This window comes from Aythya marila (genome assembly GCF_965140915.1).
Source record: "Aythya marila genome assembly, chromosome: 4".
NCBI classification, from domain to species: Eukaryota; Metazoa; Chordata; class Aves; order Anseriformes; family Anatidae; genus Aythya; species Aythya marila.
The window spans coordinates 7,359,523-7,431,233 of record NC_139045.1 but is presented as its reverse complement, the minus strand read 5'-3'; the positions used below and the strand labels follow the sequence as shown (position 1 = coordinate 7,431,233).

Sequence of the window (71,711 nt, the reverse complement as noted above, 5' to 3'; positions counted from 1 at the left end):
TTACTTTTTCCTTGTGCTGAAGGCTGATTTTTGCAGAGAAGCAGCTCAAGCTCACTGCAGGCATGAGAACCACGACCACATCTGGCTTATAGCACAAGCATGCCCCTCACTGATAACGTGCCATGAATTAATGTGCAAGTAATGACACCTTCCCATGTGTCACTGCAGTCACCTGCAATGAAGAACTGCAAGCACCAGGACCTGACTGTGCAGCGAAAAGTATAATTTCATTGATTCAGGTGTCAGGGTGAATCTACTGCAGATATTCCTTTATGAGCAATGGTAACAGTAACTCAGGAGCTTACTTTTGCCAAAATTTGGGATCTGCAGCTACAGATTGGTTCATTCCCAAGCAGAATGACTCCATGAGGTTGTTGTTGTTGTTTTGTTTTGTTTTTTGTCTTTAACTTTAAATTCCAATAATTGTAGCTTTAAAAAAAGGGTAAATGAGCATAAGGACACTGCAGCCTAGGTCCTTCTCCTCAGGGTTTGCTTTAGAAGCAGCTGACCCTACAATATGACTGTCCATGTCCCATTCGCTTCATATACCCTGAAAATGCTTTGCATTTTGATTAAGAGGATGAGGAGCATGAAGACGGGCCTCAGACTGTAGTGTGGCCGTGACCAAGCAAATGAGGTCGGCCCCATGATGGCAGCACAACACCAGAAATGAGAACTTTACCTCCATGCAGACGGATGAAGGGTTTCCTCTTCGGTAAGGGTTTTAGGCTGAGTCATCACTGCCTTCAAAACCACAGCATGGCACTCCCCTTGCTGTAAAACTGGAAAGAAAAGAAAAAAAAACTTCTAATTTTTCTACTCTTAGGCAACCAGGCAAGGTCAGCTCTTTGCATGAGATGGATCTCATCTACCTTGCCACTCAGTGAAAGGCCTTGGCTAGGGCTCTGGAGCAGAAAAGGTAAGAGGCAGGAGGCAGTACCTGGTGTTAAAAGCAGCCGTGTGCTGAGCTGTGAAGGCAAAACATGATTTACCGTCTGAAATTCACTAGGTGGAGTCACTGCAGATGAATAAAGGCACGACTACACAGCTAGAAAATGCCCGCCTTTAGCATGTAAGCCCTTTTCCAGCTTAAAAAAATAAGAATAAACCCATCCCATCGAACTTTGGGGGAGAGCAGGGGCTGTTAATTATATATTTTACATATATTATATAAATGTAAATAATTCCCTGGTTATACCTCACTGCACCCTTTCTGATTTTCTCACCTGGGGGTGGGCCCGCATCTTAATTCACTCACTCAAAGCCCGACAGGACCCTGTGGAGCCCAAACAACTGAGCTAACAAACCGCTTGACATCTGTGGCTCTGAGTAGCATCCTCGCCAAGCACTTGCCTTCCTGTGGGAAAAGCAGGAAAAGCAAACGTTTTACTTTCAATTTCTTCCTCAACTTTGTCAGGTTTAGCTGTTTACCCACCCTGGCGCAGTCTGAAGGCAGAGGAGCATCCAGCACGGGGTTGAATGGTAGCAGTTTCAAAGGGTGCTGGCGGAGGATGGTTGCCTTTTCCATGATCCCTCTTATCTCAGCCGAGCAGCTGGGCTGCGACCACCATAAATCAGGAGCAAAGCTGGGAGAAGGCGACCACGGGGACCTGCAGCTCTCAGAGCCTCAGCAGCGGGGAGCCATGGGGGACACCGAGCCCCCGGCACGGCGGCGATGGGTGGGAAGGGGCAGCGCTGGCTCCCGTGAGGAAAATCCTTCCCCGCGAGGTGGGGAGCCCCCCAGCGTGGCGTGGAGCACCTGGGAGGTAAGCCAGGGGCTCGGGGAGGCAGCGCTGAGTCTGGCAGCGTCAGCACAGCCTCTGCAAAGCCCCCAGGGCTTTGTGCTCACAGGCATGGGGAGCATGATGAAGGGCTTGCAGAAGATTTTGCAACACAGGCAGAGTTTGGGGGGCTTTTAGAGTGAGACAATGGAGAAGAAAAGCACCGCCACCACCTAAAAATAAATAATACATAAAGAAAAAAAATAGATTTGTCCTGGTCATGCAGGTGGGGGCCAGGACAAGGGCTTGCTTCGGTTCCTGGCTGAGATGTTGAGGTGTGATCCTGAAGTTCAGTCTTCCTGTGACTTGCAGCATTGTAACTCACGGATGAGGTCTGAGCAGCGACCAGCATCGTTGTGGTGCCTTTTGGTGCAGGCTTGCCCCCCAAAATTCAAGGAGCTCTTGCCTCTGATGTTAGTTTCAATGGCCAGTGTCTTGTGCCCAGCTTATGATTTTTTATTTTTTACTTCTTTACCTCAAGAGGGTTGCTGGAAAACAAACTGATCTTGACTTGGGACCCATCTGGAGCCAGCGGAGCCTTTCCTGCTGGCTTCAATGGGTGCTGGAAGCGGCTCTGCATCAAAGGTTGCTTTGATTTTCTGCGGGTCCATGAAGCTTTCCACCCATTCCTCTTCGGGGAACAGCTTCAGGAGGCTTCACAGCTGGGGTGCAGCGTTTGCTGCAGCTGGTCGTCAGCTCCTTTCTCTCCTCACACCTCCTCTTTTGCAGCTGGTGGCTGTGGCTGCGGCCGCCCTGCTGCTGCTGTACATGGCGCTGTGCTACCAGGGCTTCCATTTCCACGTGGCTCAGGCATACGCTCGCCTGGGGTACCCCCACGCCCAGCACATCGTGGGGCAGAGGTATCTGCAAGGTAAATCTTCCCTGCCAGAGGACGTTTGTGCACAGGGAACACAAACGTGGCTCTGCACCCTGGCCTTTGGGCATCGTATTTTACGTCCTCGCCCCGACTCTGCTGCTTTGTTTCCCTCTCAGGAGCTGGAGTGGCGAAAAGCGAGGACCTGGCCATGCACTGGTTCAGGTGAGGTGCGAAAAAAAACCAAACAACTCCTGACACAGTGCCTGGCTCTTTTCTGGGAAAGCCTGTCGGGGTGTGGGAGGAGGAAAAAGAACTGGTGATATTTTTGTGGGGAGAGGTGTGCTGCACCACGGTGCGTGCCCGGCCCTCCCTGAGTCTCGCCTGGGGTCAAGACACTTCACTCTGCCTTCCCCGTCCTCTTATTTTAAGCCAGGGGGAAGCCAAAAAAATATCTTGAGATCGAGACCTCAGGTGCACGGGGGAAATAGTTGAATTAAGTTTTTGTTTTGTATTCTCCTTTATGCCTTCCTTGCCCCCTCTCCTTCTTCAGGCAGGCAGCAGGACAGGGCCACCCTCACTCCTCCTTCAACCTGGCGCTGGGAGCTCTCCGAAACATGACGGCGGCGCTGGAGGAAGGGTAACCCCAGCTGCTCCTGCCCCTTTCCACTGCAGAGGAGGGCCCCATTCCTCCCGAGACAGGCAGACTCCATTTTTCAGTTTTATAAGGTGTATGTAAGACCTCCAAATCATTTCTGCTTCAGTTTAATTAGGCTGGAAAAATCACCAAACCCCAAACACGCATGCCCAGACCACAGGGAAAAGCAAAGAGAAAACCAGATTGTTTTCTGAATATTAGAGTTGGCATCACAGATTCTTTCAGATCGAGTAGTCGTGGTCCTCTAATAAAAATCTGGGTAAATAAAAGTCAGATAGGAACCAACCAGACCTTTTTCTAGATTTTTTTTTTTAACGAATATTTCATGTCCTTCAGTGAAGTGGAGAAACTCTTCAGTGTGGCTGCAGCCCATGGGCTCCAAGAAGCTCAGGAGCTTTTGGAGAACATCCTCAAGAGCCGAAACCTGCCCTGAATACCTGCACTGATGCTCTTCCAGCTTTGCCTTCTTCTGCACCTTTACCAATAATTAATTGCCAGCTGGTAATCACATCTTGCACCAACTCGTCTGCTCTGTTAAGCTGGATCCAGACGCTGACCTGAGCGTGTAGGTGCAGATGTGCCGTGTGTATTTCGTGTGCTGCAAAGAATGATCACAGCTTATCTTTGCCATCATAAACACGCGCGTGGTGTCATTTGTAATAGAAATAACTGTGGCTTCATAGCAAATATAAATAATGCCCTCACTGCGTAGCTGCCTTTCCTTAACAAACTCGCCATCACCAGTTCGGGGGGGGGGAATGTAATTAAATTAAATGGTTGGGAAATAAGAGCCAACGTGCACACATACCAACAGAGACAAGCAACTGCTGATTGACTAAAGCTGGTAGAAGGCTGTGGCAACTTGGTGCAGCACCAATGCTTCCCCTGGTCCACAGGCTCCACGCAAGGCACAGAAGTAGCACTTGCGCTGTTATCCCCACACAGCCTCCCCAGAGACACAAGTTTCTCCCACCCAGCTTGTTTTCCCACACGCCTTCCCCCAGGTTTTCTGTCAGCATAACCACACGAAGCACAGTGCTGGGGGAGGAGGATGCCTTGCTGCTGCTACCCGCCCAGTCACAGGCTCCTCAACTCATCCTCATTTGCTGAGGCATGCGACGCCTCACGCCCCGCAGCTCAGCTCTGCTGCTTTGGCTGTAGAAAATAAGCCAGGAGCTTCCTGGGGTTTTCCCAGCATCAGCAGCTGCTTTGGGAGTGTTTCCCAGCATAGGACAAAAAAAAGGAAAAAAGGAAAAGAGGCAGGCTGCCTTGCCTTTTGGAGCCACTCCCGCAGGCCCCCAGCCCTGCCGTGCTGTTTCGGGGCCATGCCCTGTGCCTGCAGCCCTCTCCTCCTTGATGCTGTCGGTACGGAGGCAATTAGGAGGATTTTCTTTCCCAAAACGCAGCTCTAATTATAATCCAATTCAGCTTATTTGAAGTACATTTGGGTAGTGTCTCCATTATGCAAATATCAATTTATTATCCTCACATTATGTTTTGACTACAGTTGTGTTGCTAATTAGAGGCAATTTGGCTGCTTTAAAAAAAAAATCCTTTCCTCTCCATGCACTTTTACTTGCAAACCACACAGCATAGATGTTCAGCACGGCATCGGTGATGAAGACCTGTGGTTAGCAGCTCCATTTTAATCACTCTAATTGACTTTCAGTACGTTAGAAGCCACTTAAAGCCCAGGTTTTGCTGATTTACTTGGCTTTGGGGCTGGAGGCTGGAAAGAGAGCAGGGCAATTTATCCCCGTTGCAAGCACAGCGTTGCTCTGTGTGACGCTTCGGATGGGTTTGGTTCCTCTGTAACACTGAGGGTGGGAGGCAACAACGATGCTTCTGGTCTGGGAAAGATGACAGCAGCATTTTTGGATGAGGTGGCACTCAGAGAGCTGAGAATAAAGCTGATCTCGGGGCTGCGGAGCGGCCTTAAAAAAACAAAACAAAACAAAAAAACAACACTGATAGGGTTATTCCTCCCACTGCCTTTGACAAGGACCATAATTCCTGTTGCCATACCACCCACTTTATGAATGTATTTTCCCCTTTAATGGTTGCTCGCTTGAATGGACGATGTCTTGCTAGGGAAGCACTATTTTCCTTCTGCTGACTGACTTTCCTGCTGGACACGTTACACGTTTCTGCTGTCATGGCTCAGGGCACAAGGGATTCCCACACGTTACGTGGGCAGCACGAAGATTTCTGCACCCCAAAGCATTCCAGGACCTTGGAAAGCCCAAAACAACCGAACCCAGGGGTACCCAAAGAGGCTCCTGCAGCTTCAGCTCGGAGGCGCGTGCTTCTGTGGCAGGCAAACATTAGGGGTCCCCAGCGGACTTTCAAAAGATTTGTAGGAAAAAGAAAAAAAGAAGAAAAAAGAAACAAATAAAAAGAAACTCTCAAGCTTCCCTGAATTTCCTTGCAACATAAATCTCACACCCACCCACCCGCCAGGCAGGCTCTGTTGATACCAGAGGCAAGAAGCAGCAGGGACGCAGTGACACAGAGCCCAGCAGAAGCCACCGTGCCTTGCCAAGGGCACGGGGCAGGGCTGGGGACCACGAGAGGTGCGAGGCGATGGGAGCTGGCACCGGGGCTTTCCTCCTGCTGTAATTTTCCCCCAGGACCTCCAGCAGGTGCTGGGAAGGGCTGGGATGCTGCGGGGTTGGGCTGGCAGGAGATGCAAAGCCAAGCTGGTCTGCGCAGGGCATCCCACGAGGATCCTACAGGATCAGCATCTCATGGAGGGCACGGAGCCTGCAAAAACCCTTCAAAAAAGCCTTAGAAACAGCTTCACACCGCTGGGTATCGTGCCAGGGTGATTCAGGTCATGCGGGGAGTTAATTTTACCTACAGCACAGTGTCAGGAAAACCCTTTTGCCACATATCCCACTGCTGCATATCAATGATTTGAATTACGGAGCCCCCTAGGGAGGGGAGACGAGGTGGATTTGGCTTTTTGAGGCTGAAATGAACGCTGCTTGATGCAGGTATCCAACGTAACCATCACAGCACCCTAAAGGGCTGCCACCTCCACGTGCTGCGCCTGACAGCTCTATATTCAGCTCGCAGATTATCTCGTGTGATAAGCCACGTCCCTTCCCCAGTGGATTAAAAAGGGGAAAAAGAATACGATATTGTACCTGTAGTATTTAAGAAATGCTTAACGTTGAGACAGACACGAGGTGAGCGCCGTGTTTATGCTTTGTTGGTGTTCTGCATAGAGCTACTTATTTCAGCTTGGTCTTCAGGGTTTTCAGGGAAAACCCCAGTGCTTTCGGGATGGCCAAAATGGGATGAGTCCAGACTCTCTCTGGGATATTTCTGGGGTTTGCTTTGGGCACAGGGACAGGGAAAATGGGTGACCGCAGCTGGAAGCCTTAGGAACAGGCACAGCTAAAAAGGCACGTGGCGATCAGCAGCACAGCAGTTCATACTGCCAGCACAGCTTGGGGATAAATTCGGTTTGGGGTCATTTGGATCTCACCTCCAACATTCAGGGAGCGAGGCTGTGGCTCTGGAGACAGCACTGACACCTAGACCCGTAGAATCAGGTTGGAAAAGACCTTTAACATATCCAGTCCACCACTAAACCACGTCCATAAGTGCCACATCCACACATCCCCTAAACAAATCCAGGGACGATGCCAGCAGCTACTCAGCCAACGTGTGCATGCAGACCCAGGGCAGCAGCTGGCATCTCCCTGAAGGAGTCAGGGCAACGCACAAACCCAAGGGAAGACCTCCACAAGCCTCAGGGGCATGACAAAAATCAAGCTGGTGGCAGCAGGACTAAGACAAAAACCAGACGTGGAGGACCGGGGGTGAATTGCAGCCCTAGCAGTGACTTCCCAAGGGTGACAGCAGGGTCTCCAGCACTGAGGTTTTCTTCCAGATGACCTCTGGTTGTGTGAGTGCTGTAATTGCCCGCTCAGTATGAAAGACATACCCTAAGTTTTCGGCTGTTTCCTTCAGCGCAGATTTTCCACACTTCAGTTAATCAGAGCTTACTACATGAAGCAACATCATGTCCCTTTAGTGGCTTCTAATTACTTTGAAATTTCCCCCAATTATCCAAAACCATAATCAGGAAAATATTTAATGCATATACAAGTCATTACCCGAACGCATCTGATCCTGCTCCTCTCCCTCTACTGCAATCTAGCTGAAGCCCCACGGTTTTCACTGGCCAGCAGAGCACCAAGGAGATGCAACGTGTGCAGTACGAAGGAAACATGGGAAAGGTTTAATGGAAAGCTTCCAACGTGGGGAATGTTTTACAGGTCCATCCACATGGGATTCTGTTATGAAGGTTAGTGGTAGATTTGGGGGAAGCTAGAGCAGTATCTCATGGAGTATGACTGAAATTTCTTCGGTCATACTGAAGAAATACAGAGAGAGACGGCTCCCGGCGCGAGGACGTGTTGTCAGTGATTCAGGGAAGATGAATGCTGCCTGTAACACCTCACTGCACCGGGGGCTGGCGGCGTGGGAGAACATCAGCACAGCGTTATTGCCTCCCGGACACACACACACTCAACCTCTGCTGAGGGTTGAGCCTCCCAATAAAGTAATCCCGTGGCAAAAAGTAACCCGTCACCGCCGACAAGAGGCCATCCCGTCCTCCCTCGTGGCGCCTAGGGCTGAGGAGATTCTGCTTTAAAGCAATGAGTCTCCTCTGCTGAGCAAAGACAATGTTTTAGCTCAGGGGTCTTACAGATAACAAGTCCCATTTTTCCAGGCTTTGGCAATTTTGTCTTCCTCTGCCTAGGGGTTATTGAGCAAAACCATCCACACGCAGCGCGCACAGCTCATCCTGGGGAGCATCGCAGCTGAGCCATCCTTGGCTGCTTGCCAGCCACAATGAAGAGATATTTAATTTATTTTAAAGGCAGAGACAAACACGGAGATCCAGAATGGCTGTGACTGGTGCCCAGGCACTAACATCTAGCTGCTCACCCACCTTCCAGCCCTGCTTTTCCAGCCCCATTGACACCACAACCATAGACGTGACTTACCAACACATCGCTTTCAAGTGCTGTAGAGCCAACGTTGCATCTTAGTGGCGTAAAGATGGGAACAGCCACATTTCTCATACTTCTCAAGTTTCTTTTAATCCTTTCGAAAGAGCACTGTGAGATGGAGAACAAAATTGGTTGAGACCCCATGAAAAATCCAGGCACAGGAAAACAGAAACTCGGGGAAAAAGTGATTAAACTACCACTTTTGTCCATAGCTTTACTATGTTTGCCTTTTGATACGGGGTTAACGAGAGGCATTAACATACACATACACCATCCATAAACAGTTGCAACTTCATTGCTTGTATTTAAAAGATAATCTTCACCTATTGCCTGAAGCAGTCAGTCGGTGACTCTTGTTGAAGTGAGGAGCTTGCAATGAAATAATCAGGCTGCCAATCTGCAAGCATATATATATATATATATATATTTTTTTTTTTTTGCACTACATGGAGTTTAACTGAGAAGTTGATTGCCATGAGATCTTCTGAAGACCCAAGATGGGTCCAGAACTCAGTTCTTATTTAGCAAAAGGTTAGTGCCTGGGTGCTACTGAAAACCAATCTTGGTGTTCAAAAGAAAACCCAACAGTGGGACAGCCGCCTCCACCTGGTGCATCTGCTGCTCCCCGTAAAGCAGCCATTTAATTGAGTGGCAGCAAGAAGTCAGCTCAACAGGATTAGAGCAAATGCTGCCAGAGCTTAATGCTGACCAGATCCCTTTCACTGCCAATTTTCTTCTGAAATGAATAGCCGGCCATCAAGGTCTCCACCGTGGCTGGCTCTCACCCGGCTCTCCTCTATTTGTGTCTCACATCTGCACAGTTGTCTGCCTAAAAATAGCTAAACTGGATGATTTCTCCCATTTAACTCACCCAACACAGCGCTGGTTTATGCTCTTTTTTTCCCCAAACACCTGCATGCTGGTGTCCAGGTTATCACCAATGAGATCTTTGTGAAAGACTTCCAAGCAACATGTCAGCGGTTTTGCCCAAGCTCTGATAAATACCTGCTTAAGATAAGAGGGATTTTATCACAAGAAAAAAAAAATCCAGCACGTTCTCCCCCAAAGCCCCAATTCAGCAAAGCACTTGAGTCCCTGCCTGAATTACTTCATATTAAATTACTTTATAAAGCAGGATGAGTGACTGACTTGGGATCTTTGGTCTGCAGAGCACCTCCAGCTGTGCTCAGGTGGGATGCCCACAGCCTGTTCACAAAACAGCAGCCACAGCCGTCATACAGCTCACATCTTAGAGGGGGAAAAAAAAAAAAGTGCACACATTTCCCTTCTTACGAGGCGCGGGGAGCCCAGCAGAGAGAAGCTTCCTGAAACTATTTTCAAGACATGGCTCTGGTGATGGGTGGGGTTGTTCTTTTATTGCAAAGAAGGTGCCCAGTGAGTTTCTGGAGCGGAGGTTTCCATTACACAGGAAGCCCTTGTGGTCAGCAATACAACTGTTATTTTTCAACAGTTTTGTCCTGAGCTCTGGAAAACCTTCTTCTTCCACGTTTGTGATCCTCTGAAGGAAGGGCAGGGTTAAAATAAAGAAAAGAAGAAAAGATGAAGCCTATCAACCTGGGATCCCATGTCACAGCGCTTGGTGGGAGCAGCAGGGAGGCAGGACTGGTTTGTCCCTGCTTTGTGTGAGCATTGTTTTTCCTTGGCCAGCTCTACCACGAAGCTCATGGCCTCACAGGATTTCTGCCTCATTTTTATTCACAGGGTGGATTTACAGGGATGGAAAACTGAACTTGCCCAGGGAACCACGAAAGGCTGTTTCTTTCAGGTGTTTGCCTTTCAGGACAAGTAATCAGCTCACATGCAACATCTGCTGGAGGCATTTGCATCCAGGGCTTCCACACCTCCATTCTCATCCACGAGGGCTCCTGTTTGAAAGACTTTGCTGATACGACATTTCATTGCCTGGATCTCCTGACCACCTCTTTCAGCCTGGTTCGTCTCCCCTGACTCCATTAACCAGCTTGCTCCACAAGGCAGTGGCATGGCAGGAGGCAGTTGTGTGAAGTCCAAGCAGTGTGACGCCCCGGCCTCCTGAGCTACTCCACCAGCAGGCTGCAGGGCAGGTCCTCCTGCACACAGAAGCTCTTAAGGATATATACTTAGCTTCAGAGCCATAGGTAGAGGATGCAAGCAGTGGATCTGGAGCTCCAGGAGGGTTTTTATTTGTTCTGTTCGCTGGAGGAGAACAGATGGGTTGGAGGGAGCTCTGGTCCTACCTTAGCAACACGCTATTTCTGTCGTGTGAGTGAATCCCTTCCATTTCCGTGAGGTCATTTTCTTTCTGAGGTCTCATGGGCAAAGATGATCACATCCTACCCTCTCCAGAGGATGAGGAAATGAATTCAAGGCTAAGAAAACAGATGGATGGCCTGATTATCGCAGTAGCCAGCTCCAGCAGCAGGATTTGCTCCTCGTGTTGCGAAGCGAGGCTGGGCGCTTCACGCTGTTTTCTGCTCTCCAGCACTAGGCACGTCAGCGTACTTCAAGCTGAAGTAGGCTCTTGTAAGCTCAGCATCACTCTGATTGCTGTAGCCTCTAATCTTGAATCAGTCACAAGCGCTCCTCAGAGCTTAGCGTGAGGATGGCTGGAGCCACCGTACTGCACAAGGCTCCTGCTGAAGGAGAGGGGGTGGTGGGTAAAAGGGAGGTCCCTGGGCTCCATCCAGTCTGTGTGACACCATGTGGGCCTGGTGCAGCTGCCTTGGGGCGTCCTGTCTCCAAGTAGGAGAATTTGATGTGGGTCACCTACTGCGGTGGCTCCAAGAAGGAGCAGGCCGCCCAAAATGGTGGGCTCTTTGGGGTGAGATGGCACAGGCACTGTCAGCTGAGTTTGCTCAAGAGCAAAGGGAGTTACACTCGCTTGACATCCAGCTTTTCCTTCATGAAAGCAGCCTGGCCGGCCTTCTTGTTTTGAGGCTGTGGTGCTGAGACACATTTCTGCCCTCATCTGCAGCAGATCTCATCTCCACTGCTCACCAAGCGGTTCACGAAGGGAGGAGTTGAGATCCCCACTGGCTGGGACCACAATGCGCGGCCTTCATGGCGAGGAGCATTTCACAGCAGGCTCAGTACAACGAAAGACAAAAATAGGATCCTTATCCTTGACACAGACAAGCCCCTTTCATTCTATAAAATTGTGTATTTAGGGGTAGTGCTACGACAGCAAGCGATTGCTGTCATGGATCTAGAAAGACAAAAGGGCAGCAGAGGAGGCCAGCCTCCCGTGGTGGTGCTGGAAACTGACCTCCACAAGCACTGCCAGACTAGAAGGCAATGAAGGACATTAAAACCATCACAGGTACAAAACCCAAGGCAGGTTACAACAGCCAGATCCCAGCAAGACAGACTTGGGTGCTAGGGAGGTGCTGCAAACCTGAGGGTTGCATTGTACACACCCTCCGTCCTTTACAAACAAGAAGTTAAATAAAAATAAATATAAATTTAAAAAAAAAAAAAAAAGACAAACAGGATAGGTGCAAGAGGTCAAAAAACTTACATTGACATGTTAATGCAGTTGTGACATCCAGTACTAAAGCAGTTTTCATAAAGATCTGACCATCAACGTGAGGGGACCCCTTTAGTTTTCATGCAGAAGGGCACCTGCCTTAGCCACTCCCAAAGTGGCACATTTACTTTGGGTCTGGTCCCAAAAGAAGTAAGAGAAGAACAGTGTTCGTTATTCTGTATTTTTTCTCCCTTCAAGAGAAAGGCAACCACAGACCCATGATGTTCCCTGGTGGGGCTCGGGGACACCAGGTGCCTGGGATGGGCTCACAGCACGGTGAGATTTCAGGCAGAGAAGTCACTGGTGTTTTGGGGTGAATGGGACATTTTCCTGTAGCTTGAATCACAGCTAAGCTGCAATTTCTTCCCAGAAGCTCAGCCTGGCCTCACCGAGTGGCATCAGGGAATTAATTAAAGCAGGAAATTAATTGCAAAGATAACGGGAGGAGCAGGAAGACCCCCTGCTTGGCTCCCTGCCTGAAGACGCATCGGGCCGAGGATGATTTCCCAGCCAGCAGCAGCAGCCCCTGCCACACCACGCACCTCTGAAGTGTGCTGTGCTGAGCCGCACTTCAGCTGATTAAACTAATTATCACTGCCAGCTTAATGAAGTCATTTGCCACTCAACTACATTATAGCCACTGTGAAGTATTCCTCTTCTCTCAGTGTCCACCCGAGGAAGCCATGGTGTTGGTGAGGAGGTCTTTGTGCTCTTCTGGGTTACTAAAAGGAAAACACATCGCTCCCTTTACAAAGACAGACCTTCCAGAGCAGTTAAGAGTGGGTTAATCCTGCCTAGATGAAGTGTATGGTTTCATCTTACCTGCTGGAGGGAAAAAACACCCAAAACTTTGCAGAAGCACTGCTGCAATACAGGGAAATAAAAACAGCCGCTTTCTGCTCTGGTGGAAGGGAGCTATTTTAACAAAGAAAAAATAAACGAACTCACAAAACCCATGAAGATAAAGCACACAGCAAGCATCACCACCACCCTGCAGCCACGGCTCCTTATACCCTGCCACCCTCATTGCCCACCTGTGCAGGTCCTCCCCACCCTCTCCCATCACCACTCCCAAACCTTTCCCTGCCACTGCCAGCTCTGGGAGGGATTTAGGGCATCAGGGATTTAGGGGGGAGTTAAAACTCCTCTGCTCTCTCCATGAAGCAAGGGCCTGGTGCAGAGGAGGAGGGGTGGAAAAAGGAGGATGAAGAGATGGAGGAAGAAGAAGGAGAAAGGGGGGCCTTAGTTCATTCAAACCTCCCATTCACCTCACATCGTTTGGGGTGCTGGAGCAGCTCCAGAAGAATACAAAGGATTAGTCCCTGGCTCATTAACCTGACTGATTACTCCTAATCGGGAGGCTGCCCCGTCACGCTTCCCCACACCAGGATGAGTAAATCCCACACTTTAGGCACTAAAAAGGCTTTCCAGGGTGTGCTTCTAGAGGAATTGCAGTCACCAAGCAGTAAATCCATTTCTCGGGGAAAGTGCTTGGTCATCTGTGGGGACGCTTGACTGTATCATGGAGAAATGAGACCAAAAAAAAGCGTCTAAAGCTACAGGTCTGGGGAAGATAAACATTTGTTCTGCCTCCCTCTTGGAAAGGGAAAAAAAAAAAAAAAAAAAAAAAAGAAAAGAAAACAATTTAGGCAAACAATTCTATTACTGCTTACATAAAATGTAGCAGATATTTGCTCTGTAGCATATTAGCTGAAGGATGAATAGGTTGTAGTCCAAAAAAATGAAATACTGGGGTGAGTGCCAGAGATCCCGCTAACAATCTCTTGGCTTCCCAGCCACGAGCAGACCCAAACTGGGGAGGAAGCCATGGGGCCACCCTGGTGCTATTTGAAAATGGTTAAAATAATCTAATAAAAAAATGTAATTTTCTCCTCCACAAAGCAGCATGGGGCTGAGCCCTGCGAGAGCCAGCTGGAGCAGGTCACCTACTCACGAGCCCAGTTTTGCTCCTGTCGAATTCAAGATGCACTTTTGAACTCCCAGGCAGCTCCTTCGGGACCATTTGGAGCACGATGCTTGTGTTACTTACTTTATGGCTCTTAAAGGCAGCCGCAGCGATTTCACCAAGACTTCCACACGTGGCCCTGGTGCTGGGAACAGAAGTGAAGGGCACAAATGCCTGAGGAAGAAAAGCAGAAAAAGGGTTTCTTCATGTATCTTTTTTATTATTTTTTTCTTTTTTCTCTCTCTTTTTTTTTTTTTTTTTTTTTTTTTTTTTTTTTTTTTTTTTAAAGGAGAACTCTTCTGAGCAAGCTGAAGGAAATTCTCCACCAGCTGCCAGCAACAGGAGACATCAATAACTAGGCGGGAGCTCTTACTTCATAGTTTTCACGTCTGTAACTCATCATCACTGGTCTTGGGACATGCGGCCACTCGCAATGAAGCATGAGCTTTCAGGGAGGCTGTATTTTTCTCACAGTTTCCCCTTCGTAAGGACACAAAGTGTTCCTGGTGTTTTGCTGAAATATTTCCGAGGCTGAAGCCTTTGACCATGATTTCTGGCGGTCTGCTCGAAGCAGGGTATAGTCTATCTGTATAAAGGGTTGCATTGCTGAATTATAATAAAAATCGATGCCTTTGGGAGCAATAAAAATAACTCCAATATGTGACAGAAAATGAATTATAATTCAGAGTAATTCTTGGTAGACAGCATACATTTTTTTTTAATTACAATCATAACTGCTTTTTGATTCTGAGATAAGAAGTGGTTACCATAGTGACCTGATCCTTAAAAATATATTTTGCCCAGCGCTGCATAAAACACTGTATGATACCTGCGTTCACAGAAAGCAATTTAGGGAAGATGAGTTTTCCAAACACTAGGCTTTGTGTATGAAAAAGCAATATAGGCTTTACAGAAAAATAATACAATTTTGGTTACTGCCCAAAGAGCCTTTTACACACGTTTCTCTGCAAGTGTACTCACAGAAGTTGTCTCTGATCTGGTGCATACTGCAGATTTTGCATGGCTTCTGAGCTGATGTAGACTCCATAGAATTACTTCAAGCTCCTATGGAGAATTGGGGAAAAAAAAAAAAAAAAAAAAAAAAAAAAAAAAAAAAAAAAGAGATCTGAGACATAACAGTCCTGCAGACCAATCGACCCACTATTGCCTACAATCAGAGGGCCTTAAAAGAGTCTCATTCTACTTTAACCATGCTTGTAGATACTTCTCTGTCGGCCACACAGAACTTTCTTGTTTGGGTCCCCGTTGTAGTCCAACCAACTTATCTTTAGCCAGGCTCCCTGGGGCAACCACAGGCAATGAATGTGGGGATGAAGTACTGGGCTACTTCTCTGGACCTCCTCCACCACCTCATGGGCCTCCATCACCAAACGGAGCTCCTTTCTGAGCTGCTGGAAGCACCAACCACCACGTGTTTTCAGCTGTTGGCAGTGAGATCTGCAGTTCACCTGTGTCGGCATGCAACCCACAGAGGGATGTGAAAAAGGGAAGAAAAAATTCCCAGCCACCCTCCAGAAATTTCACCGTGAAAGACAGCGCCTGTAGGCTTCCTCCCTGAATGTGCTGCGGAGTGTTTTTCCATGAAAAATCCCACAAAAAGCATGGCAGAGGAGCTCCTTCAAACAAAGCGTATCACCCGCACTGAAAAGAGAAGGCCATTACTGAACGGTCTGTGCAAGGGGTTGGAGCTGTCGCTTGGAAAGGCTTCAAAGGACGTCTTGTGGCAGCCCCGCTGAGTCCCAGTGACTGCTGATTGATCACTGGGGCTGGAAATGAACTCCTAAAGCCACTGAGTGCTAATTACAATTAATTATATTGAAATATTTGATCTTTGTCTTAGTAAATCAAGCCACTGCAGGTCACGAGTAACCACACAAGGACTTTCACAATACTTCTTCCTGCCCTATCCTATTTCTATAGAATAACATCAGCCTGAATGTATAACATTCCTGGGTTGAGGGTCCCTGGAGGGTCTCCGTCCCCTTTTTTCTGACCCAATGGGCAGATTTGGGGAAGGGTTACAGGCAGAAGGAAGGGCACTGTCCCCACAGGGGCATACAAACTCCTCCAACACCCTTGGAAGAGCTGGGGGAAGGCAAGCCACAGCGCATGGGCAGAGGAGCGGCCTTCCAGCTGGAAATGATGCTCTTCAGGGTGCCAGACTCTCGGTAAGAACACAGTGTTAGTTTTTCACCAGTTAGGAAAAAAATAAATAAAATATCAAATCCTTTGATTTCATTTTAATTGCTATTTCATTGGGTGAAAGTTAGAACAGTCTCATAAGAGTTTCCAGCACCAGACTCTAATAATATCCAGAAGAAAATAATGAATATAGAAGAAAAAATATCCAGAAGAAGGGATAGGGAAGGGCTTTTTTTTTTTTTTTTTTTACTTTTTTTTTCCTTTTAGCTACCAAAACAAAATCTGTGTAAATACAGAAACCGTGAGCTTACCTTGAGACAGTGCAGCCAGCTCCCCTGAAGCTCTTCCCCATCAAAAAAGCCTATAACCTTAAAGGCAGTCACAAGGTTATAACGATATGAACTGGTGTGCTCAACACTTAGGATGCCAAACAGAGGAAACTTGGAGCAGGGCAAGCCTCAAGCAACCCATGAGGGAGCACGGCAGGGTGAAGAGCTGGGCTGCGAGCTTCCTGCTAAAAACTCACCCCTGATTTCTCCTATTGAAGGGGAATGTGGAGGATCTTGAGGCTGAAAAGACCTGGGGGGCTTTGTTAGGCAGGAAGATGGCATTGCCTGAGATTTAAACCAAGCCAAATGGCAACAAGGCGCACCTTTCTCCAGAGCTTTCCCTGTAGGGTTAGATATTTCCATTAGCTACCTTCCTTACTGAAACAGGGAATTATTTCCAGAGGGAACAAGGAGCCAGCAGGAGCTTCACGACCCAGGGTGCTCATAATGTGGGCGGGCAGCAAGCTGTCCCATCAGTCACAGGGAGCCACAGCTACCGCAGCATCTACTGGTCCGTATTTTTGGAAGGAAACACCACGCTGAAAGCAGAGGTCTTATCTCCAATTGCCTGCAGGGCTAAGCGAGACCTACACATTTCACAAGATCTGGTTTAGCTGCTTGTGAACATCTCCATCTGTTAGCTGGCCATGGCACTTTGCAGCTCAGGGGCTGTCGCTGCTGCAATAGCCTTCCTGTCTGGGAGCCTTTGGCTTCACTTTACATTTTTCATTTCTCCTTTAATTTTATTTTATTTTTTCCTGTTACATCACTAGGGTTTACATGTACTGGGGATGGATGCATTTGTTCTCAGGAAAAAATAAACCAACACGGCCTTCAGAAGCTGTTACCTACCCACCGCTCCTGGATGCACCACGATGAGGGCTGGCATAAAGGGCACTTGCAATCAGGACGCCAAATTTCTCTCTGCTTTGATGGAAACATAAATGGAGGATGGTTGTAAGGTTACACTGATGTTTCTGGTTGTTATATACGTTCATCTGATGCGTGTCAGTATGGAACAGTGCTAGGGCCGCTTGGTATGATGAATGTGACCTTCTGTCTTACGTACCCTTGTATAACCACAAGGCTAAGAAAAACAGAGTGGTTAATGTATATAGTTCTTGTACCTTGCAAAGGAATTCGTGTCAATAGAGAGCAGTTCTGTCTGTCTCTGGGTCCTGCACTGGCAATTTAATTCTTCCACAGATGTGGTTTCTTCCCTTTCCTCCCAGTGTCCCAGTCTCCCCCTCATTATAGTCAAATTATCAAATCTTCAGAAATATTCCTCAAATCCATGAGCCTATTTGCTTTTGTTATTCCGAACTCTTATTCCTAACAGTTACAGCCTTTTTTTGTCTTCTTTGTGGTTGATTTAGCACTGCTATAGGTGTGACTGTCCCTGTGAATGGCCTGTGAGGCCTGGTGGACGTCCAGTCTTCAAAATAGGACTATGATCAAAGTTTACAATTTATTAAAGGAATAGAGGTAAGCAAACAGCGCTGGGTGCGCCGGGAATTTCTGCTCCACCAGGATGCACACCACCTACATCAAGCAGCTGATTCTTATGCTCCTAGGCTGATACATATTCATTACTACTTCTAAAAAAACCAGGGTTATTATAATTAGTTTCCGGAATCCAAACCCTCCTACTGGAGCATGCGCATCAGTCTCCGGTGGTCGCTCTGGGGGTCTCTCGTGCTGAAGGCTCATAGTCTTCCTCCCTCTTGTCCTTCTCCTTTGTCCAACTTGGCTGTATGTCAGAGACTTGTGCAACATCCCCTGCAAGCTTTGTCTTTTAGTTGTTTTTCAGCTCTCCCCGTCTCCTTAATCTCCTGGCCAGATAGCAGAGACTTGCATAGTGTCCCATGCCATAGTCATAATAGCTAGCAGTTATTCTGAACCCCCCCCCAGATATCAGAGACTCCAAGGAAAAGCCTACAAATACATTTCCCTTCAAGCTCTCTATTGACACAAATTGCTAAAACATTCCTTTGCAAGACACAAGAATTCTGGTTTTCTTAGACTTGCGGTTATACAAGGGTATGTTGAGCACCCTGCGGTGCTCAACACCCAGACTGATGGAGAATATGAAGACTGGTGCTCCCTCCACTCCGGGTGTCCCGGTGCTTCCTGGTGTAGAGTCTTTCCTAAAGCCTTTCCAAAGCAGCTTACAGGCTGGGAAAACCCGAATGCACCTGCTGCAAGACATGCCTCGCATTGCCAAAGTGAACGGCACTGGTTTTTGGCCCTGTACAACCTGACAGCACGTTGGCAAGGGACTGCTCTTGGTCTCTACCCGCAAAGATGAAATCCTGCCCTGGCTGCCTTTTCCTACAGCGCAGTGACACCAAGGCAAGAACTTTTTGGTTCATCAAGCATCCGTATTTGGAACCAGCATCCCTGGGACCCGTGCATCGCCACTGGCATGCCGAGGGAAGTATTGCTGGAAATGCTCTGGTTCGTGTTAAAAACACTGCAGTGCCGTGCCCTCCCTCCCCTCTGTCTGCTGGAGGACGGAGGGTGCCCGGGTTTGTGACTTGCTCCTGAGGTCCTCGTTATGCAGCGGGTGTTTAGCAACAGAGTATTTCGTAGCTATGGGTTGCGTGTTGCTTAACACCCAACACATAATTAAGAAAAATCAATCTGACGGAGAGTCCAGACCTGACAAGCTGCAGGCTCAGCTGCTAGGGTTTTGGGGCCATTGCTAGCAGATGCTGATGGGGAAATGTTTTTCCCATGCAAGTGCGTGGAGGCTGCCAGAGACTGCTTCTGATCAGTTCTCCTGAAGGAGAGAGAGATAAAAATTGCCGATGGGAGGGCAAAGCAGATTCATTTCCTGCAAAGTCAAGAAGAGAGATGAATTCTCCCAAATTCCCCTCTCCACCATTAGGCTGGATTTTGTTTTCCCGTTTTCCTTTCATGGCCTTCTTCGTTTTTTTCTTTTGAACAAACAGGCATGGCATTTGGCACGACACATTCACAGGTCAGCTTTTGCTCTGGGCATCACCCAGGTGCTGCTCAAGTATTTCTCAGGGCCACATGAGATGCGTGAAAGGGATCTCTGCCTGGAAACTATTTTATCCACTGCAATTAGGGCTTCTTCTTCTTCCCCGAATGCCACCTTGAATACCTGGAATGCTCTCTCTGGTAATTACATCCATTAACTTTTCCTTATTTTGCTCTGTCAGATCGGCTGTTTATGCTCCGCATTAATTCCTGCTGCTTCCAACACACACGGGCAAAATAACTTGTTTTGTATGTCAGACCCAGCTACAGAAAATAAATAAAAAACCCCTATGTGCTTAATGACTGAGGCTCAGCTAAAGTTAGTGCACTGCCTCAGCATTGCAGCTGAATCCTAATGATCATGTTCCTAAAACTGGCACAGTAAACCAGCTGGTTAGGTGCCCTCATTTAATTAAAAAAAAAAAAAAAAAAAAAAAAAGCACCCAGAATATTTTTATCAAATATTTCTGGATCTGAAGTCACCTTCATCCTGCAGTCCATGGCAAGTCTCAGAAAGCTGAAGCTTTTAGGACATTGATTTTTTTTTCGAGTGCAAGGAAACAATGGTCCTTCTCTCCTCTTCCCAAATCACACCTCTGTCCTTGCAATGGTATCTGCACTTCCAACTGGGAGAGATGGTTGCAATGTTACCAAGAAAATATACAGGGCCACATGCATTACTTTTGTTCTGGCTACATATGGGTACCTAAATACGCACACGCCTTCCCCAAGGAGGCAGCAATCCCACTGATTTTTTTTCGGTGCCTGGATTCCTCCTCCTCATTCTTCTGTTTGGATTTACGGCCTCTATCAGGACAGAAAATGTCACCGTACCTGACGCAATCCTGCTGCTTCAGCACCCTCAGAGTAAAGAATTTCTTCCTCGTATCTACTCTGAATCTCCCCTCGTTTAGTTTTAAGCCATTTCCCCTGGTCCTACCCCTCCAGCCCCTGACAAAGCGTCCCTCCCCAGCTCTCCTGGAGGTCCCTGATAGGTACTAGAAGGGCGCTAGCTCGGATCCTTCTCCAGTTGAACAACCCCAATTCCCTCAGCCTGCTTTCACAGGAGAGGTGCTCCAGCCCTTTGCTCTGTTTTGTGGCCCTGCCCTGGACTCACTCTAATACATCCATGTCCTAACTGTGCTGGGGCCCCCAGAGCTGAACGCAGCCCCCCAGGAGGCTCTGAGTGTGAGGATCCCCTCAGCTGATTCCCCTGGCAGATGGGGGCCCAGGTCTTCCCAGATAATGATGGGAGGGTGAGCCGCTGGTTGCCTCTTGGATCCTCTTATTTGCCTGGCTTGAAGGTTGGCGCAAAGCTTTCCCTGATCATCATAACCTCTCCAAGAAGACAGATGGAAGCCCTCACGGTGAATTCCACCACCTCCCTCAGCACCCTTGAATGCGTCCCCCTTTAATTCCTTGGACCTGTGCATGCCCAGCTGCTTTACATCCTCCCTAATTGCATCTGCCTGCCACAGACTCTGCTGGTAGGCCTGGAACCGGGAGCCCTGAGGGCACACCTTAGACCTGGGAATTGAGGAAAGCATCCTTCCACAGCTGATCGGTCTGCTTTGTTCCTCCTGGTGACCTGGCATGTGCTGAAATATCACTGAAATACACTGAAATATCAGTGCAAGAGGGAGCAAAACCAGCCACAGCAGTAGGAAGTGTCCCTGTGAAGCACTGGGGCCAAGCGTGGTCCTCCTACTGAAAGAAGATCAGGGGGCGATGGCGGGCTGGACAACCTCCTCTCTGCCCTTTCTGTCAGGTAATATTGAGGGAACCCATTAGATCCCAGATTCCAGTTGTACATTATTATTATTACTGTTGTTCTGTGGATAGTAGCAGCTCTTTGCTGCACTCCCTTGGCCTACGTCCCCTTTGGAAAGGTGCAGCTGTGCCTTCATGGGGCTCGTGGAAACAGCTCAAATGCACCCGAGGGTGACCAGACCAAGCAGCATGTAGTGCTGGGGGCTGTGGTGGTATTTGGCTCATGCTGACCCCCTGTACCTGGGGAATGAAGGTTGGAGATGGATTTGTCTCTCCCATGGGTTATTTTCAGGGCAGAGCTGACCAGCTGCAGTCGGGCAACGTGCTCACGTGCATTAAAGCTGTCAAAAGAATAACTTTTATGTGGAGGAGCTAGACGAGGCTTGCAGTGTAGAGCTGGCAGCTCCATTGTTGTTGACCTCAGAAAAGGTTTCTTACTGCTCTTCTTGGCACTGGTGATCCTGCAGGGTGGACAAAAGGGAGCTGAGAAGATTCTTCAGCCGTGCGTGGCGTGTATCTTACGAGCATCAGTTTCACGTCCACTGCATTTGCCGAGGTGAATTAAAGCTTGTGTTTTATGGATTGCCCTTGGCCAGACGTGGAAAAAAAAAGAAGCCTCAATTGGGAATCGATAGAGTAATCTTTAAGCTTATTTATTTTATTAGATATAGTGTCCTAATGTGAAGAAATTGAGGAGCTGTGATTGATGGTGCTGGAGAGGCTTTGCCCTTGGCCACAGGGCTCTAGATGTGCTATGGAGCCTCGCCTGGCCCAAGGCTCAGCCTTCCCGGGCAGCCTTTGCCACCTGGTGTGTGCTATTTCAGTACCAGTATGGTTTTTGCTCCTATTAACAAAAGAAATCTGGGACTGGAAGGATAGTTATTTGTATTACATTGTATTACAATTTCCTGTTTCACTGAATACAGCTGAGCTATAAAAACTTCAGTAAGAGTCATTTCACCACCAGATCTTCTACTCAGGAGGGATAACAGATTATTTGCTTAAGATTTTTCCAGGCTATTGTTTAGTGAGTACTGACATGGTCCCTGTTTGTCCCTTCTCCCCCCCTTCTAGTTGGTTTGGCAACCTAATGAACTGACAAGACTTCTGTAATGCCTCTGAGATAAGGATGATCATTAGACTTCTGTGCTCCCTTCTGACAATGACACAGTAGAGTGTTTTTACAGCCTGGAATTGCAGACCCCCAAGGTACCACGGACTGTTTCTAGTGAATTAAAGAGAAGAAAGTAAGGCCCCTGTCATCAAGTTTGAATTAACTGTACGAGAGTCTTCATCTCCATTGGAACATTATTAGGAGCTTGCATAGAGAAAAAAATTACTGGCACACTGCAAGCACTTTTCTTGCATCACAGGCATAGAAAATCTTTTTCTTCCAAGTGTAGCCTGTGTTTAAATATTTTCTTAGCTTAACTCTAACACTATCAGTAGCAGCAGCTGTAGAAACGTTTTGGGTTTCAAGTTTAATTTTGTCACCTCAGGGGTTAGGAGGCTCACAAGTTCTTCGTTTCTGCTCTCCACTAAATCCACCTCTTTTGCCTCACGTGGGCTCATACAAGCGAGTCACTTTGTGGCACATTTCCCAGCCTTCTGGCAAGAGCTTGGTCACCTGTTGTGCCCTGCATCATGAAAAGCTCAAGCACCTTCCCCTCCCATTGTGTTTTTCACATTCCTAATACCTGGATTTGCAGCAAGCCCTTCTCTCTCCCTGTCAACTTGTGTAAGAAGATTTCTGTACTCCACTCCACCCCCAGCAAGTCTTCTGCAAGGCCTGATGCTTCCCCCACCACCGCAGTGCCCCAAACATCTAACCTGCTCTCTGGGCTCTCCAGAATGAGTTCAGCTCACCCTTTGCTACAGCAGTGCAGCGTAATGGCTGATACTGGCACTAGGTATGCATAATGAATTGCCTTTCTGCAAAGAGAAAAAGAAGAGCCTTTTAATAAAGAGAATAACTTTTAATAGGAAGTGTTTGTTATTATTTTTTTTGACACATCATGGTAGTTTCTTAACAAATTTTATACATACATTTTTTTTCACAATGTTTCTCTGCTCTTTTATACTCTCAGTAGGACACAATATTCTATGAAATACTTTTTTTTTTTTTTTTTTTTTAACCGATATGAAAATCCACAGTGATTGCTTTTTTCATTGGAAACTTCAGCAATCAAGAATCTGAATAGGTGCAGATGCTAAACGGCATGTGTTAGGTGGCCTGACTTTTCCGAAGCAGGCATTCAAGACTCCTCTGCTCCAGAGCAACCCAAGTGATTCAGGAACACCTGAACAAACCATAGAAGTTCAGCTGCATCATGGAGCACCCTGGCTGGTTCCCCATCTTTTACAAAACTTCATCAAAAGTTTATCTTGGTGCTGCTAAGACAGAGGATCAGATCCATCACAGATGAAATAAGAGCAATGGTCAAACACAGGGAATAAAACACTTTATCTTTGTGTATAAACATGACCTAAGAAATCTGCTCAATTTCTTAACATATTGCTAGGTAAGTTTTCTTACCTAGCAATTTCCCAGAGAAGGAAACTGGAGAGAGAAGTTCCTCAAAAGCACTGTATCAGTAGGTATTAAAACTCAGATTACTGTCCTAGCTCTTAGTCCTGCACTTACACCACTAATTGTCTCCCTTTCATTCCCCAATAAAACCATGGAGCTTCTCAGCACACTGCCAGAGTCAGTGGATTGAGGCTGAGCAGACGCTCAAAAGAATATAATTTTCAAACATTTATAGTTCTAGCAAAGTAGGATACATGCAGGTAGAAGCACTATTTGATATTTTTGAAGTGCCAGCTCTGTACAAATCAAGTGTCTGTAATTATCACTTGAAACACTCTTTAAACTTCCGGAGTTATTCAATAGCCAACAGGAATCCCATGCATTACTCTGAACACAGGGTTCGGCTGCAAAATTTCTTATCCTGCTGATCCCCACTGTGCACCACAGCTTGTAGGAGAGACATTTATAGCATGCATAATGCAGTGATTAGCCAAGGAACAGGAGAAAATAAACTATGTTGCCTGCTACATTAGAAGGACCATATTCAGCAATTTACAGATCTTTAAAAAAAATAAAAGATAAACTAAAAAATGAAAACAAAAACCCCTCAGTGCAAGGTATATTCCCCCCCTTCACAGAAATAAAGCACACACTTCAGGATTTCACCCAGGCATCCCATCCTGTAAACATTTATGACAAGTAAAGTGTGTGCTACAGTGAGGAGTCTCTTGGAAATCACTGGATTAACTTTCATCGTGGCAATATGCCCAGTACTGTTTCAAGGGTCAGGCCCTGTTTGTATTTTGCTACATACAATTAAAAGAACCTTACCTACCGTTAGTTCAACAAAGTATGCTAACATGTTCCTTCCTGTATGTGCAGAAAACATTTTTAATAATTACTACGCAAACATGCTCTTCTTGAACCTTCTTGAAAGCTTCCCTGCCTTTACTATATAAGAAAATAATAAATACATATGATATATCAGTTAATAAGCCACCAAAAAAGCACATGTCATTCCAGAAGGGACAGGAGACACTCAAGGTTTAGAAGTCAAGGGCTGGTCATTCACACAAGTGTCCTGCCTGGTAAAAAGCTTCAGCTACTCCACATTTCCTGCAGCACTGCAACCTTCATGGGACGTTCCTGCACGTTGTGATAAAACAGGCTGCTTCACACCTGAAATGACAAAAATACCTCAAGATTATTATTCCAGGTAAGGCTGCTCAAAAACATAATACTAAACTGAAATAGATGACAGACAGAGTAAACCCTATGCGGAGCAGACAACAAGGAGTAAATCCATCATCCAGGACACTGTCCTGCATTCACACAAACAGAGCAAGCTCTGAGTTTCTGGTAATGTAGGCAGAGTTGGATTCTGATGCTCTAATTCAAGGGACAAATTAATTTATTTTTTCCTTGTTGTTTGCATCCAGGAAGAGCGTTTTGGGCATTCCCAGGGGAAATAAGAACAGGCCGAAAACTTCAAAGACGTTTTGCAAAAGGGTCTCTCCATGTTTCTGTTCAACTGCATCTCTCTCAGTAGACAGTGATGGGACCTGTTCTAGGGGGACTTCATCCCACAAAGGTGGTGCAAGTCTGGGCCCAGCATATCTGCCTCTGTCCAGTCCATCCCACAGTATGATCTGATACCTGTTTCTTCAAGCCATCTTTCTCCTCTACCTCCTCTACAGGAGAAGCAACTCTATGGACAGATTGTGGTGCCTGAGAAAGCTTCATGCGTGCAGGAAAATGCAACACCCTTACCTCAAACAGTGCATTTCCTAGGTGCTCTGATGGTCCCTGCCCTTGAACATACAAAAACTTTGTGCGACACCTGCTAGTTTTGCATGCTGGCAATCAATAAATTGAAGCCATGCTAAACCATCTCAATAAGAGTGTTTGCTTTTGCATGAGGTGGAACAGACAAATCCTTTTCAGGAAACAAAAGGAGCTGAACGCTTGTGAGTATCAAGTTCCTTCTTATAGACAACTGTCTTAAGAAATCTCTTACTTCTAACACAAACAAAAAAAAAGAAATTTGCCAAGGGAATTATATCCAGGAAATGAATACTGAACATTTAAAGCCAAATGCTATATCTGTAAAAGTCTGCCTTTGCAAGGTGGCAGCTTCTTCATCTGCCATGGGCTTCTGCAGCCTCGGATTGCCTGAGACTGGTTCAAGCTGAGCTTTGTTTAAGCCATTGCTCCTTGAGGCTTCCTCAGCTGAGATTATTGCTCACTTTGTTTTGTGTTTTTAACCCCTTTACATGGCAAAATACTGAGACTAACAAGTGGTACTGAGACTAACAAGGACTAACGTTACACGACACGAGACAAAAGTAATCAACTTACGTAATTATTGCTGAGGTGTGAAGAGGAATCATTGCACTGCTGAGTTCTATTCTTCCCCTGAGATGAATATTCTCCTAAAAAACAAAATACATCATGCTTCGGTCAAACATGAAGAGAGGATACGTGAGTCCAGCAGCAGCACATCACTGGCCACTGCACAAACTAACCCATCTCCTTGTCACGTTTACATTTTGGATACAATTATTTCAAAACACATTATAAAGTGCTGCTAAATTAGCGTTTCAGAAGTTTTGATGATGTTAAATTTCAGGTAAAAAGGCATCCAGCAACTACTTCAAGAAATCCTAACAGATTTTCAGAGAACAAGAAAGTATAAGTTTCTGGTAGAAAAAAAAAATGAAACATTTCAAGAAGTTGATACGTTTTTGGAAGGTGAAAAGTTTTTTTTTATTAGAAAAAAAATATCTTATTTTGAAAAGCTAAAACAAAGTGAACCGGTTCCAATTATTGTACTGTTTTGTAGTAATATAGAAATTATATTTTCTATTTCATTTTAAATATTTTTTGTCTGTTAGTTTTTCTTTCTGCATGTTTGAACCTTTCGTGTTCAATATAAAGATGCAGATTATTTAATAGGGAGCAAAAAGGAGAAATTAGCGAAATTTCTTTCTAAAAGCATGCAGGGGAAACCAGTTGGAAATATATCACCACGGGGAAGATAATATTCAATAGCTGTAATAAATATCAGTAAGCTGGTATCAGTCCCACCCCGGTTGCTCTGCCTGGGCTGTAAGCAGGTAGTCGTCCACGGAAGATGTGTACTTTGAGCCACAAGCAACACATCTAAGGACAGGCTCCAGAGCCAGCTCACCTCCTTGGACAACTTCCCATCAATGTCAACAGACCAGAGTATAAAATACGTGAGGCAGGGATGGCTACGACATCCCATCTGGATTTGGTGGTGCTATATGCATAGTCCATGGAAAGGGTGAAACGCCATCAGCTAGTGCTGGGGTCAGTGTCTCCACGTATTATCAGGGCTTGCCTGATGTCAATGTGTCTGAATATATTTGCATTGTGGTGCCTACAACAATTAGTGCCAACAAACAGCTCAGTGATCAGGACAGAATGGCGATGTAGAGGGGTGAAACTGGTCACACAAATGCTCCCTGATCAAGAGTAACGAAGATAACAAACTGTGTTCGATACAGGACTGCAGTACACCTTGAGACTGTGCGGAGAGCTGTCTAGGACAACTTTGGAGTTTAATGGCTCAGCAGTTCAATGCTGTGCTAAATATCCAGCCGCAGCACAAAGAGCAAATTAAGAACAACATTCAGGTTAGTTGGGTGTGGGAAGATGTTTTTATTGATCTCAAAATAGCCTTAAGTGACAGAAATAAATTCCAAGACTGCTGAAAAACAAACTTGACCCCAAACCATCACCCACTAAAAACAATGGATTAGACCTTGTTTCCCACAAGGGAAAGTAAAAGCAAACATTTGCGTTCAGTGTTTTGCTAGAACAGATGATATTTAAAATCGACCAAAGGAATTAGTTCACACCAAACTGTGGCTGATGGAGAAAATGCGCAGCACAGTGAGGGTGCTCAACTAGTCTTAGTAGATTGCCTGCACACTTTGAAGGTTGTTGCTGAGAGACAAAGAGTAGAATTGCACGAAATATTCCAGCAAGAGCATAATTGCTGGACACCAAAATCAGTGGAAAGCCGACATTGTTGATTGAGGGTTATGCACTGAGGGGAGGGTGACACCCCCAAACTGCAGTGTTGCACATCAGGGGATGGAAGGTACCAAGAGAGACACAAACCACCAGCTTCTCACGATATTGTTATACAGTATCTTGCATAAAAGGTAGCCTAGAGACACTTGATGCAATTTGATACGTATTAGGTCAATAATTTATGATAACAGGTTGCAAAAGACACTGCACGTTTGTCAACTCTGCTAAGCCACCGAGTAACTGAGAGATGAAGGGACCCCTCAGAAAGAGGTTGGTGCAGTAAACCATGTGCTGGCAGCTGCGGAGCTGCAAGCCCCGCGTGACCCCCTTTACCTGCAGTCCTGCCTTGTGAGACCTCTCCTGCCGGAGGAGCTGTGAGCTCAGAGAGGTTGGCTGAGGGCAGTGAGAAGCCAACCTCAAATATATCACGCGCTTCTACAAAAACTGAAAGACATGATACACAGGTTGAGAAAGAGGCCCCCAACAGAGTATTTTGGAAAACGAAATTATACCGATACCAATATGGAAGTTTCTGTTGACAAGTGACAAATGAACCCTTCTATTAAACCTTTTATTCTCCCTCTCATCCTCCAACGTTACATCTGTTTGTACAGTTTTGTCTGAAATTGGATTGTAAACACAAAGACATAGGTACAGCGAAGTCTCTAAACATTACTATAATATAACATAGACAGATCTGTAGTTAAACTGTCCAACTTATTGCCACAGGATGCTGTAGATGCCAAAGGGGATAAGATAAATTCATGGAAGTAAAAGCCACTGAGAACTATTAAGGACAAGAGATACAGCCTCTGATCCGGGAAGTTCCCAAGCTGCAGATTGCTGCAAGGATGCAGCAGAGGATGTGTCAATGTGCCTCTGCTCTATTCCTTATCTTCCTTTGACATCTCATGCTAGCTCTTGTCAGAGATGGGGTTTGCAGACACACAACCTCCCATGGTGGCACCCATTAGGTATTTCTCCTGGAGACCTGACACCAAGGCAAGCTGACAGTCTCATCAGTGGGCACAACCAGATGCACTCTGCATACATCCTCCTCCAAGGAGTCACCCCTAACCATGGGAAGATGACTGAGTACACAGATACTTGGGCCTCTGCAAGGCTAAATTTTTAACCAGCAAAGTAATAGCACTCCAATGAAAATGCAAGACTTTCTGATAAATTAAAATTTCACTTATGCATAATTGTTTTAGTTTTGTTTCTTTTTTTTTTTTTAATTATTTTTTATTTACTCTCACAAACGTACTGATTTCTCATTATGTTGTTTCCTGATGCCAGTATATGTGATAAACTACTGGGCTGAAATCACAGATTGCATGCAGCTTTAAAACCCTGAAAAAAAACATTTCTCTCTCTCACCTTTGTGACAGGCTGTTTAATTAATCCCACACTTTTAAAATTATTCCCATTATATTCAGAAACTGAGCGCAATATTCAGAATACACATACACCACAAAGCAGGGTGATATAAAATAAGAGCTAACAGGTCATATCTTCATGAGTACAGAAGTACTTTGACCTGGGCAAAGGCCCCTCTGACTTTTTGAAAGCTGGAAGAAAGGATATAAAAAAATAGGCTTTGACATAAAAAATAGGTTGCACTGCATCTCAGATTACGTTGTATGAAAAAAAAAAATGAGTTACACCGCAATTTCATTGTAATTTCTGCTGCTAAGAAATCTCTTCTAAGTGACAATCTGGTTTGGAGCAAAGAATTAAAGCATGCTTTTCATTTTGAAGAAAATTTGATTGAAGCTTCCTATTTTTCATACATGTAGAAGTAGGAAACTACCTCAATAGATCCAGTAATCGAGATGTTTGTCTTGACCGTGCAGAACTAAGAGGAGTTGGGGTGCAGTCGTGGTGCAGGAGGGCAGGCAGGGCCCCCCATTGCTACCTGCATGCTGTCCTGGCCACATTCAGCAGGACAGAGGGGTCTGTGCGATTGGAAGGGGCGAGAGATGTTCCCCTGCTGGGGAATAATCTTGGAAAGCAACATGCAAAGCTAGCAAATGCTCCAAAGACACAAATATAGTCAGACCCTCAGCATCCTCTGACTGTAAGAAGCTGCCTGGAAAACTCTTGCAAATATACATAGCTCGCAAACTGGGTTAGAAGTGTAACCAGAGAAGGAAAGATATGGTATTTAATGTTTCTGACTACAGACAGTTTTGCCCAAAAGTCTCAGCTGGAATTGTGTGCAGTCGGAGCTTTGTGGTGCAAGTAAACACACATTGAATCAAGCCATGAGTAGTAAGGAGCTGGGGAAGTTTGTTCTTCCATTTCTATAAAGAAAGAAATCACAACTTCAGGTCATTGCACAATTTAAGGTTTAAAAAGTCAAGTGTGAGAAAATGAGAAAGAGAAGGAAAGTGAAGCAGATACTTGCTCTATTTTTTTTGTTGTGAGGGGACCTTTTTCTATGAAGCAGCTTCTAGGTTTTCTACCTGCAGGGAAAAGATAGGACACAGAGTACTGCTGATAATATGACAAAGAAATAATCAATATTTTATCCTCAAATGAGAAGAAACATCAGCTCTTACCACTTCCAAGCACACAGCATACCAGCAGGTTGCTCTCTGCTGACCTGCTTCGTTTATCTGGCAAGTGAGAGGAGGTGGCAAGGGAAGCTTCTGTGACCTAGAGACCTGGCTTCTTCACCTGCTCCTAGGTGCATCCACCTGGATCTCTTAGACAAAAAGAGAGAGAGATGAAACTACCAATGCATGCAGAAAAGCTCCACAGTCCCCTGTGGAGCCATACCCTACACATGCCCTACTCCCTCTGGCAGGAGTAAGTTTCCCTGGGCTGAGTCACTAATGAGGCAAAAATAAAGGTTTCTTACCTTCTTAGAAGCCGCAGTCCATGCTCTGATGTACTCAGCATATCAGAAACCAAGGAGGAATAATTCCCTGACGAGATTTTTCCTGTTCTACCACAGCCAAACGTATGGTTTGATGCGTGAGATAGCATGATTAAACAGTCTCAGCATTCAGAAGTTCACAGAGTCATAGAATATCTCAGTTGGAAAAGACCCACAAGGATCATCGAGTCCAACTCCTGGGTCCTCAAAGGACCACCCAAAAAATCAGACCCTGTGTCTGAGAGCATTGTCCAAAAGCTTCTTGAACTCCGGCGGGCTCAGTGGAGGATGCTGATGAAGATGTCATCATTCATCCTCATCATCAGAAGAGCACGGGATTTTCCAGGCCCAAACCCCAGCAACACAGCGGGGTGTCTCATCAGGTGCTGAACTTCACGTGTATTCCCGTGGCAAAGGAAAGTTCTTGTGCTGAATGAGAACAAGGGTTTTTTCCTTGTTTTCTGATGATTTTGGTGCTCAGTCACAGCCATCATCTGCTGACATGGAAGGTTAGGAATCCTCAAAGCTTTGGCAGAGGGGGATTTGGAAATTCAGGGAGTGCAGAGGAACACTGAGCAGCTGCAGGCACATGCAGGGTCATCTCGAAAGTGGCTGAAGCGATGGGGTCCAGTTAATCTATGTCATGGGTTCCACCATCTTCTAGGTGGGTAGCTCGTCTTGTGCACAGAACGCACCCAAGACATGTTATGAAAAGCTCCAGGCAGGGAGTACACCCAGCTGAAGCAACAGAAATAGATCTGAAGCGGTATTACTGTTAACCAGCAGCACCGTTTGGAAGAGGCACAGATCACTTCCATTGCAGGTGTCTCACCAAAAGTGCCACATCGTCTTTGGCACACTATTAATATCCTTCCAGCAAGTTCAACACAGAACAGATGATATCCCTACAAGCCACGTGAGCCACATCTTACAACAAACAAGCTCACATCGATTACAAAACATGTCCTAATGAATCACCTTATACAAAGACACCAGGGATCAGACCTAACAACTCCAAAATGTGTCACCTGCCACATTCCTGTGAGATTTTACGTTGAACAGTGAACTGTTATACTGCCATTGATACACTTCAGAATGGGTACTCCAGGTAAGGGCCAGAAAAGAAAGTTGTCAAATCATTACTCCGGTAGCAATATTTCTGTTGTGCATAATTCATACGTAAGGAGTAGCTTTACCCCAATTTTACTCCTCAGCCTCATTTCTGTTCCTCATTTTGTGTAAGTCCCAAAAGGTAGTCAATACCTACTCTGTTTTTTCAGTGAAATATGCAAAAACCATTACAGCAAAAGCTAGGTATGTTTCTGTGATAGGCAATACTTTATCATTAACATCATGGACATGACATTGATCTCTTAGTCATCACGTCAAATCCCTCATCCTACATTCACAGCAAGTATATCTACCACTTGTAAGCCAAACACACAGGACTGTGGGCTATAATGAATCCCTAATAAGAACTATTTTTTCAGGTAGATTTTTTTGGGAGTTTTGTATTGTAGAAGACCATTTATTTTCCCCGGAAAGAGCCGCCCTAAATTTGCCTATACAGTCAACACGGAATGGCTGTAGTAAGCCCTATAATTGCATATTAGTGTAAAACTTTTGAGAAGATTCAGTATCCTAAGCATTTTTATCCAAGCTGAGTTTTCACATACGATGAACGTACAGGCACTTGCATCGGGTGCTGAAGTTCACTGGCAAAAGTAAATGAATAAAAAATAATCAAAATGTTTAGTTTTGTCTCTCTGTTTTATTTGCTTTACATCACTTCTTAACCAGTAGTGCCTTAGAACTCATAGCCATCAGGAAGTTCATCTTTCTAACGAGAGCTTTAAGCAATGAGAATAACAAAGCTCACTTTTACCTAGTGATGTGCCTGACGATATTGCTCCATTAAAATACATTACTTTGGCCCAGCCTTAATCGGCCCTGTTCTTTTCCTGTATTCTTTCACATTAATTGTGGGTATTTGAAATAATATCCTCGATTAAATTTAATTCAGCTATGCTTCTGAAAAAGGAGCCTTTCTTTTAATTTATAGTCAGAACCTAATTTTAGAAGTCCTGAAATAGGATCCTTTAGTAGGCAATGGACCTCCATAGGTCACCTCATTCCAGTTCAAGGTACACGTCCCAGACAGGTGGGATAAATAGCCCTTCGGACACATACATCTCCTTCAACTATCTGCAGCTAAATCAGTTTTTAGGTGAGGCAAGACTAAACTTGCCACAAGCTTTGATCAAGCTACGCCACACACATCACTGGCACAAGGTATTTCTAGGTTACCTGTCTGAGCACAGTTGCTGATTACGTCCTGGCATGTTTTGTACATAAGTCTTTTCTCAACATTTTTGGAACATTCATACAAGAACAAAACCTTCTGTTGAAATAATAAAAGTACAAATTAAAAAAAAAAATACGACTTTGGTTAATAAAGTTTCAGTTGAGTACATGACAGTGCAGACCTTTGTTGTGTGTGTGTTCATCTTCAGGAAACAGGAGCAGCCTAGTGATGGCAAGAGGATGATGAAGGTCTAGCTGTGAAGGTGAGGCTTTTCTTAAGAAATTACTCAATTTAGTCAAAACCTTTTAGAATTTTGTTTGTACATACAACCAGAGGCAGCTGTAACACTTCCAAAATAGTTAGGCTATGAATTCACCCTTCAGTTGAGCTGGTTTTTATATATCTAAAAAGGAAAAAGAGTAGCATACGTGGAGAAGTGGTTGTTTCACTAGTTGCAAGAGAGACCAGATGAGTTGGACATCTCCCATGTTGTGGTGCACCTGTACCATTAATAAATGATTACTTTTCTCCCTGAGCTTTTAACGAAGCAAGTAAATCTTAGTCAAACGGGCAGGCACCCTAATATAACTTGAAAATATCTGGATGAGAGAGGGATATTTCTGGAAGGAAACAGGCCTTTCTTTCAGAGTGTTTTTAATTTAAGAAGCCGAGTGTCTCTCAAAAGCTGTGGAAAAGCAGGACTCAGTGAAAGCATGTTTAATTTTGAAATCTATAAAGATGTAAGAATTCAAGAGAAAATGGTAGCTGTTTTAAATATGAATTGTATTAATGAGAAGAGGGCAAGAATCTTGTCTTGTAAGTGGCTCTGACTCATACCTTCCAATTATAGCATGCATACATCACACTTCTGTAAAGAAGAATATCAAGCATCCTCTGGATGGAAGAAATTCAGATACTTGGTGAACCAGCAGCTGATTAACAGGCACCAGACCTCATCCTGTGAAAAACTGTGCCTGGGCGCTCTCTCATTTACACTGCTGCAAAACACAATAACTTTCTTGCTGCCAGTGAAGTTACTTTGTTGTTGAAAGCTGTATGAGGGCAGAATCAGTCCAAAAATGTCTCTGAATTCTAGTCTCAGACTACATTCAGCTTTCAGAAGACATATCATGACTTTAGTGTAAATGTGCCCACTTCATGCCCCTTAAAACAGAGCTAAACATCCGTTCCCAAAGATGTATACTGAAAAAATATTTAGTTTCCCAAATCATAAAACTACAGAGTACATCCACCAGACTCATTTACATTTGTGTTTCAGCAGACTTCTTGAGGATTTAGAGGAAGAGGAGAGCATCTATGGAGCAACTTCTGAAATGTCACCGGGGGAGCAGAAACCTTAAAAAGATGGATAAAGTAAGAGACTGTTTTTCCCGGAGGACTTCTACAGGTCAAGTGGGAGCAAGGGTGGACTACGCAGCTGAGGAAGCAAGCTGCCATGGGTTTTACCATGAGAAGAATTACCACGAGAAGTTTCAGATTTGTTGTTTAGATAGCTGTGAATCAGATTAGTCAGAAGTTTGTTCTACCTCAGTCCTATTTTGTGCTTCTTTCTTTCTTTCAGAACCAATATCTATCTCCTTCTCTTAGATACCAGAGATGAGATTTTGATTTCCTTTGTGTATGTTAACTATAACCTCTATTCCCTTTATTTTATTACCCACACATTTTGTAAGAAACTGTATTGGTCAAGCACGGGAGAGAGGAATTTGCAATAAGAGTAGGATTTTGAATACACAGGGTGGCTGGGTGCAGGATGGCAGCACTCGCTCCCAAACCTTTTGGCCGCAGGAACATTAACAGTCCCCAGACGCCCTTCTCTAGCCAGATCCAGCCAATAAATGTCACAATCTCAGTTACTCCTCAACGTGCACAGCTGTAGGTCACTTACCATAGAAGAGTTACTAAAATGATTTTCCCTATAATGGCAGTATTCTCACTCCCAAATACTGACACCACACACAGTGCAGCTGCACTGCAGCTCAGCAGGCTCCCAGCCTGTTTTGTTTCGTTTTTGGATTGTGGAGGAATTGTTTTGAGTGACTTTGGCTTGAGAGGAACTGAAGATGGTTTTGCTATCGCAAATGACACCCCAGAACTGCTCCTCTCCAGGCCCTGAGGCACACACACGGACACACAGAAGAAACACTCACCAGTCTCGGGAGTGGTTATCTTCACAGACAGAAGTTTGACACCTTCTTTATCCAACTGGGCCCTGTTGGAGTCAGAGACATTTAGACACAGTGAGTGTGCAGCTCTGGGAAGCTGGTCAGCTAAACACAACTCTAAGATCACGATCTGGAGGCCTGAAACGGCCTTTCCCTGGGATCATGCGTGAATCTTATAGATGGCAAATAATGCACACCAATCTCTTTGAAAGGACATTTCTCTTACAATAGGTGATAGATTGTATGACTCTGTGTTCAATCTAGTGCTCCACAGAAGTACAGCTGTGGGAAAAGAGAGTCATCTTTTTCCTCTGCCCATGCAAGGCTTTTAGCCACGTCACACTGCAAGAAGGACCACCTCAGAAGTCCAGGGAGTCAGGGTCAGCAAGCAAATTGCCAGCACAAATGCTTTTAGTCATACAAAAGAGAGGCCACATCCAGACCCAATGGCCTCTGGTATATACCTTCTAATGGGTCTTCCTCAGCTTCACTCCCCTAAAACTGCTCATGCCAATTTCATTTTAACTGAGCCTGCGCAAATGGACAGGTGGAGAGAAGATGGGACAGAGGAATATGAAATGATGGGGAACAGAAGAGAAAGAAAGAGAAAAATAATCCAGAATAAAGCAAGAGAAAGGGGAAAAAAAAAAAAAAAAGATGGCACAACACAAGGTAAGTTTATCCATTTCAAAAGAATCCCTTGCAATTTCTGTCCATGCTGGAACAGCCGCTTATCATGCATACAGGTGTACAGCAACTGCAAGCACGTCCCTTTCAACAGCATATTTCTCTTTGGACAGCAACTGCTTATTGTGGTTAAGCAGAGGAAGACCAAAGAGAATCGCATGCAGAATTTGCTGCGTTCACAAGCACCCCACAGCAAGGCAGAGACAGGATTCAACCTACTGTTCAGTGCCGTTCTCTTGTCTCTCTGGAAGAAGAAAAAAGAGTTAGGGTCATTGTGGCTGACAGGACTCGATTAAACAAAACACTTAGACGCAGCTATTGCTGTTGCTGGCAGAAGGCTTAGCTGTGATCTTGCAGTGTTGCTTTCTTTAAGCACATTAACCCGATCAGCCAGCCTGGATGGCAATTTGCACCCTCCCAAAAGACCACCATGCCCCACGTGTCATCAGTGTGGTGACTGTGCAGGGAGAGGAAAACCCCTCGGTGCAGGCGGAGGAGCTGCAGAAATCATGTTTTTCCCTGCAGCTCCCAAATTTGCAGGCACGGAGGAGGTGAGCAGGCAGCAGCTCTCGAGCACGTAACAACCCAGCTAAAAGGCAGAGGGTGAGGGGGGATGCCCGCCCTGGTGGTTCTCACCCCTGGGAGGGCAGTCTGTCATCCCAGCCAGCAAGCAACACGTTTCTCCCCAAAATGAAGTGCCCACCAAGCAGTTTTTCTTCTTACACCCAAATGTGGGCAGATGGATGGGGCCAGGGGTTGCACGGGAGGCGTGGAGCTAGCTCTAATCCCCAGGCACGGGGGGCTGCACACCAGCCAGGCTGAGCGAGCCCCGTGGGCAGGACGGCAGAGAGCCATAGCTGCCTCCTCCTCTCCTTTTCAGGCAAATTTGCTGGCACTGCGAGCGCTAGCGGCTGTGCGTGGGGGAGGCTGGCAAGGAAACCTCCCTCACCTCATGTCTTCACCCCTTCCCTCGGAATATTCGGTAATTTCCTCAGTGGGCATCACACCTTCTGCTTTCTGCTTGGCTCTGGTTTCCCCTGCCATTGGCTAAACTGGCGGCAGCACGCTGCTTACCTTGCTCTGCAGCTTCCACACCCCGTCGTGATTTTGTATTTCCAGGCCCCAGTGATTTCACTGTTGAGGCTCTGCACAGATCTCCTAACTCATGCCAGCTCACAGTCTGAATTCAGACACGCTTGCCTTTTTTTTTTTTTTCTTCTTCTTTATTTTTTCCCCCCACTTAATAGAAAATTGCACTCTCCTGTGGCCCACTCTGGCAACAATCTGAAAAACTTGGCAACTGGAATTTAATGGGATTATGTCCTCATTACCTTAAACGTTTCATGGACAGCAGCAAAGCCTGTGCTGGTGTTAGCTATCTGTCAAAAATGACTATTTCTGAAAGTACTGCTTGCTCAGCAATTTTGTACCCATGCATATACTGTAACTAAAAAATTATACTTGTATATCAGGTATTTCCTAAAAGAAAGCACTGATGTTTCTTTGCCTGTATTTGCAACAGAGATAAAATGAACATAAGGTGATTTTGCTGAACAGTATCTCCAAACTTATTTTCACCCTCTTTCTCTACCTGATTGACTGATTGTGTTAGCACAGCTGTTTGTTAGCTCTTCGCAGCTGCAAAGGGCCGAACCAAAAGCTTTACAGCATTATATATTCTCCAGAAAATCACAGACATTTTTGCTCCCTCTGTTATTCCTAGTGATTTGGAAAATAAAGTGCTACTTTCCCACTTTAGGCAAAATACTTTGAAATACAAGATTTCCTGTCAGACTGCTGCAGCATCTATGGTTACAGTAATCTAAAAAGCCCCCAGAGATCTTAGAGTAATTCGAAGCATGCTGCTTTTTTTTTTTTTTGTTTTATTTTTTCTCCTCCTACTGCTGAGAGAAAGCAAACCAAATACCTGGAGCTTTCTTGTGGCAGATTCTGTACAAAGCCACCAGAGAGAAGACAGAGAAGGTGATGACTATCAACGTGATGACGACTGGCAAGATAACGTCTGCAAAAGAAGGAGAACATCATTTTGCTGCTCGCCTCTGCCCTGGTGTTTGTGCACCTGGGGGAGAGGTACCACCAGCACCTCCTGCTGCATCCCCTTCACCAAACCCCACTGATTTCCTCGGCCCACCCCCAGCATCCACTCCACACCCCAGGGTGCTGGTTTCACCCAGGGGAGGATTTGGGTGAGCTCCAGGGAGGAGAGTGAGTGAAACTGCCCTGCTGCAGGAACAATTTTTGGATGCATGCAAAGGTTTTTGGTGTTCTTTTTTTTGTTTTGGAAAGCAAGACTGATCTGAAATTCAGCGACTAAAGCTATTATTTCTCTTTTAGCATCGTGCGCCCAGAAAGACACCGAGGAGTTACATAATTCAGCAACGTTCCCCACAGCACTCACAACCAGGGAGAGAAAATGCAAGATCTCCTTTTCAAATGAGGACATTTCTTCCCTTTTATTATTTCCCACCATCTGCCATTTCCTGACAGGTGTTTCCCAGCCAAGAAGCAAAAAGGAAAGAATTATGTCATGAAGACAAGCTTTCCTGGGGAAATATCAAAGCCCAGTTTCTCCCCATTTGTCTTTTTTTTTTTTTTTTTTTTTCCTGGCAGCCATCGACCACGTTTGTATTTAGCCTGGTGGCCTCCGCCCCATGCTGGGGAAGCTGCAAAGCCTTAGCACCATCCCTCCTGCTGGCCCCCTGTTTTGAAGTGGCATCTCCACTGGCTCTTGATGCAATTAATATTTAACATTCACACAGAAGAGTGTCTCTGGAACCAGAGGGAGAACCTGGAGACAAGCTCAGAGTAGAAAAACATCAAACATATTTTGCTGAGCCAGTGCTTTTGGTAGGAAATATTGGATCTGCAGTAACACTCTTGCCCCAGAGGTACATAACTGTAAAATAAAAAACTAAGTGACATGCACCATGTAAATACTGAGTGCTCGAGGACTTTGCAGAGGACTTCCAGTCCTTCTCTTTCCACCCAACCTCCCGTGACAAAATGGGCAATACATTCATGTAGTATAGTCATAACAACATATTTGTGTAATAAGTATTCATACTGCTATGTGAATGACATTTTCACGTGTTTCCTTTTGTCTCCTCTCACAGGGGATGACTCTGTTCACTTTTTTTTTTCCCTCTCTATTTTATCACTTTGACTTCAGTCCTTGGGAATAATCGCACCACTCTCCAGTGAGAGAGAAGTGTCAACCTGCCAAGTTCTCTTTCTCTCTGGGATGAGGTTAACAACATGCAGTTACATTGGGTTTGTAAGAGGGTGCACAGCCTGGTATGGACAGAAATCACGTTGCCAGTTTTACTTCTCTGCTACTCCAATCGCTCATCTAAAACCACGCTGATCTACTGAAAACTCAGAGGACAGACAACGAAGTAGCAATACTCACTGGAGTAACGGATAATACCCTCTTGCATTTTCGTGTTTCCAGGACTGCTTTCGGTGACGACAACATCTGGATGTGCAAAAGAAATATTGTTTTCAGGTCAACATATAAAAGTGCCAGCACTTCCCCAAAAATTTACCCTTCTCAGCCTCCCCAAAATAACCTTCCCTAAGCAACTTTGGAGTCCCCAGTTCTGGAGCCATGGTGCGTCCTCAGTTAACACCTGAAAAATTTGGCACAAGGGGGGGGAAAAGCTTTTCTGCTGTGGCCTAAGAGAAACGCGTGCTTTGCACTTGCTCCCGTACAGCCATTTTTTCTGGGATCATCTGCTTTCTCACTAACATTTTCACTTTTAGGAGGTAAAGGCAGAAGGCCTGCCGAGCAGGGGTACCAGCAGGGATAGAGCTCTGTGTACAAGCTGCAATAGCACAGCAGCAGGCAGGGAGGCTCTGACCCACTGCTCCAGTACACATTGACACCCCTTGCACCCGCAGGGATGTCCTGAAAAATATTTTGGTGATTGTTTTTTCTCTGTTATTCTCCTTTTGCTCCTATTCCCATTCTCACAACATCCTGCTCAGCTCTGCTGTGTAAGAGTAAGCTGTCTCCTGCTGCAAAAGAAGCAAAGCAGAGAAAAGCCAGGGGCCAGCTTCTCCCCCAGCGATGCCAGCTTACTGGTTTTCCAGATAACGAGAAGCCACATGGTCCTACTTAAAACACTGTGTGCTTTAAGGGAAAGGGAAAGGTTTTGAGAGCTGTGTTCTCAATTTGTTCTGCTTTTGCAAAGCTGTGTGAATTTTGGACAAGTTGTTTAGCTTCTGTTTCCTTTCCTTTTTGTGTGTTTTTTGTTTTGTTTTGTTCATTCAGCCAAAGACTGGCCTCACAAGGAGAAATGTTCACGTACTACTTACTGGATGGGGCCTGCTCAATGCAACCACAGCATCGGATGCATCCAAGCATCGAAACCATCACTGCTTGTGACCCCTGCCCCTGAAAAATCACCATGTCTCTGTCAAGTTCTCTCTTCCACGGTGCCTGTCTGCTGAGGGGCGACAACGTGAGGGTGGAAACCGTGAGCCATCATAACGTGACTGAAATAATCCTCATGAATTCATGACTCCACGTCCATGTGATCGCTTTGTATTTTTCAAAGAAATCCTACTGCCCTTTTCTCTGCCTTCCCTGATCGAATACAGGATACAAAGGGAAGGCAGACAATTATCACAGCAATGACTTATCCTGCATACTGGCCGAAAATGTCAACAGAAACAAATTGCTCTGAAAAATGTGAATCTCTACACCTGTGCAGTGTCTCCCCAGGAGAAAAATTGAGGATTCAAATGCACTGGTTATCTCCCTAGCTGTCTATTAAATGGCCAAGATGAGAATAATGCAGGAAAGACAAACCAAAAGGTTATTGTTTTAACTACGTGAAACCATCAATGAGAAACCCAAGAGCTGAAAGGAAGCACTGCTGAAGGAGTGAAATGGATTGAGGAATTAAAAACATCAACTCAGTTATCCACTGAAGTTTTCTCACAAGCCAGCCCATCCTGTCTGCTTTCTCTGGATCTGAAAATTGGATCTGGAAGACATTTTCCAGCTAGGGAACGATCTGGGATCCAGATAACAATTAATTGGAGCAATAGACCTTGTGGTGACACGAGGAACAGGCTGCTGGTGGCAGACACAAGGGCTGCAGCGAGCTGCACAGAAGCCACTGCTTCCTGACAAGCCCAGAGGAAGGGAAATAAGACAATACTGGTTCACCAGCACAGGAAGACCTTGACTTAGCCCAGGACCTGCTGCTTCCAACCACAGGACGAGGCAGGGGAGCCGCTGACAAGGACTAGCTCCTTGGTGAGCACTATTTTGGTATCAGCTGCCCATGGCATCACGCAGTACGCTCCCATCCTGTTTGCTCTGCAGCATCTCCTGCGTCCACAACAAAGTTACTTATTGCCATGACTTCAGCATCGCTTACCTGCTTCTCCATACCACACATCAGGTTCATTCTACCCCCACCAGCCCCTTCGTCTCCCAAATATTTCCCCTCACCACCCCAGCCCTTCAGCCAGCATGCAAAGAGCAAGCTTGGCCATTGCTCTTACTTGATGGCTCTGTCAGGGTGATCACGTGAAGGCCTGCAATAAAACAGAAGAGCAGGGTTGTTAGGAACTGGTTTAGGGCTAGAGATCCTTGCTTACTGGAGGGGAAAGCAAGGGGGGGTCTTGAGACTCCAGAAATGGGCTTAGTAACTGCGCAAGAAACTGTCCCCAGGATGGGGCAGGGCAGAAAATCCTGAATTAATTGGTATGCAGAAAGATAAATAAATGAATAAAAATCTGCCTGCCAAAAACAAGCAATTGCCCTGGGGCAAGTAGCTGGCGTTCAGCTGACAACTAAGTATGGTACTAAAAGAAACTCAAGTGCCTAATTGAGACACGTCTTCAAGTGCCATGAAACCTCTCAAAAATAAATCTTCGTGAATCTTCGTGCTACATCCTCAGCACTGCCTCCTTATTTTGAGGTGTACCTCACAGCTTCTGGTCAGCTTCCTCCAGGATGGATGGCACCATAAAAAACCTTCCCCTGGGTCCATACAGGGCTGGCTTGTCTTGTGGTGTCCGTGAGGAGCGGGGCTCATCCAGCCCTGCCCTAAGAGCTCCTCAGGAGGCCGTGACCCACCATGGTGCTTTCTGTGCTTGGTCGGGACAGCTCCTGCACGAGGAGCTGCAGCAGAGTTAAACACATTGCCCTACTGCCGTGAGAGCTGTTTTGGGAACAGGAACAGCTGCTGTTGTTTCCCCTCCTCTCTACAAGCAATTAAAAGCACGGATCACTTGAGCCGCTGGAGTGCAAACAGCCACTTTTGCCAGTGATCTACGTGACGGAGCTTTAACGACGTTTTAATCACAAACGGGCGTGAAAAGCATGTTCAGGCTGACAAGGCAAGTACTTGAAAGTCAGCAGCAAGAGCTGCTCTTGAACATAGTAAATATTAGCCATGCTAAGTACTCTGAGGGTACACAGTTATTTCATACTGGCTTCCCAAAACGCAGAGGAGATGTTTTTCCGAAGCTATTTACCATCTCATCCGTCCGGCTGCAAAGCAGCATCACCTTGCTCAGAGAGGATCTCTGTGATGTCTCGTTAGCTGATGTTTATGGCATGTTTGAGCAGCATTAATGACACAAGCCAAGGAAAAGCGCTCAGGAAGTTCACAACTCTCCTGTCAAAGAACGGTGAAAAGCACAGAAAGCAGCAGGACACCCACCTGGCACTCAGGGAACATCCAAATGTGACAGGATTTCTTTTTACCTGAATCCCACCTTTCTTATTGTGAGTGGGACAAGTGCCACGTGAGCACACAGCAATGGTCGAACATGAAAATGCAAAGCCATGTGTGTGCATGTTTATGGAGATAAACGATAAAAGATATCTCACTGGGGTTCTGTTGAGTGTGAAAAATCAAATGGCCAGTGAAAGAAAGCCACACGCCCTTCTCTCTCCCCCCTGGTCTCCAGTAAGCAAGCCAGGTGCCAGCTCTCCTCTGCTCAGATTGCTCAGCCCAGCTACCCAAACGCAGCTGTGCTCATTGGAGCTGTTCAGCAGGTGCTTGCAGCTTGCATTTCCCACATAACCATCCACAGCACCCTTTCTGGTGGCGGGGCCGTGCACTGCTTCTCTAGGGAAAGAGGGCAGAAAGGCAGGTGGCCTTTTGCTTGCTAAGCCCTTTATCGTGTTGTTCTGGCTCTCTGCTTGGCCCCCGCCACGTCCCCTGGGGCTGTGAGCTGGGGGGCAGATGCTCTGTGGAGATAATCCAGGAAGATTTCCAGATCCATCACGAGGATCTCGAGGCGTACAGCGCTGGCTGCACAGACAGAAGGCAAGGATAAAGAGCCTGGTGTACGCCCAGGTGAGCTGACAATACCTGCCCGAGTCAAGGCAGCGCTGGTGAGGAGCCTGGCAGATGGAGAGAGGCCCCGAGAGCTCACCTCTCCCAAACCTCCGCTACCTGAACAGCCAGGACACCCCGCGGCTTGCTGCTTCTGCTTTTGGAGGGCAGCCACGTGGAACTGCGCTCGCTGGCAAAACAAGCGAATAAATTTGGCTGATTACTCAGAAGGGATACCACGAGATAAATCACAGCGAAATTAAGAACCTTAAAAAAAACCTCCTTGCCCTGACTGTGCTGTGGTTCTACAATTGCGTTAACCGAGGCTTCACGGTATTTTCCGTCTCCCCAGTGCTTCAATTTCTGTCTCTCTCTCTGTGAAGAAGCTGAAGGGCAATTTTTTCTTAATATCACTATCCAGTGTTCCTATACAGTTTGTGCACGGCAAGAGTCATACCCTCCCCGTCTTACTCCTAGCAATTTTTCTTAGGAAGATTCCTCCTGTGAATCAAGTGAGTAGGACTTGCAATTTGAGGAGTGCAATAAAGGCATCAACATCTGCAGCAGGTTGATTCACCTGTCAGCTTATTGCAGCAGGTCATTCGATCTCACCAGCCTGCTGGGTGGATTTCAGCTCACGCTGCCTTCTGGATTCTTGTTGTTCAGGTCAGAGAATAAGAAGCTACGACACCTGCACTTTCTCTGAGGTATTTAGACTGATCCATGAAATCTCCAGTTCTTCATCAATTAAACAGAAGGAGAAAAAAAATTAAATATTAGCCAGCGATCCTTTGCGGAGGTGGAGCAGGAGGCGTATTATACATGACAGCCAAAGTTGAAGACGTGTACGTGTCAGTGGCACGCATGCCGGTTGCTCTCTTTGCTAAAAACAGCCCCAATTCCCTCCGCTAGCCTGGGTGAGCACCACGCAGCCCCTCCTCTGCAGCTGCTGGCTGCGAGCCTCCCCAACACAGCGCTGCTGCTCTCTGATGTTTCTCCAAGCTCCTTCCCAGGCTCCCCCCCGCACTCCTTTCAGTTGCTCTCCAGCTCTCTGTGGCACTCCTCCCACACCCTGATCTTTTGATATGGCTGATTGGAAATTTCTCTTCAAAATGTTTCTTTTATTTTTTTTTCCCTTCTTTTCCTGCAGCAAGAGTTTTTCACCAAAAAAATGGCTTTTTTTTTTTTTATGCTTAGTTTTGAGACCATTTCCCATATTGTTTTGGATTGAGATTAGCCATCTGAATTATTTTGGTTCAGCACACCAAACAGAAATGTTCTGTTCTGGATGAATTTCACATTAATTTGTCTTCCCACACAGAAGCTGTGGCTTGGGTGCCTTCAGCTTTTTAGCTCTGTGAGCCCCTGTGGGCTGCAGCATGAGCCACACCGCGTGTACCAGCCTCTGCTCTGGTGAACAAAAGGCATCCAGACCCTACAGAAGGCCCCCATGGAAGATGAAATTTCAGTGTTGCAAAGAAGGAGTCCAATGGCAGCAAGAGTCTGCATTTCTTCTAGTCTCAGTACAGCCTGAAACAACTGGCTTCAGGCTTTTGATGGCTCAAAAGTAACTAGGGTGCAGCCTGTGGCTTCCCTCAGCCCTGAGCAATTGCACGTGGATCAGGGAGTAAGGGTGTCGTAAGGGTGCACCCATTAGGGATGAGCTACCTAACTCAGCAGGGTGAGTAATGGGATTTTTTTTGTGTATTTAAGCTGGAAGAAAGCAGCAAGGAGCTGGTCCTGCGAGGAGGCAGGGAAGGTGCAAGGATGAAACCCTGGTGAGGGAGGAAATGATTTTGACAGGGCAGTTTTATGGGAACTCGAAGCAGCGGCTATGCCAAGGACCGAGGCTGAATCCCCCAGGACAGATGGGCCCTTTCTTCCTCAGCCAGGCAATTACAGCCCTGGCACCTTGGGTAGTCCCTGAGCTAAAGAAGATTTATTGGCTTTCCAGCAGAGCGAGCTGAGTAAGACGATGACTTTCACAAACAGACCCAAGGAAAAATGTAAACCTTTCAGGGCAAGGTTTATGCAGAAAGTGTAATTGCACAACTAATGTAACGGGTAATTCAATGCATAGGATCCACGGCCGTGTATGTGTTATGATTTCATTTTAACCTGGAGAATTTCCCTGTGAGAACCTCTCTCTAAAAGCATTGCAATTTCTTGGTTTATTGCAGGGTGCCAATGGTAAGGCTTCCTCACTGTCCACGTGTCTGCCAAAAGACACAAAATATGACAGGACAGTCAAGTAACTACAGCTCACAGGGTGTGCATTATGGGGCGTAAGCTTATTAAAATAATGAGAGATTCCTCTCTAGATCAGTGGCCATGGCTTAAAAATGAGAAAATCCCAACTTCCCTAAAATGCTTATTATTATATCTTTCTGCATGCTTTTAAGCATTTCAGTATGTACTGAGGATATGATATTACTACACTTTTATATCCAGTCCCACCCTCCATAAGAAGAATCCCATTCACTGTGCTGTTGTACCACAAAAAAACATTAGTGAGCACTCACAGTTATCTCCTACAAACATAATCCAGGGTGTTGTGAAGAGTCTTATTCCTCTAGAAATGTTAAACATTAATATTAATAGGGAAATGCAAACAAAGTCAGTGTCCCTATTAGGCTTACATAGTATTGAGTGAAAGCTCAGGGAACTTTAAGAAAACCTAAGTAAATGATTCTTCAAAATCTGGGAAAATTAAGCCTGGTAGACACATAATAAATGATCACTCTCACAACCCAGCATCTACGTTCGCCACAGAGTTGCTTAGTGGTTAAATACACCAAAACACACCCTGAAAAACATTATAGCTAGCCAGGCATTGGGAAGGATTGATATCTTTCTGACCTTGCGTGTGACCACGTTGTACTTTGAACAATGCCATTTAATTGGTGATATGCCTTAGCTTGCCCTCTAGATTTATTAACAATTGTAAAAATTATAGCTGTTTTCTCCTTTGCTTTGCAGCCAGAGAATTTATCTCGGTGACCTCTTCTGGCAGTCAGTGCTACACAATGACCACATCCAGCATATATAAAGATTTCTATTAGCTTAATTTATATCCTCCTGTAACGACATCGAGTTTTCTAACCGAATCTTTTGAAGTTCGCTCATCACTTATAAGGACTTCATAGTTGGATGGCACGAACACTTTGTACCCTGCATGAATAAGGAGGTGGCCCTCATTCTGGGACAACGAACAACAAATGAAGGAGAGATTCAAGATCTTTTGAACACGTTGCATAGGAAAACGGAGTGTATATTTTCAAGACTTACTTGAGGTTTCAGAAGAAGCCTTTTTTTGTGGAGAGGTTGTTGGAGGCAAAGGCCATCTCTTAGTAGACAGAGCACCCACACTCTCGTTTTGTGTCGCTTGCGTTCCATTCACTTGAGCAGCTGGAAACGAGACAAACATTTGGGTAAGGTACAGCAGGAGAAGTGCTGCCTGAGATCCCCGGCCATTCTGCAGACAAATGCACTCTCCATCACAGATCTCAGGTCAGAAAGCACAACACATTCAAACAGCGAGCAATCCCTATGGGGTTGTTACTACTGGCACAGCTGGGGCATCTTTAAAGCACATCCTTCACGTCCAACACAGCCTGTGCCAGAAGACAGCTGAGAGCACTGGCCAGGGAGCCCAGGGCAGTCATGGCAATGGCAACATGAGCAGAAGATGGCTTACTGCCATCTCTCTCTTACCTTCATTAAAAAAAAATAGTTAATAACAAAATAAATAAATAAAGCTTTAGCTGCAACAGTCACATAATGGGATATTTGGGAAAGTTTTAGGTATTGCAATTAAGTGCAGAGTTAATTACTTCATCCTGTGCTGTTAAGGTCTGGGAAATAACATAGCCACGAGAATGAACATATGAAAAATTGAAAAGCCTTATTGCTGCTCTCACAGAGTCAACAGAGGAAGCCCATCCCTGGAAGTCTTTAAAAGACGTTTAGATGTAGAGCTTAGGGATATGGTTTAGTGGGCACTGTTAGCGTTAGGTCAGAGGTTGGACTTGATGATCTTGAGGTCTCTTCCAACCTAGAAATTCTGTGATTCTGTGAAGATCGAGGCCATCCGTGTCATGAGACTCACAGTCCAGGGTGAGCCTGGATGGCGCACAGCAGGACCAGAACTAGGCATTCCCAGAGAGCCCTTAACTCAGGGAAAATAAAACCAACACCCAAAGCTCCCTTTCCTAGCACCATACGCCTTTAACTCACCCCTTCCCTTCCCCTTTTGTTCAGCAAGTGCAATAAGCTTGGAGAGGCAGGCTTCAAAGATCAACGTGCTGAGGAAGAGTGAGCTGAAGCCACAGGAGCCCGGAGGTTCAGTGCAAATATGGGAATTGGGAAGGGAAGGAAACTAATGAATTTCATGCAGAACAAGCTTAAATATCTAAAAGTTTTGCTGGCATTCTAGTGAGGAGAGGCATAATTTCTCTGTCAGCTCCCTTCAGAAACCTCAGCGCTGTGCACCTTCAATATGTAAGTCTAACCAGCAGCAGAAATGAGTGAAAAACACAACTTGTACACCATTTTTCACCACGGTGTGAAGGAAAGATCTACCAGCCTGAATCGTTTCCGCATTCTCATTGAAGAAGTGATGAATGAACCTCTAGCAACCTAGAATAGCAGTGATCCTTCCCATGCAGGGAGGCGGGTACACGAACACGCGCTGCCAGCCACGCAAAGCTCATCGTGCACGAGGAAGAGCTGAGGGAGGCAGGCAGGTCCCTGCAGCGACCCATGGTGCTTCGGCACAAGGGAAAGCACTCACATCACCTGGTAGCGTGTTTGCTGCCATCAGCTGATGATGGATAAAAGGGTAAAGTAAAAATAAAAGGGTAAAGATCATAACGTGGCTGTCCAGCGGCGTGGCAGAGCTCCCCAGAGGTGACACCGCTCTCCCCGCGGGTGCTGTGATGAGATAAATGACGGTGCCTAACACGCACTGGTCAAAGGGATAAGCAACACCAGGGCTTATCCAAACAGGTTGGAGCTGCTCTGCACAGCTGCTGCCTGAGCCTCAGCTACTGCCCTGCTTTTGTCCTCCCAGAGCCCTTCCTTTTCTCTAACCAACTGAAATTTGACGCGCATCCTCACTTGATCTTCGCAGGATTTTCTGCTTAACCTCTATATAATCCACGAGCGTTTCAGCATCTCCCAACAGTGCTCTAAATCTTCCTTGCAGCAGGCTGCTGCCTAACAAGCTTTGGCATCGTGTGATGCTTCCAACAAGCAGCAGGCGGGCAGCGCAGAGAGCGCAGCCATCTGCACGGGTGTACAAGCACCACTCAGCCAGTCAGTGAGCCCAGGATACACCTCTACAGGGCACACCGACCACATTACAACCCACATTGCTAAATGTGGGAAGGCCAAACCTTCCCCTAGAGCTCACGTCTTGAATATAAACCCCACGTGCAAGTCTCTGCCTGAAATCAGCAGCCTGAGAAACCGCTTGCATTGGCGACTGCATTAATGGAAGTGTTGAAAAATCGCAGAGCACGAATTCCAAAGGAAACCTTCCCCCCTCTGACCATCGCATCCCCGCAGCCAACTACACCACATGTCTTAGATACACAGAGAGCACCTGCAGCATGTGGCAGGGACCTGAGGACAGCCAAGCAACATGTTGTTGGCTTATCCCTCCTCGTAAAGCTTCCCTCTCAATTACCAGCAGCTTGATATGACGAAGAGAAAGAGTCTTCCTTCCATTCATTCCTTTTCTCTCTTTTTAATGTTTCCTATTTCATTGCAGTGTGATGTATCATCCTCCAGGAGAGTGGCACGAGATAAATCAGAAACACAACAGCCAAAAACCCACTCTGACTTCGTAATTTAATAACTTGAGTGCTGACCTTGCCCACGACACTTGCTCCACGGCCAGGGAAGGAAGAACACAACCCTGCGTTGCCTTTCATTTCATATTCTCTTTGATAAAGCCAGTGTCCCAGGACGTGAAATCCTGCATTCAGGTGTGACTTGATGTAGCCTGACACCACTTAAAATTCCTGGTTTGAGCCTGGACTGCACGAGTGAGGTCACTCTTTTGACTAAATGGGAACTGTTGGATTTGACCCCTCGTACTAGAAAACGAAGGAGGCAAGTCTAATTGTTGGCTTCCTATATAATACACAGGGTAAGAGGGCACGGAAAGAAAGAGGGGAGATTGTATTTATGTCCTGCAGAGGAAAAAATACTGAAGACTTAAGAAAAAGAATAAAAACAAACTCCTGTGCGTGACTTCACAGTTTATGGAGCACTGGGGTATTTCTCCGAATCTGCAGTGGAAGGTGACAGCCACAGAAATTGCAGCAGGAACAGGAAGCCCTGTCAAACCCCTGCTGTGAGGATGCAATCATTTGCTGAAGCTTTTAGCCAGGATTGAAGTAGATAAAGCGATGGCCTGCATTACAGAACACCAGAAATGCTTGGTTTTCATTAGAAACCAGGTGCAGCAAAAGGAAGATTTGAAATTTCTTAGAGGCACCATCAATTCCTGCCTCAGTTCTCTGAGGCCAATAAAAAAGGGGGGGAAAGCTGACTGCTAAATAATAACACAATGAAAAAAAAAAAACACCACAATAACAACAACAACAAAAAAGGAGATAGCAGCCAAATTTTACATTCTACCCATTTTTAACAGCAAAATCTTGCTCTTTCCAGGGAGAGCAACTTGCCAGTCCTGCTGTGAGGAGGTGTTTTAATCAGTGTCTTTAATTTTCCTGTTTACTTAAGGGGAGTTAGAATCAAGTAGGCCTTGCTTTTAGGTCCATTAACTATTTTTGTTGCAAGCTTCAAGGTGTTTTTTTGTTTTTTTGTTTTTTTAAATTATTGTTTTGGTTACATGGGGAGTTTTCAAAACAATTCAATCCAAGACGCTAGAGACTGAAGGCTAGCTGCTGGAAAGAGGAGAGGAGAGGAACAGAGAAGAAGTGTTGGTGCTCCAGACACCTGTGTATTTTCATGGTGGCCTATTCCACCCACAGGAAAACCTTTTCTTTCTTACACTATTCATGGGAGGGTTGCAATATGGCCTGCTTTGGGATTTTTTTGGGGTTCAGAGCAGTGTCTGGGCCAGAGTGGCACCAGGAGGCAACCCCAGGAAGAGAAGCAAAGGTTTAACCAGTTGTCACAGGCTTCACTCTGCTCTAAACATCAGCTAGGAGAACATCACTGTATCACTGACTGCTGAGTTAAATACTTTCTGTAATTATTTTTAAATTTAGCTTGATTCAATTAAATACAAAAAATGGAGTATTTCAAAGCTCTGGTTCAGCAAAAGGCTTGAGCAAACATTTACAGTGTAGTTCACAGACAAAAAAGGGAGATTCAATTTCAGTTTATTTTTTACTGAGCTCCTTTTGCATGTTATTATATTTGCTTAAATTATTCCAGCTACTTGCTGGATGCAGAGGATTTCTTTCTTTTTTCTTTTTTTTTTTTCCCCCCCCTTCCCTAGAACCCTACGTGATGTACTGGCTCAACACACACATTATTCTAAAGATTTATGGGGAAGATTGATGCAGGGTGATTAGTAACACCTCGCTGCTTTCAGTATGATGACTCATAATAATACAGAGCAGACTTATTTGTAACGCTGAATACACATATATAAAATAAAAAACTGAGGGGCTGTTCCGACACTACCAATCACATCGAATCATTTATTTTTGATGAAATAAGTTATTTAAAAAAAAATAAAAATAATAATAAAAAAAACAACTGCAAACCCTTCCAAGCACATCTCTCCCAAGTACAGGGAGATTTAAATCTTGTGTCATAGTTTCAGATCATCTCCACTACAAATTAAAGGTATAATATTCTGCATGTAAGATTCTGGGGAAAGATTCATTAGGATATGCAATCCATGGGCAGGATGAAGAGCTCTACCTCTCCCAAGATCCAAACCCATTACACAAGCTACTTGTTTGTGATCTCTTTTTTATCGCTCCACACTGTTTTACAGAAACAGCGTATGACGAATCAGAAATGGCTCTGTGAAACCGTCACTTACTGCTTGTTGTGTTGTCATCTTCATTTCTTGCTGCAAGGGTTGGTGCTGTAGTCTGCTGCACTGTTGTCACTGTTGTACCTTCTGTTGTTCCTTGTTTAGCTGTAGTTGAAGAAGGCATGGAGCCTACGAAAGGAAGGACATTCAAAATAGTTCCTTTTTTTTTTTTTAAATACACACACATGCACAAACACACAAAACGCACATCCTGCCTTGCCTGCAGTCTAGCTTTAAATACTGATTTTAAATTGAAGATCAATGGGGTCTTCATTCCCTCTAAGGGAAATCCCCCTTCCCTCTAAGGGAAAACCCCCCTGAACATAAATCTGCGATAACGCAATTACGAGACAAGGCTTGGAGCTTCCTGGAGCCTGATGGTTCTCAAGGCTTCGCCAAAGAAGGGACTACGTGTAAGTAAGTCCCCAGGCCATGAGGCACTGCTGCTCAGTTCCTTGATTGACCTCTGGAACAGCCTCAGCTATTAGCACAAAGAAATTGTCACTCACCAGTTGTGACAGACGTAGTTGTAGCTTTGGCTGCAGTGTTCGCTAACACTGACGGTTGCAGTGATGTCACTTGTGAAGAGGACATGGACACAGCTTCTGACACAGCTTCTGACACTGCAAGAGAAGCATTTTTATTGATTTATCACGTTTAAATAAGCATCGCATACCTCTAGCTGCCGACTCTCACAAAGGCAGTCAATTTATCTTTGGGGTCTGACCCTCAGAGACCTTTCTTGCCCCCGAGTGTTTCAGGAGGGCTCAGAGCACACTTGGTTTGGGTCAGAGGGAGGGTTTGGCCCGTGCCCACACAATCAGCAGCGGTGCCCACCAGCCAACCCCTGTGGGAGGGACACAGAGGTGCCCTCACAGTGGGCTTCTGATGCTTTTCCCAGAGGCATAAATAGCATTACTGCTTTCTCCTCTGTGGCAAAAAGCTGTAGGAGAAATTTCAGTGAAATGTTTGAAGAGCTCATTCACCGAGAGGCGTTGGGCGTTTATTAAATGTTTTTAGAACAGGCACAAACATCAGGGTTTTAGAAACATGAAAGAACTACAGCACAATTTGAGCAGGACTAATTCGTGTAATGAGCATAACATTCACAATTCCTCTGGCTGCACCTTACTCACTTCCATTACTAGCACTTTGAGTACATTCATCTTGATTATATCAGTACTCTCAGCTCCAAAACAGATTATTTTGCATGTTTAGTTAGCAAGAAACGTAGTCCCATTTCCAACTTTTCTTCCTCATGTGCATCACTTTCAACACAGCAATCTTTGACAGCTGAACTTATGAAAGAGTTGGTATTTGGCCCACATGAATGCAATGTAGTCAGTAGTTTACTTTCATAACTACAGAGTAAAGAGAATTTAATGTGGTAGTTGAAGACGTTAAGCCAGGCTTCACCTTCTGAACCAGTTTTTTCTCTGTTAATTCATAGCTTTAGGACTTTATGGTTGACCTAGCTAAAAAAAATAATTGCAAGAGAGTCAGTCTTTTGAAACTGAGGGCACTGGCTCCACTGCCTCACCCCAAAACATCAACCTTGACATTAAAAGTTTCAAGAAGTTACCGATAACTTTTTCTGGAAGTGACAGCTTTATGCACATATATTATCTTTTAACCGAGGCCCAACACAGACACAGACTGTCTAGTTCTTTACTCTTAAAGTCCATGTCCTCTTCAGTCTACACCCATCAAACTGAATACTCCCCGGTACCATATCCCAAACTGATGCTATTTCCCAAATTGTTCTGGCAACTTTTTGAACTATGAATATTTAGCTCATTTGCTAATGTCTGATCATGTTTTAACCACTCCCTAAGCATACAGGCTCACAGAATTAAACCCTTTTTTATGTGAAAAAAAAAAAAGAAAAAAAAGAAAAAAGAAATACAACCTGCCCCAGTTAACCCCCTCCTCGCTAAGATTCCTCAATCCTTTTTTCTTCTCAACAGGCTTATGTAAGAGCCCCATGGAAATACACTGCTCTGCAATCACCGCAGAGGAAACAATCTGCCTGATTTGTCCCAGCAGCTGGAAAAGATGAAAGCTAGAGCGGCAATGGGACCTTCAGTACACCAGATAACAGAGAATTTGGACTCTTACCAGAGGTTAATGTTGTTACAGGAGCACTGACACCGACGTTACCCTGTGGAATTTCAGTTTCTGAAACAAACACACACAAAAAAAAGAGAAACGTTAGTTTAGTCATCATCTGGATCTATTTAGCATGACACAGGTGTACAAGGCAGAGAGCAGCATGGGACCTCATTGGAAATCAAGTCCAGAAGCTTGGTAGCAGAAACAACCCAGTCATACAACTCTGCTTGCAACCTCTACAAGCTGTATCCTCAGGCTCTTGGCTTTGCCCTCGCTGCTCCAATATGAAGCATCTACTACAGCCTCCCTCCTTGGGCCACAGGTTGCTTTTTTAACAAGTGTTAGCATCTCTTAAGAGTGGTGTGGAGAACACTGGAGCAACTGAAGGGTTTTGATCTCCTCCTTGAGTACCACCACGGTTGCTCTGAGCCTTCAGGGTGGAGGGTTAACAAAAATAACTAGTTGCAGGCGTGAGCACCCAGTCTCTTGTCCTAGAGCAGGAAAACTGCTGCTGTAAGCAATTAAATGTCATTAGTAGTTCCCTGGCTAATGACAACACTTCAGGAGGGGTCTTCAGCATCAAAGCAATCCCTGTATGTGAGGGTAAGAGGAGAATTCACAGAACGTGGTTCAGGAAGCACCAGGTTGAGCAACGATTGATTTTCTACGTTACCCTCCGGGCAGTGCTCCAGCTCCAGGGATTTTATTATTGCAATAAATGATGGCACTTTGAAAAATCCTAGGTCAAGTTAACAGATGAAAATCTCCAGTATTACAAAACAGACAAAAAAATCATCATAAAAAATCATCATAACAAAAGCAAAACAATTTCTAGACCTCCTGGCTGTGCAGAAAAAAAAAAATATATATATATTTTTTTTTTTATATATATATAAAAAAGAGAGAGAGAGAGAGAGAGAGAGATGTGCCAGGACACATCTTTGTCCCTTCATGGGCTTCCCCAAGCAGCCTTGCTTGGGGAGCCTCCCTAAACATCGAACATTTTTCCGTTCTCATAAGATCCGGTGACAAAGCTCAGGTCGTGTAATTCCCCGTGCCACAAGGCCACAGCACGAAAACAGAATGTTTTTTCCACAGTGCCTACATTTCATAGGGTTTGTTGTAACATCTCCCAGCAACCACGATGTCTAACACCAGCTAAACGCACCGGTCGCCCAATTAGCTCGCGCCCTAAGTCGGCAAAACTTTGCAGAAAGCCCATTGTAATACGTTCATTATTCATCCTTTAAAGACGTTCCAGTTAATAACCATGTCGATGGGCTGGGATTTCCTCAAAACTAAAAAAAAAATAAAAAATAAAAGTGAGAAATTAAGTCGCAGTTTTGTTATGAATCACGAGTTGCTGATTTTATCCCAGTCTAGAGATAAACTAAGATAAATTGGATTAGCAGAGTAGAATAAAGTGGAGTTTTATGAATTAATTGTTGCCTTAAAATGATGGATAATTAAGTACACTTTAAAAACAAGTTGAAAGCAGCATGCAAAAATGCTTAAAACTAGCCAAGATTTTGGGAGAATTGGTTGATTAAAAGCAGCGATACAGCTGGTGGCTTATTATGCTCTTATTTGCAATGTTAAGTTGTGACTAAAGAGGGATGGGGGGGGCACAGAAGAAGGAGATGAAAAGAGATTGAGAACAAAACTCTGACCTACTATAGGCTGATGAAAAAAGAGAGGAAAAAAAAGATTTGTTTTTCTGTTCGTGTCAGATTGACTGCTGTGTAAGATGAAGGACAACCAACCAAAGCTACAACTGTTTTGGGCAAATTTCGATGCAGTGATTCCTCTGATATGAGAGAGCCACTCCGCCGTGGGAGTACGCAAAATCTATTTGGCAATGGTTCCTTCACACAAACCTATTTTTCGGCCAAAATAGCGTGGATGAGCTGGGGTGCAGCATCCCTGTGCCTGGAGAACACGCCTGGAGCCGGGAGGTGCTAAGGCACGACACTGGGCTGAATGAAGGAGGGTGCTGGTGGTGCTGCCAGGTGGGAGATCCGCAAAGAAAAGGAAAAACACGTCTAAAAGTAGACAGAGTGAGAAGTCAGAAGGGCAAGAAAGATAACAGGATGGGAAGAAGATGAGAGGTCTGGGCAGGAAGGCCCAGAGACAGGGAGACAATAAGGGGAGCAGGGAAAGATTTGAATGAATGAAGAAGAGCAGATAAGCATTTGACCCCTGGCCATGAGGCCAAAATGAGAAAAGAGAAACTAAATTATTTTTTCTCTTCCTTTCAGGTTCACAGGATGTGCCTTTATTGTCTTCCCTGGCTCGGATTTAAATGGTTCATTTGTACTAAAATTAAAACAATAGTAAATTCAATTGTATCTGATCTTCAGGCATGATTTAAGAACCATCCAACTAAAACACTAAATGAAGTTTCTTTCTTTAAAAATTCCACTGGAATCCCTGAGTTCAGCCAGAACTGACCGACAGCCACAGTTGTCCTAAAACTGCAAGTTTTTGATGTAGGCTTCAATCTCCAAGCCTGGAGCTCTCACCATCTCTTCCCTCCCTCTATCTCATTATTTTAAACTTTACACCGGGAAGACTGAGATAAGAGGGTTTTGACCTTGTGTTAATTAGGTGCCTGCTACTGCTGCAGTCAAGACAGAAAAAAAAAAAAAAAGGCAGAGAGGACTGCATGATACTACACCAGCAGCTCTGTTTGTGTGTTACAGACTAGCACAGAGCACTGAGTGAGTTTAAAACACCACATACAACAGCTAATACAGAAGTGAATGCCAAAAAAAAAAAAAAAAAGTAAAGTGTAAACATATTTAGAGATAGATGGATTGCTCAATATATATCTTGATTTTATTTACTATAGGAATTAATGAATGCTGGCCACTTCAGTATCAGTATCTGATTTTGAAAATAAATGATTTTTACTGGAAAAGAAACTATAAGCACAGAAATGGTGAAATGGCCCCTCTTTAACTTGACTTTTAACTTTTAAACATTTTTTAGCTTGACCTTGCAGTAGGCAGGCAGGAGGATATGCTGCTATTGAACCCCCTCCATGCAGATGAGCCCTGGCGAGGCCACAGCTGAAGCACTCGGTGCACCTCAGGGAGCATGCTGAGAGAGGAGCATGAATGCCTGGAGGTGGGGGTGTTACAGAGGACCACAAAAGTCATCAGGAGGCTAGAAATAAAAAAAAATAATAATAAAATAATAATAAAAAAAAGACTTTTCCAGAAAGCAAACAATAATCCTCATCTCTTCATTCTTTTACCTGGTATTTCCCCGGGCCTGGCGTGGTTCTCGCACTTCTTATTTCTCTTTCCACTCTTACCCATTTCTCTTTCCTCCTTTGCTGCCTTCTACCCTAAATCTTGAGATAGATTTCTTTCTTCTTTTGTAATGAATTTTTTTTGTGTCATCCTCCAAAGAAAAAAAGTGCTTTGCCCAAACGAGTAGCTCATCTTCTGCCAACCATCCATTGCACAAACACCACAGCCAAAACAAGTTTTGGGTACTGCTCAACCCCTCCAAACAGACTCAAGTGCATCTAAATGTATTAATTTGGGGGTCAAACTTAGGCTTTAATTCTTGGTTTACCACAAGGCCTTCAACACGGGCCTTCTATCTGGTTCAGCAGCTACACGGTTTGGGGCTTTCCTCCTCAGGAATGTCCAGGGGTTCAGACCGAGTACTGCAAGTGGTTTTTAGGAATCCTGGGCACATCTTCCTGCACATTTCAGGGTAGTGTTCTGCCAAGATACACCAAAAGTGTCCCCATTTTCCAATCAATTCTGTCCTAGAGCCCTACAAGCTGCATCACACAGTGGCACCACGTGCTATCATTAAAGGAGTTCTGCAAGAAACGGGGAGATCTGCAGTTCAAGATTTCAGCTGCATTTGTGGATCTTCCTGAACAGACAGCAAGAACGTGGATGCAAGCCTCAAGGTTTGCATTTACAGCTTCTTCAGTATTTGGCTTTGTTTGGAGCACGCACTCAGTGCAGAGTCAAGCCTCCAAAAACACTGCAGAAAGCTGTAACCGAGGACAGCGCAAGGAAAGGGATTCATTTCCAGTAACTGCTGTTATTTCAGTCCTCCCTCAGCGTTTCTGGAAATTATTTTAACTCCACTAGATGCAGTCCAACCCCCACTCAAATGGCACAAATAAGAGCTACCCAGTACCAAGAGAAACGCATTGCCAGGAAAATTGCAGGTTCAGGTCGGGCACGGGTTTATGAACAGAGAATTTTACCTGCTCTGTTTGTATAAATCCTAAGAAGAGTCCTCCCTGCAGTACTTCCAAATTTATCAGAAGTAAGATTGAAGTTAAGAAGTTAAGATTGAAATTAGGACACAAAACTTCCCCCACATCAAACAACAGCGCTGAATTGTGGCCATGGGTTAGTTGTGGGTTGTTATACATGTAAATGGCTAGTCCATGCTATAAATTTTAACTAAAAGAAAACAGCAAGCAGAGATTTTAGCAGAAACGTAGGTGCTTCCAAAACACAAAACCTTCCCTTGGAAGAGATTTAGGGGCGATTTTAACAGTATGGTTTGAAGACATCAATTCAATCATTCCTATTCAGTGCCATTAAGACCAAGATTAAGAAAACCTATAACTTAAACATTCAAGAATTAAAAACAAATATTAAAAACACAGAAAATGCGAACCTGTGGAAATGTTTTTTTTTAAAAGTAATTAATTTGGTATAGCTAATTCCCTTTTCATATACACAGCTCTTCATGACTCATACCTCACATCTTTCCCCTATGGCCGTGTCAGCTATTTTTTCTGTAGGAATTCCGGTTCTGATGCAATCCAGGGGATGGCCAGAGCCGGTAACAGTGTGCGACAAAGGTGGTCTTCAATTTAACAAAACCATTTGCAAATTTTGTGAAATTGAAGTAAGCCCTGAGAAAAATGCACAGCCTTCATGGCTTTTTATTTCTTCGGTGTGTTAAAGCAATACACGACACAGGACGTGTTTGTAAAGGTACCTGCACACAACCATCCCCACCACAACAGCGCCTGGTGAAGGAAAAGCCGTGTCCCTGATGACGGCCTTATGCTGGATCACCAACAGCACAACGCTGCCCCAAGTCGGGCTTGCTGCTGACCCCTGGGCTGCAGGCTGGTATGGCCGGCTGGCAGCAAGACCACAGGAGAGGAAGGAAAGGGAGGGAGCGGCCACAATTTCTCCCACCGGGAACAGGACGAAGGCAGGAAACGAAACTTTGGTGCCGGCACTGCCCCGGTGCTCCTCCGCTCCCCCGAATGAGGCACCAAGCACGACCCAGCACCAAGCTGTGGCTACGCCGTGGTGGCAGGGGTCTGACTGAGCGCCCCCGTGTTTCACCTAGCACCTGTAATCCAAACACACCCAGCTTTACCTCCCCAAACACGCAGCCACCAAACTCCGCTCCAGTTTCATCTCATCGCTTCTTCTATAAGCTCAGCAGAACTGCAGGCTCCCAGCCTGTTTGCACTCCATAAAGTAATAACTGTGCTCAGCGTGATCACCAGCACCCCAGCCAGCCTTGGACAAAGGCTCCAAGCTCCGTGCCTCTCTTTATTTAAACCTGTTAAACCTATTTAGTAGGTTTTAATTAAACTCTTTAAAGCTATTTAAACCACCAGATTGTCACCCTTTGATGGCGATACGCTTGCCTGTCCGTGTGCGAGATAAAAGGTAGGAGTTCCTAGGGGTTGTGTTACAGGATGAAAACCCAGCTGCCACCCCCCTTGCGTTAGTCATGCCAAATCAATTTGAAAACGTCTTTAATGGGCGCAGTTTTATGTAAGAAAGAGCTTTTTGCACGTTGTGCATTGCTGAGGAGAGAAGGAAAATGGATAAAAGGAGAGAGCAGGAGCGTCGGTGCGAGCCACCCCCGCCCAGAGAGCGGAGAGCAAGTGATGTTGTCCTCTGGGCAATGCTCACGGTGCTTTTTCCTTATCATGCTATCTGCAAACCTATTTTTGTTTTCCAGAACAGAGCGTGCTTGGGCAGAGCAGATGTCAAAGAGCACGAGGGGAAGCTGAGCCCAGGTCAACAGGCAGCTCTCCTTTGTGATGTGCCGGTGGTGCGGCCATCGGAAAAGCCACGGCTCCGTGGTTTCTTAGCCCTGTGCTAAGATCCCAGCTCATCCCCAGCAGCGTGACTAATGGTGTAATTCAGGAACTGAAAATGCCTCTGCTGCCACGGACTCATTTTTAGCACATCCGGGCCCAGCCCATGCACTCGCTCCAGCCGCACCCGGTCCTGACAAAGGTCCAAAAACATCCGGAGCATCAAAAACCCATTCCTGTCAGAAAGCCCCTGTGGAAACTGGTGAGTTGCTTCAGCCACTAATGTAACTCCATGCTCAGCTGAGCCCTCCCTCACCTTTACCACAACGCCCAGCAGGCAGGCTGGGCGGTACCAGGTGTATGAAATACCCCAAAAGGAAAGGCCAAAATGGGGATGGGAGTACGGTCTCACAGGAGTCACATCACAGGCAAGGATGAAAGATGTGCTTCGGAAAGATCTGGTTTCTGTCAGTGGTGCACACACAGATGAGGAAGAGCCCTTCATCTGCAAGCACCTCACAAAGCTGACTGATAGAAATCCAAAATAACACGGGCATTCAATCTGATACGATCTGGATATGAAACCCAGTTGTTTTTCTCACGTGCTTTAGTTTCCAAAGCAGGACCTCAGAAATTAAGTTATTAGTAGGAGAACACCTGAGGCAGGGCTCAACACCAAGGACTTACGCTATCAAAGAGCATCAGGAACTGCAGCGGCAGCCCCTCCAGCGCCCACACCTACAACCAGCTTCCTGGTACAGCTTATTTGGGGTGCTCAGGCTTGTCCAAACTCTGGGTCCCAGTCAATGCACTGGGAAGTCACGGAGAGCTGGGAGCTGATCACCTCATGGTGTTGAACATCTGCAGGTGTCTCTTGCACTTTTGTGGGCAAATAGTGCAATTTAGTTCCCTCTGAAGATTATGATTATTGCAAATCATTGTGCGCTTCCTACTCAGATCCTTCTGGTCTTCTCCTTTGGCTTCCGTAAATAACCAACCCTCATTTTCCAGGATTTGCCCTTGAAAATGATGCTTTCTGCCAGTTCACGGAAAGGCAAGGTGAAAGCAGCTAGGGAGGATGCAGTGCACTACAAGGAAGCATTGCTGTAAGACAGTTTGTCTTACTTTGTCTTACTTGTGCACTAGTTCACAAGTCCAGCAGCACCGGGATGCACCAGCCACACGACTCCATTAGCACTGGGAGCAGCATGCAAGGGAAATGATGGGCTCCTCTGAAGCCACTGGAACCAGAGCAGATAAAATGGGCTGAGAACAGCAAATAAAAACAGTCCTGCACCGGGCAGCTCTCACCTCTAGTACCTGTGCTGTGCATTTCCCTCTCTGTCATCGGCACGTCTCATGGGTAGGGTTATTTGGCATTCATCTTCAATGAGTTCCTCCTCTTGTTATGTGCTGAAAACTACAGTGGTCACTTGTTCCAAGAGAAGCCCGCAGTATGGTAAATACATTGCTGCCTTCTGCACCACAGCAAAGACCTTCATAGACTGTAAGTACTTGCTCAAGTAAGAAAAAGCTTCCTAAAGTGAACCTGAAGCTGCTCTACTGTAGCAGCCTTACAGCCAAACATCTATCACTTCCAAAACCTGTGTGGTTTTTGGCAAGGCAGAGTTTAATTCTGCAGAATGCCCAAAAAGCTCCATAACTGAAAGAATTAAGCATTTTCCAGAAAGAAATTTCAACAGTCAGGTGCATAAATGAGTAAATTTTACCAAGTTGTATGCTGGCCCCAACTATTTCCTTCATCGTGCCACAGACTTCTGCCTTTATGACTGGCTGTAGATGTCAAGGTGAGATGAGTTTTGGATGGCTGGGTAGGAGTTTCAGAGCATCTAGGGCAGTATTTTGGCTGCTGGGGACCCTGAATAACAGTGGAAGATCAATCATGAATCCTGCCCAAAGCCACTGCTCATTCCCAGATGTGACACAGCTTAGAATCTGGGGTGAAAACACTTGAATTTTTCACTTTGTCAGAGCAATCCCCGACTTGTTCCCCATTTCATCTCGCAATGCTTGGTGGTGTTTTTGCTTCCACAGCCTTTGAATGAGTTCACACTGATATTTACCTCACCTATATTGGTGTGATATATAATCCATGCTGAGATGAGGACGGGTAATTCATCTATCAAAGAAAGATGACTTCAGAGTGTCCTCACACTGGGATAAACAACAGCTTGCATATTAACATTTAGAAGGTTATCAACGCTGTATTTCAAATAAAAGCCTAGGCTCGATGTTGAGAATGTGAAGAAGTGGGAAAACTAGTAAAAAAAAAAAAAAATACCCTGGTCACTGCAAATAATTATCATGCAATGAATACATGCCTCAACAAAATAGTGTGTTTAGAGGAAAATATTGCAAATTCTTGACCAGAAAGGTTAGTAAACATGCTGGCACTGTTTTCCTCAGACTAACTAAAATCCAAACCTTTTGCTTTTCTTATCAGTTTTTGCTTCAGTCACCAAGCCTGTCAAGCCCAAATATGATATTAATCTCCTGCTAAGGATTATGAAAGAAGAAATCTGCAGGAAGCACAAGCATCTCATTAATATAATCAGGGATTTAATTAATTTAACCCTAAAGTTTTGATTACACTGACATTCCTCAAACCAAGTACGACCCTGAGCACTCAAGGCATTAAGACAGCCTGGATGTGCTTTTTGAAATGATCATATATCTCGGAGAAGTCTTCAGAGAGCAAGGCTGGCGTAGTGCTCCTATCCTGGCAAAACGTTTAATTTCATTAGAGAGACAAGACGAGGCAGAAAGGTTGCAGCAGATAAATATGATGCATGACCACGTGCCACCAGCTCTGTGGTTTCAGCAACCTGAGACACGGTGCTATCTACAAGGCACAGCTAACACCCAGGTGCACGTAGTGCCACTAGAAAAAGAGATTAAGAGTTGTTGTAAAAATTCTCTGTTGATAAATAGACCAGGATTTTCACCTGTACCAGACAGAGCCCCCCATCATGAGCAATACAAATGATGCTGCTGTCCCCACGTGATTTTGGGGACTCACCTTTGGCCTGGCGTGTTAGCCTGGCTACCAAAGGGTACCAGTTAAAATTGCTCTCTTCCTCGGGTTGAAAGTTTCTTAAAGATTATTTTCATGTGTATTGTTGCAGGTTTTTCACACAGATCAGACAGATACAGAAGTGACTGGACACCGTAATCAAGGTCCTTTCCTGTTTAGGAAAACAAAACACAATATAAGCTTCAGTGGATCTTTTATCCTAACTTGTAAAAGACTGAAGATTAATAAGAAATTTTGGTTTTAAACCAGATGAAAGAAAAAGATAAATAAAAAAGAAAATAGGCTGGTAAGTTTTCAGATGAGACAACCATTTGTTGGTGCTGTTATATGGCATTATGCATCCTTAGGTCTGGAGCTGCAGGCAACATGCCCTTCAAATTCAGTTTCTATTTATTTTGGCTGCAAATCATCATCTCCTTATCAAGCAGGTATTAAGCCATCTGCTCCTAACCTCAGTAAATGCAGTAAACTTGCATTCGGGTGTGGGGCTAACATAAATGGTTTTCTTTTGTCCAGTAGCAAATACACCTTTAAAGCCCATTAGGCAAAATTGGCCCACCATGAGACAGCCCAAAGAAATGAAATAGATGTGGCAGCAGGGAGGAGGGGGGAAAAAAAGGAGGGATTGAAGGGAGGGAAAAAGTCTGTACCAGAACAAAAACTCGATTAAAGGCTACAATAAGCTCCAGCACTACAATTTGATTTCTGAGAAAGCTGGGCTTGCAAACTGCTAGGAGTGGTGGGAACATCCAAAAGGGTTTTTTTTTCCACAACAGGAAAACTCTCAAGACATTCAGAGTTTGGGTTCAAGCAAGCTAAAAGCACAAAAAGGCAGGTGGTTATCTAAACCCTATTGACGTTTCCCAAATTTTCAGAGATGAGAGCAATCCAACTATGAGAGCTGCATTGCTGGTGTCTCCCAGAGCACAGCCATGAATAATAACCCAGAGTGAGGGGAGACCACAAGCAAGTTTTAACTGCTCAGAAAGGTTAAGTTAGTGCTTAATTTTAAAATTTATTTCTTTAAAGGACTTGAAGACTTGTAAGCTGAGAGCACGGGAGGCAGGAAAGGGAAAGACTATCCATCTCCTCTAGTTAACATTGACAATAGCAGAGTTAGGGTGATTGCAAATGTATATGATCACTACAGGAACCCTGCTTTGGTGAAACATCCCCTCAGGCTATCATAAACCACAGTGTTGTAGGGCTGGGATGATGCCCCAGGTGCTACAGCAAGCCCCTAATGAGGAAAGGGTTGGGAAAGTGCCCCACTTCAGGTTGCTCCATGCTGTAATGGAGCAGCTCCAAATCATGGCATTTGGACCAGGCTCTCAATGCCAAGCCTTGCTCCCAAAAAAGTGAAAAGCACCCTGGTTTTATTTTGTAGTGAAGAACAGAGGGCAATATGCTGGAACTGAGAGCCCTGAGATGAGCATGAGGGAACTCCTACACTCAGCACATCATTTAGCTCTAAAAGGGTGGAGAAAAGCCTGGAGAGCTGAGGCAGGTTGTCAGGAGGTCATCAGCCTCCACATATACTGGAGGCTGGTCTCCAGTACATACTGGTCTGTACTGGCCTCCGGTAACTTGCTGGCAGAGGGCAGATCCCACCAAAAAGTAGGGACTCTGAGGATGCAAGATCCCAAGACGAGCTAGAAAACTACCAGAGTAGTAGTACTACTACTAGAAACACCCCTCTGCATGGTTTGGAAAAAAAAAAAAAAAAAAGCAGCAGGGAGAGACAGACAGCTTGTGTGCATTACATGATAAGGCTGCAAACCCACATTATTACTTGTCTTGGGAAACTTTGAAGACAGAGACAAACTACCCCAAAACCTGGCAGAGGGAGTATTAAAACTCTGGGGTGTGATTTGACCTTCTCTATATTTTACTGAGCTTAATATTAAAATACTAAAGGTGTTTCCAAGCAACCAGAGAAATGCCTTGCTGCTGTCTCCAGTGTTCAAAACAGAGAGCCTGAACACGCAGGAGGCTGATATCAGCCTCCTTGTGGTCTTCAGAGGATCAGAGCCTGTTGTTACAGCCCAGACATACAGAACACTGCAACGATCACAAATAGTGGAAATCCGAAGACTTTGGTCCAGCCTCATTTATCAGACAGTAAAACTGCTCCTGCTTTAACAGGTGATGCGTGGGAAAAGTCCAGGTAACCTGCTTTTAATTACTCATTTTTAGAGACGGCACAGAAAGACGGGAGCTTGACCCGATGATGCTCTTTTACTTGGGCAACGTAGACAGAGATACATAATCCAAGCACATATTCTTCATTTCCTAACGTAAATTTGCCAACAGAATTTCACTACCATGTTTACCTTTTGATAAAGCGTTTTCAAAAATACTTCTACAGAGCCAAAATTGTTCAGAGCAAACGTATCCTATGTGCAATTCGCTTATTCTCTGTCATCAGTTCTGCCCCATTCACATCACGCAGAGGAGGGGAAAACCCTTTTTAAAGGAAAGGTAGTGGAAAACCAACAAAATTCCTCCCACCCCGCATGCTGCCTTCTGATAAGCTCTATGGACTTCTGTGTTAAATATGCTCCTTTTGATCCAACTCCACTTCGCTTTTCAGAAGTTGTGAAATTAGAGGTTCAACAATGACAGGAAGGCTATTTTTACGAGGAGTAGCAGACAGGGAATAAATAGTACCTCAACACAGACTTTTGTGGCTTGTACTTACTTAACATAGTTTTAAAAGCAGTTCTTTCTCTGGCACAACGTTATTTTTAATCTCCTGTATTGATATTTCTTTTCAAAAAGCTGTGAGCCCAGGCTCACATAAACTACATCACAAAAGATGTGTCCAGATTTTACCACATAATCTAAGCAAAGGTTCATTAATTGATCACTTAACCTGGTATTTTACTTATTTATTTTTACTTCTGACTCATAAAATCATTTACAGGCAATCCATAGGCATTTATGGAAGCTCTGGTTCTGAGTGTGCACACCAGAGGACCAGCAAATTAAAGTGCAGATAAAAAGCAGATTTGACTTCAAATGCATCTTTTGACAAAGGTGATGATAGATTCTGGTCCTTATTACAGATTTTCTCACCCTCTCAGGATTTTCTAGCTAATTCCCCTTTAAAAGCATGATCTCCCAGGCCGATGAATAATGAAAACAGCAGTTCAATGACCATGTGAACACAGTGAAGCTTGATTACATCTGTGAATCTCAGAATCACTTAAAAAAAGATACTGCACTCAGTAAGCAACATTGCCCCCAGGCTTGCATCCCTCATGATCTGGCACTTGATAAATGCCTTAAGTCCCCCTATCTTTTTGGGGCAAACCCAAGCTTGTTTCTCAGAGACACCCCCAGCCAAACTTACTGCTGGCACAGAGCCAGGGACATCCATCAGGACGGGTCTGATTTCCAAATGCTCACAAAACCTGACAGACGTTTCAGTTTTCCCCTTAAAGCCCTCTCTCTCCAACAGATGCTTTAGTTCAATGAATAAAAAACAAAAAAAAAAAAACAAACAAAAAAAAAAAACACACAGAACAGAAAAGCTTTGTAAATACAGCTCTTTTAACTCCTCTCAGATAGAGGAGCTTCACGATGTCCAGAAAGAGGGCTGCAGCAAAAAGCACGATGGCAAGAAAGTTTTTCCTAGAACACAGCTCAACTAGAAGGTCCTAGCTAGGACCTTCTCCTCCTCCAGCACGCAGTCTTTCAATGACTACACCTCAAAAAAAAAAAAAAAAAAAAAAAGAAGAGAACACCCATCTAATGAAAGAAAAGCTTTGGCACACAAAACAGCCTGCTGAGCTGAAAACAGCCAAAAACTTACGTCCCAGGGTGCAGACGCAGAGCGCAGCTAGGAGAAGGCAGGCGGTCCTCAGGAGATTCATGCTTGGTGGTGGCGGTGTGGGCAGCGCCCTTGCACACAGCTGGGCAGGGAGTGCTCCCTCGCTCTGAGGCGGGCCTTAATTACTCCATGGAAAAAGGTGTGTAGAGCCTGTGCCTAGTCACTGCCCATTCCTGCTTATTTTGGGGACTTTGATAAAGAACAGGAGGAAACACAGCATACTCCCTCTGGGAGTTCAGCACGGAGGAGATTTATTGTTTCAGTCCTTACAGGAACTCCTTTTCTTTGGCAGCCGGCTGTGTTTTTGTTAATACATTATTTTGTTCTTCTTCGGCCAAGAGGTCAGGAAAGTTTCTCAACAGAGGCAGAACTTTCTTTAGAAGAGGCTATACATCACCGCCTTGCGTACTGCACCTGGGGGCACTGTCACAGGGGACATTTAGGAGCAGCGAAGGAGCCTGGTTCATAGGGGATAACACGCTGGGGATGGAGGGGCAAAGCTGGCAGCAAAAGCCCCCATCTGCCTCCTCTTCATGTCATTTTAAGTGGCCTTGGGCAACAACACAGCCAGCAGAGGATGTGTGCCAGCCCTGAGGGGACACCGGCCCAGGCCGAGGCCAGGCACTGAGCAACGTGCCCCGTGAGGGACAGGCTCCAGGCCTGCACACGCCTCTTTGAACAACTTTATAAAATGTAAGAATTTCAACTAGCTGTAACAGATCCTGGTTCGTTAGCAAAGGAAAGATATATATATATATTTAATTTTCTGCAGAGGTACCTGCAATGCTGACTTGCTGTGCCATGTGGTGAAAATAAAGTCCTCAAAGGTGGCTCCCAGCTGGGTTCCCTAGGGAACCCATGTAGGATCTATGTCTTCTCCTCAGGTCCACCTGACCCAGGAAACTGTGGCACCCCTTTTTCTTCTCTAGTGGACATAGAAAAGTCCCCAGCAGAGCTCTGGATTCAATAGCTATCAAAACATCATCTTGCAGTGCTCTTATGTACTGTGCCTTAATGACTTTCTGCAGCTGACGATAATTACTGACAAAACTTCAAACCCAATGAGAACACCATGCAGCATGTGTGCTCATCTCCCTCTCTGTCAGCTCTCAGGAAAATTAAGAGGAAAACCTGACCTCACAAACAGCCTGACTTGTTAATACTCAGCTCTACTAACTCTACTTACTGTAGTAATTAAGTGTTTTGTTTGTGTGTGTTTTTTTTTTTTTTTTTTTTTTTTTCCTCATGATTGTTGCTCACTATAAGGGGAAGTTTTGGAACTGTTTCACATGCAGGAACTCCCAGGAGCTAAGCCAGTGCTTCCAACAGTGGTGCTGTTTTATTCATGTGATGAGGAAAACAGTAGCAGATCAGCCTCGTGTATGGAATAACTTTTGTTTAGTTAAAGAAATTACATTTCTACATCGTAAGACTGTGACACATCCCCTGCCTATTGCAGGTGGCAGAAGCCGGTGCCCAGTAGAAATCTGATGGTAGATACTGAATTTCTGGCACTTCATCTGGATAAGTATTTGCTTCTAGGAGAAATGAAAATCTGCAAGTTGTCCTTAGCAAGGCTGAGCTTTCTCCATCACTGGAAAGGATCTCACTGTTATACAGATTTGACTCAGAGCAGAGGTGGGCACATGATGACACTTCTCAAGTGGGTCAGAGCACATGGCAGGGAGCTAGAGCCAGCATGCTGTTTTTATACTCTTTTTGTGCCAACACAGGACGTGAAGTTAGCATGGCCCAGAAAACAGTAACCACTGCAGCAGAAAGCCTTCAACCAAGACGGTAAATTTGAACTTGCAGATTGAACTCATCCCAGGGTAGTGATGTTTCTGATGTGGTAAGAGGAGCTCTAACCTTTGACTTACTGCGCTGCCAAAATAGAACCTGAAATGTTCGTTCTAAAGAATGATACAGAAAGAAATTTTACTGGCTGTAATGAAACTTCCTTAGCAAAATCTAAGAGGTTTGAGGACAGGATGCCTCCCCTGTTTTTTGAGAACAAAGAAGCTGAGTGTTGATTTGCTTCAGTGGTGTTCATGTTGAGTAGCAGCATCCAAAGGAGTCCTCAAAGCTGATGCTGATGGTGGTGGTTACCTGCAACTCAATGAGGGCAAAATTGTTGCATCTCTGCAGTAGGTACTGCAAGTATCAGAGTGGAGCAAGCTCCCCAAACTCATGCAAGGGAATGGGAGAGAAAGGACCACAGCTGTCTTCCGCTGAGTCAAGAAACCTGAATTGGACCTCAGAGGATCCTAAGGCAGCTTCAAGAGCACTGTGTGGCCCCCTAAGAGACCCCCTGACATCAACAGCAAAGGCAGACAGCATTTGCAAGGTCAGACTTGGTAGGACGAGCATCGGCACGAACAGGAAGGAGCAATAATAGGAACAGAAAGGGAGCAGATGAAAGAAATCACCAAAATAAAAACTCTGGCCAAGCTGAGTTGCAGCTTCTGTCTTGAAGTATCTGGGGTGTAGAAGAGAGATTCTCACTACTCTTGTCAATGGAAACATATTTTTTTTCTTGAAAAAGGAACATTTTTTATTTTTTTCAAAGGTTTTAAAAATCTTCCAGAGATCTTTGTAGCAAAAAAATTATTCCTCTTTGTATACAGTGAAAAAAACTTCTCTTTTCCTCCCTAACAGCAAATAAGTTTTCCTTGATTGAATAAATGTTTTTCTTTCTTTGCTCAAACTGAGAAATTTAGCTTCAGTGCCAATGTGTGCTTTGTTTTATAAAGAGAAATTTGGTCATCGGTAATGCTGCCAACTGTGGTATTACTGCCAGTTTTGGACTATCTGGAGTTTCACTTAGAGCCCCAGTACAAGTGTCTGTGTGACAGTCTCGGTTTCCACACTTTTTCAAGTAAGATTTTAGCCCTCATAGTTGCAGAAGAAAACTTGAAACATGACCACAGAGTACTCTAGAGAATGAAAGGACTCTCTGTTTTAAAGTCTCTTTATTTTGTAGTCCAGTAATGGTTGGGTAGCCTACGTTATATATTTATTTTTGCCAGTGTGGTATTTCATTATTAAAGGGAAACCATTTACTGCCACAGTGGATTTGCAGTTAGAGATTTATTGGTCTCAGGCTGTATTTATATATTCTTTCTTAGTTCACATTGCTTGGAGCAAAACATTGCCTTCTTCTGCACAGTTCTCCTACGAGGTTCAAATAATCCCCTTCAGATTTAGAGAATGTAAAAGTTTTACATATTGTTCAATATTCTCCAAGCACGGCTGCGTAGAACAGGAAATAATATGGACAGCCATGCTGCATTGCTCTGGGCTATGAGCAATTTCCAATGTGGGTACGAAGAGTAAATTTGTCAAAGTTTTTACGCAAGCAAAAATAAAAAGATACACAGCCTTCAATGATTTTCTAAAGTGAAGAAACAAACACAGTGACCAAATTTGCCAGCCTTTCTCACTGATGCTTATTATTCCTTCCACTGAAAAAAGTAAGATAATCACTTTTTTTTTTTGCTTTGCTACACGTCAGCAAATATATTTAAAATGATATTTTATCAGAAATTACCTATGACTTACCTATTACTTACCTTTGTGTTTGTTTATACTCCCATAAGCAGGATTAATTTACACTGAAAAATGCAGATGTAAACAGTATAGAAATACTTAGTTCCATTCAATACATTACTTAGCCTCCATTCTTTTAAAAATCATTTTGGACTTGTTTTAGTCTATTACATGTATTAATATTTGAATATAGAGTAGAACTTTAAAGATCTTGAATATAGCTGTACTAAACCAAGATATTTTGATGGTCATATATAGAAGTTACTCAGAAAATTCATGCCAGGGGACATTTTAAAATGTAGATATTTTGCTCTGAATCTTTTATGAAAGCACTGGAACATATCGGCGAATAGAAATGTCAGTGCCCAACTGCCAAGTATTAAAGATCAGGCTTGCAAATATATTTAAGTACTTAAGAACCAAGATAGCCACCTTTCCTTTGTAGCACAGAAATGTTTAAATGTCATTGATTTGATTCAGAGCCAGCCAATAATGTGAAAAATTCCACTAAATCTCTAAGTGCCTGGATCCCTTTATGTAGGCACTAAAGACCAAAACACATTTAGCCTTCAGTACTCTTTCCAGAGAAGATATGTTCAAGACCAGAGCTAATATAATTACTAGCTATCACACTTGAGTATTGCGGGATGAATTTTGTTTGTTTTTGTGTGTGTGATTTTTTTTTCCAATACCAACAGCCTCTGTAAGGATATCTGTTACTGCTGAGCATGTTTTTTCTCTTCTTTCATACCTGGAACTCTACTGATGTACTACAGGGAGTGAAAATGTGCTTGAAGGAACTAGCTCAATGTTTATTCACTTGCAGTTGATTCAGGTCAGGAACATATTTGAACGAATGCAGTTGCCACTCTGTTTGAGTGCCAGATTTCAAAGGATGCTGTATGTGTGATGTGGATACACGTCACTGTCAGTGGGCACAGCAGATCTGTGCTCCTGAGCTACCCCTGTGCATCTCTCTCTTACTCTGCACTCGCATTGCTGCTGCCAGACAAGCCTGAGATAGAAAGAAGGCTCTGCACCTACACTGTTCACCATTGTGTCCCTGAAAACCGTACTTCCATCCTGAGCCGTGTTTATTTCACAATCTCGTCAATGAGTATCACTGGAAACAGTCCAATTTTTGTGCCCAGTCCTTATTTTCCTAAACCAGCGGACAATGCAATTTTATTAGGGCAGCAATTTACCCTACACCTGCTGACCAGGTTCACTGGCTTCAGGAGTTACTAAGATCCCACCAGCGTGCCTGAAGGCTGTACTTGGCTGTGGTTGTCCCTTAACTTTGTGAGGTCCCTACCTGGAGATACAGTGTGCTCCTTAACAACAAGGGTCCTTCTGATGGTCCAGTTCTAGGTCCATTCCTTCTCTTTCTGTGAGTTACTGAGGTACAGGTATTTCCATCTTGTGGGTCAGAGAGAAGCTCAGGCATAACTGCAGAAATAGAGAGAAGAAAGCTAGGGGGGAGAAACGTACTGCTGCCCCAAGTCCTTACGTATGGGCTGGAGGAGAGCTGGAGGACAGACCACAGTCATTCTAGGGATAAAAAAAAATAAAATGTGGGCTTGCAAACTTGAGCAAGGAACTTCATGTCATGTAAAGACTCACACGGAATATGTTTATAAGCTTTGCATCCTGTCCCAAGCTAGCGAAATGGGAAACAGTGAGTCAGTCCCAGGTTCTCATGTTATTCGAAACGCATGGAGTGATTACACTGTTGGCTGTCTCAGAGGAAACAAAACAGAAATATGCTTTTGAACCATGCCTTAATTTTCCAAGAGCCTGAATAAATCCAGCCGCTATCTCTCCAGATGCATACCTCGCCTTCACTGCGGTAAACTGCCACGAGCTCATCCTGCTTGTGCCCGGCTAGAAAATACTCAGCAGAACAAGGCTGCAGTGGTCCTCAGTGCTGAGAAGCGAGCAGTACCTTCTGTTCCAGCTGCACTCGTCAGCCTTCCTGGGCACGATGCTGAAGGACATCAACCTTCTGCCGAGCTGAGTTTCTGCGGCTTCCCTTTTTCCATTTGTCTTCCTCT

At 45.0% G+C, this 71,711-nt stretch overlaps 1 protein-coding gene across 7 annotated transcripts; it reads right to left on the bottom strand.

Annotated features, from left to right (window-relative positions):
• Nucleotides 1–22,992: 22,992 nt before the first annotated feature.
• EMCN (endomucin) lies at nucleotides 22,993–66,251 on the bottom strand. Of its 7 annotated transcripts, none has more exons than XR_014317474.1 (15): nucleotides 66,091–66,251; nucleotides 53,167–53,226; nucleotides 51,558–51,671; nucleotides 51,055–51,177; nucleotides 46,311–46,430; nucleotides 41,236–41,268; nucleotides 39,128–39,193; nucleotides 37,625–37,720; nucleotides 35,917–35,941; nucleotides 34,996–35,057; nucleotides 30,502–34,180; nucleotides 30,200–30,345; nucleotides 30,046–30,131; nucleotides 27,969–29,941; nucleotides 25,933–26,005 (listed from the first exon to the last, which is right to left on the bottom strand). XR_014317474.1 is itself a non-coding variant. In XM_082760210.1 (12 exons), exons 1-12 carry the CDS (start codon nucleotides 66,149–66,151, stop codon nucleotides 24,747–24,749), a joined length of 840 nt encoding a protein of 279 aa, XP_082616336.1. In that variant the 5' UTR covers nucleotides 66,152–66,249; the 3' UTR covers nucleotides 22,993–24,746. The 7 variants fall into 7 exon arrangements, 3 of the variants coding, with proteins under 3 accessions (XP_082616336.1, XP_082616337.1, XP_082616338.1); XR_014317475.1 differs by having other exon boundaries at nucleotides 27,969–28,079; XR_014317476.1 differs by having other exon boundaries at nucleotides 30,046–30,103.
• Nucleotides 66,252–71,711: the final 5,460 nt, after the last annotated feature.

Excerpts from the sequence above, each read along its gene's own strand:
- EMCN (XM_082760210.1), bottom strand. The coding sequence starts at position 66,151 with ATGAATCTCCTGAGGACCGCCTGCCTTCTCCTAGCTGCGCTCTGCGTC. Across the intron at positions 39,194-41,235 it reads CACCCTGACAGAGCCATCAA|ATGTTGTCGTCACCGAAAGC; the intron begins GTAAGAGCAATG and ends TTGCACATCCAG. Across the intron at positions 35,942-37,624 it reads CTGCCACAAGAAAGCTCCAG|AGAGACAAGAGAACGGCACT; the intron begins GTATTTGGTTTG and ends TTCTTCTTCCAG.